Here is a 72,089-nt window from a genome sequence, read left to right as displayed (position 1 = left end):
TTATCTTGTTTTATGCCAGAATCACCTGTGTTTCGGTTCCTTTCATGTTTCAGGTGATAATCGATGGACATTATCAGTATTCGAGGGAGATACGTGCGAATACAGGCCAGAATCCATCAAAATTGAGCAAAGGCTAGCATTTTAAGGTGGAGCACGGCTTGGACTCTGGCCGTGCTGGACCATCGACATTTGACCTTCAAAGTTGGCCTTTCAGCAATGTTTCCGAGGCCACCACAGCCTCCATCACATCCTATGGTGGTTCAACACCGATAAGGGCACAGTGAGGGAGAATAGGCTGATTTTCGGGACTCGAAGGTCCAACACAGGCTTGAGCACGGCCATGCTGACCAGCACAGGCTTGAGCACAGCCATGCTGGGACATTTATATAGGCAAAATCGAGTTCTTTTGTAGGGGTTCAATTTTCTGACTTGAGATCTCACATACACGCGCGAGCCACCCCTTTCTAGACTTTGATATTCAACTTTGGGAGACCATTTCGCATATTGAAGGACAAATTTTAGTGGTTCAAGCATCACATTAAAGATCAAGAGTGGGTTTTGAGGCAAATCAAGAGGCAATTCAGGAGATCAACAACAGTGTAGATTCAGATTTTGAGTTATTCATCCAATTCGAGGGAAAAGGGTGTATCTGTTTCATTTTCTTTATTCTTTCATTATAATTGAATTCCTAGTTGTTTTAGACATGAACATGTGTAGCTAGATCGATTAAACCTATTGAGATTTCCTTACTATGTTGGCTTAGTACTAAATTGTTGGATTGTTTGAATTCCTTTTTGTATTCTTCTTGCTTTCAGTATTAATAATATATCATATTATTCATGAGACGTTGTGAATTGTGTTCCTTATATTGCTTACTGTAATTGAGAAATTCATTAAGTAATTGGAATTTTGAATAGCAAGAACTCGTTAATAATCACTTAGAGATAAGGGTAATTAACTAGCCGGATTAAGAATTAACAAAGCTTAATAGAGACGGATTAAAGCTTAAGGCTAACTTAATAATCGATCGTTAGACTTTAGGTTCTTAGGTTTAGGAATTCGGTTATCTCGAAAGGGAGATTGAATTTAGTTAAGAATTTGTCCACGGGTAGCATAATTGGATTCATCAATCTGTTATCTTTTGTTTGTTTGCCAACTAGTTTAGGTTCCCTTTGGGTTTGAATTTTTTGTCTTGACTGTTTCATTCATTTATTCATTCTTGCATCTTATTTAGAACTCAGTTTTTAGTTATTAATAAATTTAGAGTTCATCCATCATATATTTTAGGTTAGATAACAAAGAACGAAGTAGTAACTCTGGGTTTTTACTTTCCTGAAAATACAACATTGATACTCGCCATTAGTGCTAGTCTTCATCGATAGGTTCACTGCCTTAGATTGTAGCTATATAAATAGCTTATCAAGTTTTTGGCACCGTTGCCGGGGATTGTTTGAAAACTAGAGTGAAATTTGTTATTTGTAATTTTAGCCATATTTTTTTATTTCTTTTCTATTTTTGTCATTATTTTATTTATTTATTTATTTATTTTCTTGGGTTGTTACTACCTTGTTCATTACAGGTAGTGTATGACCAGGAGGTCTAATTATGATAAAGTAGACCTTTTAGAAGTTGTTTCGCCAATGGAAGATGGGCATGAGCTGCCAAATGAGGAGGTATTGGAGCAGCTTGAATTTTGGTTAGCACACGAGCCAAGCGGGAGTTTCGTGAGATTGACAAGGTAGGTGTGCATCAATTGAGACCATCATTTGAGGAACCACTAGTCTTCGACCTGAAAGATCTTCCACAGCATCTCAATTATGCATATCAGGATGAAGATATCAGGTTGCCTGTCAGTCTAGCAGTGGACTTGACACCTGAGGAGAGGGAGATACCTTTACCCTTTCTAAGGGAGTACCTATAGGGGTTCGCTTGGAAAAATGCTGACATTCTAAGGATTAGCCTCACTTATTGCTCAACCTACATTCTTATAGACGACATCAATAACTTGGCGATTGGACTGCGGAGCAAGCTAAACTCGCACATGAAAGGAGGGGTTACCGAGTCCAGCTAAACGACTCGAGACAAAAAAGAAGAGCTTTTGAGAGGCACCCCAAATTTTATTTTATGTTTTTAACATTTTATTTTATTTAGTTTTGAAACATTTTATTAGTTTTAGTTTTCATATTTTATTTAATTTTTATTTTCAGTTTCTATTATTTTTTTATTTTTCATTTTTAGCTCCTGCCGAGGACCCATTGAATTTCCGCTCCAACAGCCTCGGCGGATGATCAGGGCAGTCCATCTAGATCTTCTTTTTATTTTTTTGCATTGATTTATTTTATTTTTCATGCATGTCATGTACCTAGATATCATTGATTTTGCTTTCTTTATTTGTACATCCCATATATACGGGGTACGCACTTCGTTTTACACTGAGGATAGTGTGTTCTTCAAGTGTGGGGTGGGTGTGGGTAAACCGTATGTTATCTTCTCTTCCCGATGACTTTTGGATGTGTCTGAAATTGCTATCACTAGTGCTATCTATTTTTAGGATGTTAAGACCTATGTTCTTCATGTCGCTTAAGCTTAGTTTGTTCTTTTGTAATTAATGAATTAATTCACATATGTGTAATTGATTGTTCCTCCCAATTTTTATTCTTGGAAAGCAATTTCACTGTGTTCAATATGTCACTTTGGCCGGGTTAAACCGGTGTTGCTTGATTTCCTTGCAAATTTACAGTCTTTATCTTTGAACTTTGATTATGCCAATCTCTTATACAACTTATGTGATGATTCAATTGATAAGTCTGGGAACCAACTGCAAATTTTAGCCACTTCAGACGTGAGTTTTTAAACTAAAATTTGAGCATCCATTGCAAATTGTGCTCATGATTTTTCTTGTTTGAGTGTGAGTTGTACTTAATGTTGCTTCTAGAACTTGCTTTGTAATACTTGTTAAGGTTACATGAATATTTGAATACTATTAAGTGATTTGGGCAACTTAGGATTCACCACATCTGGCCAAAAGCCTACCCCTTTGTTTCCATTAGTCAGCCATTTTTTAGCCTTAACCTTTTCTTCACGATTTACACCTATACACTACATCTATAACATTCTCTACATTTGTCTTTTCTTTCACCCTGTATACTGAATAATTATGTGTTATGCTTCTTCTTTTATGGAATCATAGTGTCTAATTTTGTTATAAATTCACTTAGTTCTTTAATCATTCTTTCATGCTGCCTTCAATCCAAATTATATAACTATTCTCATTGTTTATGTCACTTACCATGGAACCCCTTTGTAAGCTGCTGTGGTATATATATAAAAAATAAGAAGAAAAGAAAAAAAAAATTCAGACTTATTTCTTAGCTCTTTTCTCTTTTGGATTTAATTCTTTTGAGCATCCTCTACTTCAAATAAGGCTCAATGAGTACTTTTGTCGATTTGGCATTCAGCTCCTGAAGCATTCATTCTAAATAATTACATGATTTTTCAGTATACTTTACACTTCTATCCAAATATTCTTACCTTTACCTTAGCCACATTTCAACCCTTATAAAGACCCTTTGATTTTGGTATTCATTTATTCGCAGTAGCGAAGATGGGGTTTATGAGCAAGCTTATGGTAAACAGGTTTTATGCAGTTGCATTAAAGGAATTTTCTTGTTTACCTGTAAAGACTGTGAGTGATTTAAGAGATTCCTTTGAGGCAATGGTTCCTGGTCTTTAATGCTGAGTTGTTATATAAGTTGTACTTTGATATGGTATTACTATAGTTCTTCTTTGAAGGTGTATAATTTGTTTAGCTACTTGAGTTTCATTCTTTATATGTTGAATAAGGTTAAGTTGTGAACTTTAGCATGGATTTTCAAGGGTGATTGTTGCTTGTATATGTATTGAGTAATTGATTGCTTGAGGACAAGCAAAAGCTTAAGTGTGGGGTGATTTAATATGCATTGTGTTACACATGTTTATATGCCCAATTACTTCCATTTTTTTACATAGTTATCTTGTTTTCTGCCAGAATCACCTGCGTTTCGGTTCCTTTCATGTTTCAGGTGATCATCAATGGACATTATCAGTATTCGAGGGAGATACATGCGAATACGGGCAAGAATCCATCAAAATTGAGCAAAGGCTAGCATTTTAGGGCTGAGCATGGCCTGGACTCTGGCCGTGCTGAACCATAGACATTTGACCTTGAAAGGTGGCCTTTCGACATGGTTTCCAAGGCCACCACAGCCTCCATCACAGTCCGTGGTGGCTCAGCACTGGCAGGACACGGTCAGGGAGAAGAGCCTAATTTTTGGGACTCAAAGGTCTAGCACGGGCTTGAGCACGGCCATGCTGACCAGTACAGGCTTGAGCACAGCCGTGTTGGGACATTTATATAGGCAAAATCGAGTTCTTTTATAGGGGTTCGACTTTCTCACTTGAGATCTCACATACACGCGTGAGCCACCCTTTTTTAGACTTTGATATTCGACTTTGGGAGACCATTTCGCATATTGAAGGACAGATTTTAGTGGTTCAAGCATCACATTAATGATCAATAGTGAGTTTTGAGGCAAATCAAGAGGCAATTCAGGAGATCAACTGCAGTGTAGATTTGGATTTTGAGTTGTTTATCCAATTCGAGGGAAAAGGGTTTATCTATTTCATTTTCTTTATTCTTTCATTATAATTGAATTCCTAGTTGTTTTAGACATGAACATGTGTAGCTAGATCAATTAAACCTATTGGGATTTCTTACTATGTTGGCTTAGTACTAAATTGTTGGATTGTTTGAGTTCCTTTTTGTATTCTTCTTGCTTTTAGTATTAATAAGATATCACATTATTTATGAGACGTTGTGAATTTTGTTCCTTAGATTGCTTTCTGTAATTGAAAAATTCATTAAGTAATTGGAATTTTGAATAGCAAAAACTAATTAATAATCACTTAGAGATAAGGGTAATTAACTAGCTTGATTAAGAACTAATAAAGCTTAATAGAGGCGGATTAAAGCTTAAGGCTAACTTAATAATCGATCGTCAGGAATAGATTCCAACTTTAGGTTCTTAGGTTTAGAAATTTGGTTATCTCGAGAGGGGGACCGAATTCAGTTAAGAATTTGTCCACGGGTAGCATAATTGGATTCATCAATTTATTATCTTTTGTTTAATTGCCAACTAGTTTAGGTTCCCTTTGGGTTTGCATTTCTTGTCTTGAGTGTTTCATTCATTTATTCATTCTTGCATCTCATTTAGAACTCAGTTTCCAGTTATTAGTAAATTTAGAATTCATCCATCATATATTTTAGGTTAGATAACAAAGAACGAAGTAGTAACTCTAGGTTTTCACTTTCTCGAGAATATGACCCTGATACTCGCCATTAGTGCTAGTTTGCATCAATAGGTTCACTGCCTTAGATTGTAGCTACATAAATAGCTTATTAGTTTTCAAATGATGAAAGTGAGATTTCTTGCGGATTAACATGCTTATAAACTGTTGGGAATTGAATCTGATAATATAAGCATGTTGGGAATTGAATCTTATAATAAGAACATGTTAGGGTTTTAGATTTGATAATATGTCAGCTTTTGGTTTTTAGATCCAATTAGTCAAACAATTAAGATTGTATGATAGATTAGTAATTCCTTCATGTTTTAGTAATTAAATTCGGTTTTAGGGTTCCAGGATCTAAATCTGAGATTTTCCGCTTCCATCTACTGTTTGTCTATTTTTCTAGGGTTTTCCATGACTTAGGGTTTTCACTTAATTTTATATCTTTTAGTCTTATGCATTCCTAATTGATTTTTCATTTCCTATGCATGTGGAGTTGGTTCAATGGCGATCAAATCGAGAAAAGACAGCCAAAAAAGTCAACTAAAGCCCTAGAGCCGATCTGTTGTATACCTTCTAGCCATGATTCTCTGATTTTTTGATGTATTTTTTAGATGATTATCTATTGTACTTAGTTTTAGGTGTTTTGTTTCCAATTTTCTTAGTTTTAGATGGGTTATAATAGCTAGATTTACTTTCTGCACTTTATTTTTTACCTCATTTTGAATGAATGCTAAATACATGTTGTATGATTGTCTAATTAAAACTGAACATATAGACAGTAGGCTTTTAAAGTTGGAACTAACATGAAAATTATAGTCCATAAGGTAAATTAATAGTAGTTGGGCTAAAACTCTAAAATTAATAGAGACCTAGTGGGCTTCGTCATGTTTTAGTTAGGTTAATTGTGCCATATTAGATTTATGATCATCCAATTGGGCCTTATCATAATATGTAGTCCATTTAAGTTTAAAGGGCTGGAATTCAAAGCATAATTTATAATCGGGCTAAACTAAGTGGGCCTTGTACATAACTAATTAGTATATTAGATTAATAATTTTAAACGTGTTCCTAATTAGGTTGAAAAGCCTTACAGTGTCGTAGTCATTAAAGACACTTCGATGCACACCCAAGACCGCCACAAGCCTTCTCATCTTCTGCTTGATAGTCTTAATATGCGAGTAAGTCGGAATGTGGTGCTCTGCTATTCTCCTATCTAGCCCTAATATATCATCATCTCACCAAGCAAATAGTGATTTTCTTTTTTTCTAATACTTTTTTAAATTTTATCATCTCTTAAAGAGTTATATCATGAGTAATACAGTTGTACTTGGGAATGTCATTTTTGCCTAAATTAAATGAATCAAGTCGTATAGAATTAATGTCAAATATGCACATGTAATGATCATTAAAAATACACACTACCATTAGAAAGAACATCATACAAGTAAGCAAAATCAGAGTTTACATCATTGATCTGAGAAGCAAAAATTTTATCATTCTCATAAAGTTCGAATATTACTATATCAGTTTCCTCATAAAAAATATCAATAATTTTCCTTAACTAGGGCAGCTGAACTCTATGGGTTCCAGTTTTTGGGTAGGCTGATGAGATCTTCCAGCTTCAGCTCTTCAACCTTGGCAGTGACATTTTCTCTAACATCCTTAATTCTCAGTTCAACCATCCGGTCAATGATTAGACTCTTGAAGATTTCAAAACAAGTACCTCAGTCCCCGCTATAGTGACCGGCTCAGGCTTATTAAAGTAAGGCTTATATTCATTAACAAAGACTTCCTTTAGAGTCTTGCCCCTTGGTTTGTCCTCATCTTCACCTTCCTTGTACCCCAAACCATGTCGAGTCTTCTTCCCTTTGAAGTTTAGTAACTCAACAACTCCTTGCTGATTCTTTCCTAGCCCCATTCCAAGCATGAAGTCTATCTTCTTAAGCATGCTTGCCACATTAGGATCTATCTAATTCTCATAAAGCATGGCTACTTGAAACCAAGTTAGGAAATTAAGTTCTTTGGCAGCTTCTTGGATGGCCAAAACGACCTTACCACCCTCAACATTGATCGTGACTATCTCTCCTTTATGAGGGAATTTAACCTTCAGATGCACAGTAGAGGGCACTCCTCCTAGAGCATGGAACCATGGCCTACCCAATAGCAGTGCAAAAGTTATTGGGATTTTTTAAACTATGTATTCCACTTAGGATTCTATAGGACTTATTTTTACTACAATTGAGAACATTCCTTCCACATCTCTGCAGTCTTCTTGTCCTCCTTCAGCTATTTTAGGAACTCATTATCTTTCAAACCATCTTCTTTTGAACTCTTCTCTACTTGTTTTAAATCCTATGAACCCTTATCACTGTTCTTGGCTTCTTACCGAGTCTCTTTGTCAAAGTCATTGTCCTCCAAATATCCTTAATAGTACTGTCTTGGAGCTAACACTCGGCCTCGAAACTATACCATATGTCAATAGCCATGATCGACTTCTTTTTTCCTTGCTTCCATACTTCCATGATGCAAGAGTCACCAATTAGCTGCTCATCACTATTTAAACCCTATCCGCTCGGTATAATTTCCTCGACTCGGATGTCAGCCAAAGGAGGATTAAAATAGTGAACCTTGTAATTGAACTTCTTGGATGGCTGTCCTAGTAAGTCCTTACATTTATTAGCTACAAAAGAGCCCACAATAGTATTCTAAAAGAGCTAACCCACTCGCCATTCTCCATAGTCTATTAAGTCCTGAATCTCATGCCTCAAGCAATTATATTGATTAATTGCATGTCTAAGAATTTGATGAAACTCGTAATACTGATAATTAAAAGGTGTTGGACCATATCTCGATGTCAAAGGCATTAACTTCCTACTGCTTACTAGGTGTCGAAACACCACAAATGATGGTGCCCCCAGCTTGGTGAAGGTTCTTTATAGGTATATACGAGGTAAGTGCTCTGCTTCAGGTTTTAAGTTCAAATTCAAGTGCTTGCTCTCATTTAGGTTCATATTCTAGTTCAGGTTCTGGCACATTCTGGAAGGAATTCATAATCTCCTCCTCACTAAAATCAGGGTTGATCATAGAGACTTAGTTCGGGATGGCGCATTATTGTAGTTTGGTAGGGGGTTTCTTTTGGTACTAGCTTAGTTAGGGTTGGTTAGCTTTTAAATTTCATGTTTTAGGCGGATATAGGTAGTGGTATGGTGGCCCAGGACTTAGTGGTATTTACATAAGGCATTTGGCTTATATCCGGGTGCATTGGGGTTTGGCAAGTTCCTAGCTAATTGGTTGTAGCAAGCTATTTTGTATTAGTATCTCAAAGAACTTCGAGAGAGATTGAAGTTGGAGAACCTTCTCGGTTGCTAGAAAATATCCACATCAACAGTTCTTCTCCCTCCAGCCTGGTAATTCCCTCTACCACTAGTCTAAACATCCTTTCTCTTGTTATTCTTGATTTTCTCAACTTATAGCCTGTCATCATATAAGTCCATGAATGTCCTAGGTTCATCATTTGAAGCCTCTCAACCTAGGGGAAAGCACATTACGGACCACCATATGGACTTAGCCCTTTTCATAAGGCTTATTCTTCATTAGCCTAGCCTTATTCCTCCATCTAGTTTAGTGGATTCCAGATCTCTAATGGAGACCTCGAGATGTGTATTATAATCATATTGTTTTACAAAATCATTACAAAAATCTCGCCAATCAGCCTTAGCAGATTTTCTAAACCTTTGTACTAATTTACAGCAAGTCCTTCTAAGGACAGTACATCGACTTGACAATTCGTGACTTACTCAATTGAGTAGTTCCATGATGGCAACATATTATTTCAGATGGAATTTTAGATCCCTAGTTCCACTAAACATGTTCATCTTGGGCAGCCTGAACCTCGAAGGCAACTTGTCTTCCCTACTCAAGACTAGCTCATCAAAATCATAGGTTAGGTCCAAAACCTTGATTCATAGCATTCCTTGCATTTTGTCCAGTCTTGCGCTCAGGCCACTTACAACTTTATTAGTAGCAAAGGTAGTCTCCTTCTTAGCCTTATTCAGTATGAATTCATTGAAGTTCTGAAAGTCTTGGGACACCCCTCTTCTAAGAGCATCACCAGTAACAGGGGCAACAACACTAGTAGCAGCAACAATTGCAATAACAGTTTCAATAGCAACATGAATAATGGGATCTACAACAATAGGAGGATTAGGTGTTGCAGGGTGCAACTAGTGCAACTAGAAGAGCTTGGTTTACAATCATCCAAGTCATGAGTTACTAGAGCTTTTCTGAAATCACAACCCTCAGGTTTCTTGAGGATCTCGACATCTTGTTCATTAGCCATCTCAATCTCAATTGTAGTTTCGGTTGTAGTCTCGATTACCGATAGCTGACTCCTTGGTCTTTTTAAGTATTCCAACACTGATCTAATCTTCAATGACAAAGGAATTCATCTCAATCTCTATATGGCTTTAAAATAGAGAGTTAGAGCGATGCATGAGATGCATAGTATGCGTGATGCATGTGAGATACACAGGTTATCCAACAAAGCAAAGATAAAGCATATACAAGGTACTGTACAATCATTCCTCCCAACCTTATTTCTTCCATATACTGTTCGAGGTGAGTTTCTTTCCTAGGAAGTTTGGTTTGGCCTTACTATCAATAGGGAATAGTAAGTAACGACATGCATGCCAACAACTCTCAAAGCAGTAAACAAACAATATGGTATTTTTCAATATAAGGGCAAAACCTGCTTGTTAAGGGTGTGAGACCTTCTAAGATGTGGGCTTCAAATTCTTATAAGGCAAAATACCTTAAATAGCAAGCAATTAGGTACGTAGTGGAGATTACTACTGTCATTACCATGGGTTGAATCTTAGGTAAGGATAAAGGCTCCCATAATCAAATACTCTTCCTTTGCTCGTCTCTCTACTAAAGGGTTCATGTAATAAAGAAAATTTACTTATTTTGTGAGTGGTGGTTAGCCAGTATCGTAATTTCAAGGTTCAAGTGGAGCCTAAGAACTACTAACCGACGTCATCGTGGCTATAGGGACTAATGTGCACAATGTGTGAAAATGGTTGATATCCTTGATTTTACACATGTTTGCATGCTTGGTTTTGAGTTATTTTTAGAGAAATTTATGTGTTTTTTTATTAGAATCACCCTGTTTTACTTTTCTTTATGTCTTAGGTGTTTTTCTAGGCACATCATCTAAGTTAGAGAGAAATCGAACTAGAATTGGGAAGAAACGAATGAATCGAGTGCATTAGACTGTTCAACACACTCTGTCCACACGCCCGTGTTGAGGAGCACGGTCAGGGTCAGAAGGCATGTTGAAATGCCTTACCTTTGGCAAAAAGAAGCGATTTGCAACACAGTTTCTAAGAGTGACAGGGCCTAGGAGCATGTCTGTGCTGAGGAGCATGGCCCAAATCCAAGTCGTGCTGAAAAAGGCTGAAAGTATACTTTTAGATCAACACGACATGGATCCAGCACGGCCCAAATCCAGGCCGTGTTGAATCCTGAAACCTAAGTTAAAAGAAAAGAAAAAAGAAAGAAAGAGGAGAGCCGCGCAGAGAGAAAGAAGAGAACTTCAGAGTATTCAAGACAGACCCTTAGAGCTAACTTTGAGACGATCAAGCAGAGAAAAATGGAGACAAATTCCACTTTAATATCCTCAAGATAGCTGCTCTTGAGGATTGGATCGAAGATTCAAAGGAAAGAAGAAAGAGATATGAGCTATAGAGTTTTGATACAGAGTTATTTAAGAGAGGATAGTGTCTCACCATTTAAGAAAAGGGTATTCATGTTCTTTTCGATTCTTGTCTACTTTGTATTTAATTCCTGTTTTAGTTTAGTCATGTACATGTGTAACTAATTCTAGCAAACCCATTTAGGGGCGATCTTTAGCCATGCTAGGCTTGCTTTGTCCTTAAATGATTGGATTATTTATTTAAGATTGTAGTTTTCATTCAAGTATAATAAAATTTATTGTTTCTTCTTCATTATGGAATCAATTTGAGAACTCCTTTATAATTGAGAAATTCAATTGAGTTTGGACAATTACTTGTGTGATTAGGTGATTTGCATTATAGAGATAGGTGTAATAGCTTATTGGAATAAGAACTAGACACTCTTATTAATGGTAATTTATAGATTAATGCTATTCTAAAATTGATTGTTAGGAAGAGATTCCAGCTTTAGATCTTCAGGGTTAGAGATTGGTTAACTCGAGAGAGAAACCAACTCATTCAAGAAATTATCTACATATCGCAATTCTTAATCAATCAATTTATAATTTGTTATTTGTAAGCCAGCTAGCTAAAGTGATCACCAATTAGGTTAACTCATCTTATTGCCTTTCTTCAACTCTTATTCTCTTTGCTAAAAATTTAACTTTCAATTGTATTCTCGATCATCTTTAGTTAATAAGTTTCACAACCTTTTGATCGGCTAGATAATAGGAATAGCATAGTAGCAGTAGTTTCTCGGTTCCCATAGGATACGATATTGATACTTGTCATAGCTAGATTACATTCGATAGGTGCACTTGCCCATAGATTGCTAGTCGTGTTTAGCACGCATCAAGTTTTTGGCGCCGTTGCCGGGGACTTTGTTTTAAGAAATATTATGAACTGTGTGTTCTTGTTAATTCATCCATTTATTCTTTTTTCTTTATTTATTTTTTGTTCAATTTTATTCTTTTATTAATTTGTGTTATAGGTTATTTGTTATTTTAGGTAGTGTATGACCAAGAGGTCCAATCTTGATTGAGTAGACCCCCTACCAGAACCAGAGCGATCCCTCAAGCAATTGAGGAAGCGATTGAATGTAGAGGAGGAAGAGATTCAGGTTGAAAAAGTCGTACACGAAAGTGAATAAGGAAACATTACAATAGAAATGCGAGACACCAACGACAACAATGACAATAACTGGACAATGTATGATTTTGCAAAACCATCATTGGAGGGGACATGAACATGCATTATCCGCAGCATTGCATAACAATTTTGAAATAAAGCCTAATGTGATTCGATGGGTGGTTCGAGTTCGGTTCGAGAGGCTTACCAGATGAGGATCCTAACGCATAGATAGCAAGTTTCTTGAAGATTTGTGATACTTTCAAGATTAATGGGTGTCTCCGCTTGTTCCTATTTTCTTTGAGGGAAAGAGCAAAATGGTGGCTACAGTCACTACCTCCTAACACTATCAATACCTGGGATTCTTTGGCAGAGAAATTCTTGTTTAAGTACTTTCTTTTATGCAGTTTGATGATGAGTCAATGTATAACACTTGGGAGAGGTACAAGGACCTATTGTGATGCTGCCCACAACATGGGCTACCAATCTGGTTACAGGTACAAACTTGTTATAATGGTTTGAATTTGGCTACTAAGCAGATGGTAGATGCGACTCGGTGGTTGTTTAACAAGCCCAAAGCTTGATTGAGGAGATGGCCACAATTACCAGTGGCACACTACTAGGAGCAGGACGGGACGTCAGGGGGATGTACACCAGTTGGATGCCATTGCAGCTTAACTCAAGTGGAGTTATTATCCAAGAAAATTGATCAACTCCATATGCTTGTCCAAGTAGCTCAAGCAAGCTGTGAGTTTTGTGGTGGCCCGCACTACAGTAGTAATTGTATATCAGGAGGTATGTATGCTTTCTCTTCTTCATCTAACCATGAACAGGTGGACTATATGGGAAGTCAGCCTAGGTAGCAGAACAACCCGTACAACAACATCTATAATCCAGGATGGAGAAATCATCCAAACTTCATATGGAGGAACAACAACAACTAGGGGCCACTAAGGTTTCAGCGACTACATCAGCAGCCGTAACAATCTGTTCTCCCGTCTCAGTCTCCTCAGACTTAAGATAAAAAACTTAATTTAGAGGAGATGTTGATGAAGTTTATGTCCACGTCGGAGACTAGATTCCAGCAAACAGACACAACTCTTAGAAATCAACAGGCCTCCGTTTAGAACTTGGAGAATCAAATAAGTCATATTTCTAAGATGTTGGCTGAAAGGCAGCCAGAGACTCTGCCTAATAATACAGAGCCCAACCCGAGAGAGCATGTGAATGCAATCACGTTGCGGTCAAGCAACTATATTCTTAATTCTTCTCTTGTTTCTAATAATGATGTTAATGCATAAGTAGATTCAAGCAGAAGAGTTAAAGCTACAAAGGCGAAGGAACCAGAGAATGAAGATGCAAAGAAGATTCCACTGAGGGAATAGCAGCCCAAAATTTCATACCCTGCTAGGTTGAAGCAGGCGTAAGTAGAGCAACAGTTTGGTAAATTTCTTGATGTATTTAAACAACTACACATAAACTTACCTTTTGTTGAAGCTATTTTGCAGATGCCTAGGTATGCGAAGTTCTTAAAGGAGATTCAAGCAGAAGAGTTAAAGCTACAAAGGCGAAGGAACCAGAGAATGAAGATGCAAAGAAGATCCACCAGCGAGAGGAATAGCATTGAAATTTCATACCACGCTAGGTTGGGCGGTAAGTGAAGCAACAGTTTGGTAAATTTCTTGATGTATTTAAACAACTGCACATAAACTTACCTTTTGTTGAAGCTATTTTGCAGATGCCTAGGTATGCAAAGTTCTTAAAGGAGATCCTTAGCAATAAAAGGAAGTCTGAGGACTTGGCATTCGTGACGCTATACAAGGAATGTTCGGTGATTTTTCAAAATATGTTACTGGAAAGGGAGTTTTACTATCCCTTGTGTTATAGGTGACTTAACTATTAGTGATGCTTTAGCTGATTTAGGAGCTAGCATTAATGTAATGCCATACAACCTATTTACAAAGTTGGGGCTGGGAGAGACAAAACCTACTAGGATGAGTATACAACTAGTTGATAGGTCAATTAAGTATCCTAGGGGTATTATAGAGAATGTGTTGTTAAGGTGGATAACTTTATATTTCCTGTTGACTTTATGATCTTAGATATGGATGGTGAATAGTGCACCTTCGATTCTAGGTAGACTTGCCCTTGTAACATCTAGGGCAATTATAGATGTTTGCAATGGGAAGCTTAAACTTAGGGTAGAGGATGAGACTGTCAGCTTTGACTTGAATAGTTCTATGAGACAGTCCTTAGATCATGATGATACTATATTTTCTATTAATGTACTTGATGATGTTACTGAGACACAGTTGTAGGAAATGTTGGTTGAAGACCCTTTACAAGTTACTTTGCTAATGGTAGATGAGCATGAGCTGTCAAATGAAGAAGTGTTGGAGCAGCTTGAATTTTTGTTAGTAAATGAGCCAAGCAAAGAGGATAATAATTTTGTTATAATTGACAGTGTAAGTGTGCAGAAATTGAGGCCATCAATTAAGGAACCACCAGTTCTTGAGTCGAAAGAGATTCCAAAACATACCGACTATGCATATCTAGACAAAGACGACAGTTTACCTGTCATTCTAGCAGTGGACTTGACACCCGAGGAAAGGGAGATGACTTTGACCTCTCTAAGGAACTACTAAAAGGTGTTTTCTTGGAAGAATGCTGACATTCTAAGGATTAGCCACACTTATTGCTCACCCAAGAGTTTTAGGGGCAATATCCGTAACTTGACAGTTTGACTACAGCACAAGTTAGACCCATACATAAAGGGAGTGGTCAACGAGTCCAGCTAAATGACTCAGGGAGAAAAAGAAGCGCTTATGGGAGGCACCCCAACTTTTTAATTTTATGTTTTTGGACATTTTGATAATTAGTTTTGGAACATTATTTTTCTAGTTTAGTCTTTATTTTCATTTAATTTTTTAGTTTTATATGCCATTTGAGTATTTAGAGATATGTGGAAGGTAGCTTGAATGTTTGACTGTTGAAAATTACAGAAAATTGCGCGTGAAAAAGTGCCTGAAATGAACTTTGACTTTCAGCATGGTCTTGGCGGCTCAACACGCCCCGTGAGCACACCTGTGGCGTTCAACATGGACGTGTTGTGGGCAACCAAACCGTGTTGAAAGAAACATATAATTTTAGCATGTCTTCCGAGAGTAACACGGTTTATGGACACGACTGTGCCATACAACATGCTTGTGTTATGGGCAACCAAACCGTGTCGAGATGAAATGTGAATTCAACACGCCTTCCGAGAGTAACACAGGTTGTGAACATGGGCCGTGTTAGGCAACACGTCCGTGTTCTTGGCACCCAAACCATGTTGACAGAAAAATGGACTTCAACATATTTTCTGCGACTGACACGTGCTGGGAGATTGGTCGTGCTGACCAACACAGCTTAGAACACGAGCGTGCTAGCCTCAACGTCTATATAAGCTATGCCATTTCAGAGGTAGCAAAATTTTCACTCTCCTCTCTCTTCACACATATAAGCTGACATCCTCTCCCTCTTTTCCTTTAATTTTCAACTATTTTTTCAGTAAATCAAGTAAGTTTCTTTCTTAACTTTGTTCAATACTCCATTGTGGTATGTTATTTTACTCTTTTCTCTAATTTAGTTCATTATTTTTAAAATTATTGATTTTGTTTCTTATTTTTAATGTCTTTGTTAATTCTGTTATTTTACTCAATTTCTTGTTCTTCCTTTAATGTTGATTTGCTTTTATTATTTATTTTGCTTTATTAGTTACTATTTCATATATTCTGGATTTCTTTTATTGTGGTATGTTATTTTACTATTTTCTCTAGTTTATTCCATTATTTCTGAAATTATTGATTTTGTTCTTATTTTTAATGACTTTGTTAATTCTGTTATTTTGCTCAATTGCTTGTTCTTCCTTTAATATTGATTTGCCGTTATTATTATTTTTTTACTTCATTAGTTACTATCGTTTATAATCTGGATTTCTTTTATTCTACATCTAAATTGCTCGATTACCGCTGTTGAGTATAGTCGAACTTGCTGAATTGTGAATTAGCCATTATACTGCTGAATTGGGAATAGCTAATGCAAGTGTGTTAAAAAAATGTTAAATTAATGTTGTATTGCTATTAAACTGTTGCTATTATTGGAATAATTGTCTCTTTAGTGCAAGAATTATAGTTTTGGCAAGAGTTTTATCAATGTTCATGTAGGTAGTATGGCTGAGGAGCGTGAGAGACCCAAGAAGGTAGGTGTTTGCAAGAGAAGGCATTCAAACCCAATCAGCCATCTCCACCTGCACCACTTGCATCTTGAGCACCTGCACCTAGAGCTCCAGCTCCACCTCTAGCTCCCACACGACATAGACTTTTACAATTTCAAAGCCCCACTCACAAGGCTCATTACCAGCAGCTGCGACACAAGCAGTTAGACTATGGGAGATGCATCGACTTACAAGCATTGGAGACAGTCGGCCTAGCCACTAAGGCTCGAGAGATACTTCAGACTCCACCCTTTGAGGCCTTCTTCGGCATTATGGAGCCTACTTACAGAGAGCTCACGCTTGAGTTTGCCTCTACTTTCTTCATTCAGACCTAGATCAGGAACTGGTCGCAGCGATAAGCCATCTCATTTTGGTTGGGAGGGTATACTTGCATGATGAGTATTCCCCAGTTTGGTATTACAATTGTCCTCTATGACTAGGAGACCTAGATTCAGATGACTTTAGAGGCTCCTTATTCAATCTGGGAGTTTCTTTTGATAGAGCTTGGGAGACCATCTCAGAGGGGGACGAGCCTTATTACCTGAGCAAGTCTAAGGCGTCCAGCCTCTCTGATAGCCTGCGGTATCTTCATTGCCTACTCGCATATACATTGACAGGGCGAGGGGACAGTTTTGGAGTGGTCACCCAGCCTGACGTATTCTGTTTATGGGCAATGCATCAAAGAATGAGGGTGGATATGGGATATACGTTAGCCAAGAAGTGCAAGACTGTTACTGGGGACCCGAAGAAGACTTGGATTTGTTTCAGATATTATGTGACTAGGATTGCTAGGAGGATGGAGCTATTAGATAGAGATCTGTTGCATGAGTTGACACTTATAGGCGAGATGACCCCTGTTGGCCTATCTACTATGCAGCATATGAGGATGATCACCCGGAGGACAGGGCCCCTAGGGCCAAAGCAGAACTTATTCTCCGATAGCCAGCTCTGGAGGAGCGCAGGAGGCGTCCCGAACCTACGATATTCCCCGGCTCCTCTACGTGTCCCCGTGGCAGTGTCGGATTGATGATGAGGGACTGATCATAGATTTGATCGGATCACCAACATGCAGCTACAACACACAGATAGGCTCAACAAGTCTGAACAGGAGGTTAGAGCGCAGTTCTAGCATTTTGATGCTATGAAGAGTCAGATTCTATATCTCGCTATATTATTGATTGGCCACAGGAGGGATAAGGGGGTAAGAATAGGATGGACGATTTTGACTTTGGTGATTTTGATGAATTCTTCCCACCTCCAACTAGTGGTGATGCACCTCCTCCGGTAACTTTTACCACCTCATACCCATGACAAAGCAAGATGAGTAGGATGTATCTTTTTCTTTTTAAGTACTTAATATGTTGCTTCCCAACTCTTTTATATACTGTGGATAGTGTGTCCTTCAAGTATGAGGTGGGTAAGTCATTTTTTGGCTTTTCTTTTTCTTATGTTTTTCGATTATTATTTATTATATTATTGATGATGTATATATTTAGGATACTTAAGATGTTTATTAGCTTTTTGTTTATCTTCGAAAGATTGATAGTTATGATTATGAGCATGAGATTTTTCCTTGTTGTTTGTTGCTTTTGGATTATTATTGAGCAGTTTTTAGTTTATCATAGTAGCTAGGTTAAACCAGTGTTACTTGACTATTCTTTAAGTTAGTAATTTGAATTTGACTAGTTGTTGCATTTTGTGTATGAATTGATTAAATGATGAATTGATTGATGGTATTTGGACACCTTATACAAATAAACACACTTAAATTATGAATTTTTGAACCTAATTGAGCATACATCATAAATGCTCCTTTCTTCTTATTTGAGTGTGCATTGCATTCTTCTTATTTCTAAAACTTGCTCAGTAATGCTTGTTGAGGTCACACGAACAATCAAATGTTATGAAATGATAAGGGCACTTAGGATTCACCATTATAGCTAAAAGTCAACCTGTAGATCTTTTCCATTAGTTAGCCAAGTTTGAGCCTATCCACTTTCTTCATTTTTACCATTTTACGTTATCATCACACCTTGTTAAGCCTTTCATTTGTTGATCTCTACCCTATTTTTGGAATTTTTGCAATGTGTTCATTGAATTGTTGGATAAAATGCCGATTTTATTGAATTTACTAAGTCCCTAAAAAATTTAGTTTAGATGATCCTTCAATCCAAAATAAAAAGAAATAAAAAAATATAAACAGTACTTTATTGATTCATTCTTCACCTTTTGAGCATCTTATTTTAGAGACTTTGGAACTACAGTAAATTTAATTACCTTTGTTTGGAATTTGGTCCTTTTTGAGCTAAATTATGGGGGAAGCATTGCAAAAGGTCCAGAAATTATTTACATCTCACTCCAAAATTTTCATACCTAAACCTAAGCCCTATTACAACCTTTGTAAAGACCCTTTGATTGTGATATTTGATTGTTTACAGTAGCGAAGATGGGATTTATGAGCAAGCCTATGTTAAGTAAGTTGAATATAATTGCTTTGAGGGATTGATGACTACCTTTTAAACACCGAGTGCATAGAGTGATCCCTTGTGAGGCATATGGTTTCTTGAATATTTAATGTTGAATTTACTATTTAACTTCTTCATCCACTAACATGATAATTACTTTTGTTTAGATTGCTGGTTTAGTTTTTGATTGAGTTTCAATTTGGGATAGATTGAATGTTACTTAATTGTAATCTAATTCATGAATTTTAAGGAGGGTTGGCTGCAAACCTATGATCTAAGTTGTTGATTGCTTGAGGACAAGCAAAAGCTTAAGTATGGGGTGATTAGATATTCTTGATTTTGCACATGTTTGCATGCTTGATTTTGAGTTATTTTTATAGCATTTTATGTGTTTTTATATTAGAATCACCCTGTTTTAGTTTCCTTTGTGTCTCAAGTATTTTTCTAGGCACATTATCTAAGTTAGAGAGAAACCGGCTAGAATCGGAAGAAATAAACGAATCGCACATTAGACTGTTCAACACGCCCGTGCTGAGGAGCACAGTCAGGGTCAAAAGGCGTGCTGAAATACCTTACCTTTGGCAAAAAGAAGCGATTTGCAACATGGTTTTCGAGAGTGACATGGCTTAGGAGCATGTCTGTGCTAAGGGGCATGGCCCAAATCCAAGTCGTGTTGAAGAAGGCCGAAAGTATACTTTTAGATCAACACAGCAAGTCAGCACAGCCCAAATCTAGACCGTGTTAAATCCTAAAACCTAAGTTAAAAGAAAAGAAAAAGAAAGAAAGAGGAGAGCCGCGCAGAGAGAAAGAAGAGAACTTCAGAGTATTCAAGACAGACCTTTAGAGTTAACGTCCAAACAATCAAGAAGAGGAAAAGGAAAACAAATTCCACTTTAATATCATCAAGATAGTTGCTCTTGAGGATTAGATTGAAGATTCAAACGAAAGAAGAAAGAGATCTGAGCTGTAATGTTTTGATACGGATTTATTCAAGAGAGGATAGCGTCTTACCATTTGAGAAAATGGTGTTCATGTTCTTTTCGATTCTTGTCTACTTTGTAATTAATTCCTATTTTAGTTTAATCATGAACATGTGTAACTAATTCTAACAAACCCATTTGGGGGTGATCTTTAGCAATGCTAAGCTTGCTTTGTGCTTAAATGATTGGATTATTGAATTAAGATTGTAGTTTTCATTCAAGTATAATAAAATTTATTGTTTCTTCTTCATTATTGAACCAATTTGAGAACTCCTTTGTAATTGAGAAATTCAATTGAATTTGGACAACTGTTTATATGATTAGGTGATTTGCATCCTAGAGAGAGGTATTTATTATTGGTAATTTAGATTAATGTTATTCTAAAATCGATTGTTAGGAAGAGATTCCCAGCTTTAGATCTTTAGGGTTAGGAATTGGTTAACTCGAGAGAGAAGCCAACTCATTCAAGAAATTATCCATAGATTGCAACTCTTAATTTCGAGCATGCACTTACGTATTTTTAGCGACTATGGCATTGCAAGGTTTTTCAACATAATTAGGAACATGCTAACTAGTAACAAAAGGTGAAAGGGAGTTGCCACCTTAGTAACCATCATGACACTTCTTCTAAATTTGTGACATAATTAGATTCCACAAGGAAGCATCAGACATTTAAAGATGTATCCGTAAACTAACTTTCTTAATCGCATATTCCAACCTTTAATTTTTTTAGTTAATAGCATATTCTCTATAAATACAACAAAATGTTTCTACACACAACCAATACAACATGGCATCAATTTTCCAAGTTCTAGTCTAATTTTATTAAGCCTAGCCCAATCCTTACCAATTATTTACCCTAATTAGTTATTTCATATTTCATGCAAAAAGCCCACTTAGTCTAGCCCGATTTGATTTGTTAAGTCCAAACTTACCAGCACTGAATCCTAAATGGGCTACTTTTTACATACCAAAAGCCTATTTTAATTTAGTTAGCCCCAAGAAGCTAATAATCTAAATTTTAATGATAACAAAAATACTGCATATACATATGACTAAAAGTGTAAGGTGGAATGGATCAAATTGCTGGTAAACTAGAAAAGCCACATTAGATAGTTGTTTGAGTTAAAAGAGTTTCACAAATCACTCCAAAAAGAAGTCAAATGGTTGAAATAATCTTCATTAAGGAATGTATGTGTTTTAGATATCTCGTTAAGTGGATCAAGTTATTTTTCAAACTAAACAGAGTTTTGCACACTGTAAAATCTCATATCTTCTTCTAATTTTAAATCATAAAAAGATATATCTTTATTTTCTTAAAGGGATTAGGATTGCATAAAACTTAATTTTAAAATCACTACTTTAAGATATCTACTATGAATCAGATATCTGTTTGATATTTTTAAGGTATCTACATGGTTTTTGAACTGACACGTTGGCTTTAACACACTTACATTCTTCCCACATGTGTCCAAATAGCTAGTTCATATTGTATGAAGTAAAAAGCAATCAAAAAGTGTCAACTAGTTGTTCTCATATATAAGTAGAGGGCAAACTTTTATGACAACTTTTTTTGTTCACTACCGTGACAACAATACGAAAGGCTAGCCAAGTCTGTGAATCAATAGTTATAAAGAGATTTTAAGGAAAATTTAAGATGATTTATTTAAATTTATTTAACCCTTGTCTCTAATAAATAGTTTCTCGATTGCTCTATAAATATAAGTCTCACCTACCAAAATTAATAAAGAAAGAATTGCATTTGAACTCCAAAAATCCTCAAGAGTCGAAAATTGCATTTATCACTCATCATCTACTTCTTCTTTCATTCATGAGCATTTTCATTTATTGCTTTCCAAAATCAGTTTTCCTTGCATTTATCCTGCACTTGATCCATATAGAAATTCTGCGTATTTTTATATTACGTTTTAAAGAAAAATTCTCTTATTAAGGTTTTCAAGCACTTAGTGGTAAAGCTTATATTTTGTAGGGTGACACAGGCTCCCTGGTCAAAGTGCGTGAGAGGTCCATTGGCACCTATTGAAGCAAGGTAGAGGTCTACAAAAGTTTAATAATTTCTATGGGATAGTTAGAGAGGGGATCTCTCGAGCTATATCAGGTGTCATAGTATTAGATGATAAGTCCTACTAGCACTTACTTTTGAAGCTTGTTTTGCCTTGATTTCACCTTAAATTGAGTTTAATTGATTGTCAGACTTTGTTTTCAGTTTCTTTTTAGGTATTTGGAAGCTTGCTTAAGGGAAGGAAGTTTTAGTTCAAAGTGTAACAAAAATCAGTCGAGGAGCACTTATCATTAAGAATAAGAGTGTCACACGGGCATGACACGGGAAGAAGCTGCCTGTGTGCCCTTCCTGTGTGAAGGGTAAAAATGGCAGAATGATGAGTTGCACCACATGGGAGGCACATGCCCATGTGATCTTCCCGTGTAGTTTAGTAAAAATGGCATATTACTTAAGGCATGACACAAGAAGAGGACACGCCCGTGTGATCTTCTCGTGTGGATAGATAATATCTTCAAGGATGGTTTTTAATTAAGGACACCACATGGCCGTGTGGTACCCGTGTGGCACCCGTGTGGTTCCTAAAAAACACACTATTTAAGTGGAAATTTAGGGTTATTTTGGGAGGGTTCCGTCATATTTTTATTTTTTAGAGAGAGAAACACTTAGAAATTTCTTTTTCCTTTTTCCTTTCATTTTTAGGGTTATGATAGGTATTCCCCAAGGAAGAACATCATTTCCTTCATTACTTTTGAAGATTGAGGATCCAAGATCAAAGATTTTCATTTCTACTCTTCCATGACTAGTTTGAGATCTTCTTTCCCTAATCTTTACTTCTTTATTGTAATGTCTCGGAACTAATTTTCTTGCTATTTGGGTTTTAATGAATCCTAATTTGTTTTGTATGGATTGATTCAAAGTTAATGCAATTAATCTTTTCTATGAGTTGTTTTGTCCTTTTGGTTGCTTAATTATCTATTTCAATTAATAAGTAGAGGTATTGATTAGGATTTGTTTTTATAAACCGATTAGAGATACTTTTTATGAATTGATCACATCTTAGGGATTGAGGATTGATTGGGATACTAGAGATAGATCTACAAGACCCTTTGGTTCAATAATTCCTTAATCTTAATGCATGACCTAAGTGAGTGGGTTTGAGAAGAGATTCCTCCTCCTTCCTTTTAGAAATTAAGGGTTTAATCACTTGAGAAAGGTTTAAAACTAATTTTGTAGAATGTCAACTCAACTCTTGACTTGAATTAGTTGTTGTTTGTTTCATGAAATACTTAACTTATTAGGGGGATTCACTACCTAAATAGGCTTTATCCTTGATAATTTTACCAATTGTTTTAATCTTTGTTTTCTATATTGTTTTACTTTTAAATATAATTACACCCAAATAATATTTTGATTGTTAAATATTAGTGTATGATTGAAGGTAGTACTCACGATTAGATCCCTAGTGGAATGATACTCTTAATCATCATTATATTACTTGATAGTGTGCAGATAGCACGCATCATTAGACATTGTAAGGCTTGATCTCTAGCCATTAATAGAGTCAAAATAGTAGAGATAATCTTGAGGTGTGACTCTCAAGGACTGGATGTAGGTCTTTGTACCTAACTAGGATAAATACTTGTGTTAAATTATATTTGATTAGTTGTCTGATTACTATTAAACTCAATAATTGTTGACTCAGACAAACTACTACAGTTGCATCTCATCTCTCTCACTTATTCAAAGATACAAGAGATACAAACTATTACAGTTGAAGCTCAAATTGAAGTAGTTGGCTTACTGCTGTAGGTATCTGACGAACAACTTATCAAGCGTAGTTAGATATCTGTGCAGTGAGCTTCAAGCTCACAATCATACTCTTGCTAAATATCACCTTACATGTAACAGAATATTTGGTTTTAACTTTCAACCATAAAATTTTTTTAATTGAAAAGTCCAATCCACCCCTCTCTTGGACATCTAATCCGCACTTATATTTGGTATCAAAGTAGGTCTCTACTGTATAAGGCTTAATATCCTTGAGTAAATATCCAAGATGATTGGCAAATCTTAAACCAATGCTACATTGTTGCCCGAAGGGCAATCTGTTACCAGACCTCCCCTATTCAATGGCACTCATTACATATACTAGAAAAACATAATGATCAATTTTATTCAGGCCACTGAAATAATCGATTGGACTAATATAAGAATTGGACCAAAAATTCCAGCTAAACGAGTTGATACATAATGGGTTGCCAAAGAGGAATCAGAATACACAGAGCTTGACTGGCAACAAATAGCTTGCAATGCAAAAGCTATAAATATCTTACATTATGCTCTAACACCCATTGAATATAATCGGGTATCTAGCTGTAAGACAGCTAAACAAATCTAGGATAAGTTAGAGGTAACTTATGAAGGTAATAAATCAAGTGAAGAGATTATTAAATGTTACAAATGACTGCAAATGTAAGTATTGCATATATGAATACAAGGTTCACAAATATTGTAGACCAACTAATATATCTCGAGAAAGAGATCTCTGAACCAGAACAAGTGGAAAAGCTCTTAAGATCCTTGCCCAAATATTAGGATTCCGAAGTGATTGTATTAATGAATTTTAAGAATTTAGACATCTATACCTACAATGAATTAATTGGATCCCTGATGACTCATGAAATGCTTTTGAATAAGCAAGATTGTGAGACATCTAGAAAAGAGAAAAAGAAGAAAGGAATAACCTTGGCAGCAACCTCTGATAGCAATGAAACAGACTCTTTAAATGAAGAAATGATAACATTTACCAGAAAGATGAAAAGATTCTTCAAAAGAGGAAGTCCAAGGAACAAAAGAATCTTTTAGAAATCTAATGCGGGGAAACTAGACCCTGGGAAGAAGGAGACTTTTGATCTTATTTGTTACGAATGCAACAAGCCTGGTCAAATAAAGCCAAAGTATCCTAAATTCAAAAAGAAGACAAAGAGGGACAAGCAAAAGAAAGTTTTGGCAACATCGAGCGACAATGATGATCCATCAAGTGATAATAAGTCATCTGATAAAGAAGAGAAAGCCAATTTATGCCTCATGGCAGATGCAAATGGCCAATCTTCATCATACAGTCAGGTATCTAATTCTGACCCTAATGATTCTAAAAATGTATTCAATGAATTATTTAGAGAGTTTAAAATCCTTAAAAGGAAATATAACTCTCTATTGCCCAAGTTCATAGAACTACATGTTCAAAACACCATTTCTATTGAACTTAATAATTCATCACATATAGATGTTATGAAAAATGAATTTCTACAACTGAAACTTGAAAAACTAAGTAGTGATCTATCTTGTGCTTTAACTCAAAACAACTTTATAATTCATATGAATGAGAGAACAACCAATGAGAATGAAAAGCTACAGGAGATGTTGAGCTTAGATACCACACTCACGACTAAATTGAAAGGAGAAAGAGATAGCTTTATAGAGGTCATGGAAAAATAAAAATCTGACATTGATCGCTTAATAAAAAGAAAGGAGGTATTACACTCTACTTCAAGCTCCACGAATTGTGAGAAGACAAAATGGCATGACAAGGGTTACAGATTTAATCTGGATAAGAGATCTTTGCATAAGTCAATGGCCTCTTCATCTAAGTCTGCTAAGTCAAACTCTGTCAAAAGAATAGGCATCCAAAAATATTATACTCATTGTCATTGTAAGGCACATCTGTTCAAAACATGTTTTTAGAAAAATTTTGTTTGGGTATCAAAAGGTACAATTCTAAAACATGATGACATATCAAGACCCAACATAGATTGGGGACCTAAGACTGAATAATCATATACAAGTTTGTCTGAGCAGCATGAAGAAAACATATGACTAATACATTGACAACGACTGCTCAAGACATATGATAGGGGACTCATATAGGTTCTCAAAGCTAGGTAAAGCCAATAGTGCATATGTAAAATATGGTGACAAAAGCAAAAGGAGAATTGTAGGAAAAGGAATCATTAACTCAAATCCCATATTGAAGATGTGTCACTTGTTAAAGGATTGAAATACAACTTGCTGAGTGTCAATCAACTATGTGACAAGAACATACAAGTTGTGTTGGAGGCGTCTCATTATGAGGTGCAATCAACTAACGACAATCGGACTATATTCATCAGTCCTCGCATGGGTAATGTATATATTTTTAATCTAAATTATTGTAACATTAAGGACAGATGTCTTATCACTATTGAAGATAGTAGTTGGTTATGGCTTAGACGTTTGGGTCACATAAACATGCATTTAATCTCAAAACTGAGTCAAATGATCTTGTCAGAGGTCTGCCCAAGCTAAAATTGGAAAAAGATCATCTATGTGATTCATGTCAAAAAGGAAAACAAGCAAAACATACCTTCAAATCAAAGTTTGTAGTGTCCTGATCTAAACCCTTAGAACTGTTGTATTGTGACTTATTTGGTTTAATAACTCCACAAAGCATAAATAGAAATAAATATGCATTTCTGATAGTAGATGAATACTCATGATTCACATGGGTCTTATTCATTACATTTAAGACAAACGCCTACTTTGCATTCATACAATGAGTTCAAAATGAGAAAATGTATGCTATCACCTCTCTTAGAAGTGATCATGGGAGAGAGTTTGAAAATGAGCCGTTTGACTCATATTGCTAACATCATGGAATATTTCATAACTTCTCAGCCCCAAGAACCCCACAACAGAATAGAGTAGTTGAGCGTAAGAATAGAATTCTAGCTAAAATGGCTAGAACTATGTTGCATGAGAAAAACCTTCCTATGTGTTTTTGGGCAGAGGCCACAAATATTGCTTGTTATATCTAAAATAGAGTCCTTGTCAAACCCACATTAAATAAGACACCTTATAAGCCGTGAAAGGGGAGGAAATCCAATATGTTTTACTTTCATGCGTTTGGTTACAAGTGTTTCATATTATAACAAAAAGGATTACCTTAAGAAATTTGATTCAAAGTCAGATGACGGAATATTCCTTCGATACTCAATATCAAGTAAAGCATATAGAGCATTCAATAAGCGGATCCTGAAGCTAGTCATGGATTTTGCATCTATCATTTATTGAACAACCTAAACGCAAAGTTCAAAAAAATTCCAAGAAGGATTAAAGAGCCATTTCCTGCAGCAGCAAAAGCATATATTGAAGAACAATTTAACTATCACATGAATGAGTTAAACAATGTAGATCAAAGGCTTAAACCTTATTTGAACAACATCAACTATAATAGATGGTCTAGAGTATTCTCTATCAATAATAGATACTCAATTATGACATCAAACATAGTTGAATCACTCAACGCAGTCAACAAAGCAGCTAGAGAGCTACCTATTACGACAGTACTAGAGTACTTACGTGCTTTAGTAGAAGACTAGAGTTGCTCAAATAGAAATGGTGCAAAATCAATATTCACCAAGCTTTCAAAAAACAGCTGAAGATATGCTAAGAGACAACTACATTCAATCATTGAAGCTAAAGGTAATTATGGTTGATTTTTAATCTATATATTAATTTTTTATCAATTTGATTAAATTCCATAATGTTTTTTTTTTTAGTTCCTTTTTAGTTCTTTTTTCATTGATTGCTACATAAACAAAAAAAAAACTATAATACTCAAAATAGAAGGATAACATGAAATAAAAAGATAAAAACACATCAACATATGCTATTATTGATATATTTATATAATTTCAAAATATAAAAGTTGGTTTACCTTTTCTTTGAGTAATTGCTCGTTTACTATTTTATGTAGGTTAAACCAACAAATGATGAATTATTCAATGTCAATGATAATTAAAAGATATTCATAGTAAACATGAGAGAAAGAACTTGCACATGCAACAGGTTTCAAATAGATGAGCTACCATGTTCTCACGTTGCAATATTGAAGAAAAGAATCAAGACCCTTATGAATATTGTTCATGTTTTTATATAATAAAAAAAAGAAGATAAACTGATAGACATATATGAAGCAACAATATCCAATAGGGAACCAAAGCACATGAAATATACCAATTGAGGTGAAATAAGTACTTGTTCTACCACCAGAAGGAAGAATTAAAGTTGGAAGACCGAAGAAAAGAAGAACTAAAGCTGCATAGGAGATCAAAATTCAAAACAAATGTGAAAAATGCAGGCAACTTGCACACAATCGAAAGACATGCAGAAATCAATAAGAAAAACTAATCAAACACTATTTTTAGACAATGAGAATACTCATATTGCTCTACTAATTAATATTATTCTTGTTCATTTTAAAACTTTTAGAATAATTTTAGAGAAATTATGAAAAAATAAGTTTGATCACTTTGATTAAAAGTTTCAGTATGTTGATTTCTAGTTGATTTTCAATTTATTTTTTATTGATCTATAGGAAAACAGAAAAAAGAACTATAATATTTCAATGATAAAGACAACATAAAATCATAATACTAAAAAAGTAAATGTAATGTTGTATATATTTATAGATTTTTAAAATGTATAAATTAATTTATTTTTTGTATTTTTTATGACTTGTTAGTTTATTTTATATTAATTTTTTAATTATCTAAATCCAAAAAGAAGCATTTATATCGTTCAAAAACTACCAATGCATATATAAACTTAGATCAAGTGGATTTTGATAACAAAGAATTATACAATTTTGAAACTCATTTAATCATATTTTTAAAATAATTTTAAAACATCAAATATGAAAATATAAAGAACCAAGAAACTCAAAAGGAAAATTTTTTAAGTTATCAAAAGTAAAGAAAGAAAAACTAAAAAAACAACTATTCAACGAGAAATCAATTAGAAATCAACCAAAATACAACAGTATCAAGGAAGAATATTATTATACTAAACCTGATTCAATCCAATCATGAACTTAAAAAAGGAAAAAATATAAATATTGCATTAAAATATTAATGTGTGTAAAATACACACATGTAAATGGGGTTTTTAAGATTGATTTTATGGACATTTGGATGTGAATTGGTCCCAACACTCACCCTATGTGTCTGTTTGTGTGCATTAGGTCCAAAAGAAGTCAAAGGATGATAAAGGGAAGAATTTGAGCATAATTGGACGTCGAAGCTGCCGAAACAAGCTAAGTACAAGCATAAGGAAGCTGAACATGGCCGTGTTGGTTTCAACACTGGCCGTGTTCCCAACACGGGCACCAACACGGCCGTGTTGGATGTCATCAAACATAAAAGAAAAATAAGTTCTTAGGGAGCACGGCCACAGAGAGTAACACAGCCAAGAACACCAAACCGTGTTCCCAACACGGCCAGGAACACGGCCGTGTTGGCGGCGACAGGGGGAATTAATTAAAAGAATGAAGAGAGGAAAGAAAGAGAGGAGGCTAGGGCTAGAACGTCCCAAACCCTAATTTTTCTTTCTCTAAGGGTTTTCTGAGTTGAAACTAAGAGAAAAGGAGACTTGGATCAAGGTTTCAATCAGATTCCCTTGAAGGATCGAAGATTGGGCGAGGTTCGTTGATTGATTTTCAAATCGAGCAAGAGGAACAAGAATCGATTCAATTGGAGCAAAAGGATTTTGGGCTGTTTACTCTCATCCAAGGGTGTAATCGGGTTTTCTCTACCTTTGCTTATTGTTGTAATTGAATTCTTGTATACTTTGAGAATGAACATGATTAGCTAGATTGATTAAATCCATTGGGATTTCTTTACTATGTTGGCTTGATATTATATTGTTGGATTATTTGGGTTAATTTTGTATTCTTCTTGTTTTCAGTATTAATAAGATAATGCATTATTCATGAGACGTTGTGAATTGTGTGTTTAGATTGCTTTGTGTGATTGAGAAGTCCATTTGGCAATTGGAATTTTGAATAGCAAGAACTGGTTAATAATCGCTTAGAGATAAGGATAATTAACTAGCCGGATTAAGAATTAACAAAGCTTAATAGAGGCGGATTAAAGCTTAATGCTAATTTAAGAATCAATCATTAGGAAGAGATTCCAACTTTAGGTTATTAGGTTTAGGAATTCGGTTATTTTGAGAGAGAAACCGAATTCGGTTAAGAATTCGTCCACGTGTAGCATAATTAGACTCACCGATCCTTTATCTTTTGTTTGATTGCCAACTAGTTTAGATTCCCTTTGGGTTTGTCTTCTTGTTTTGATTATTTCATTTATCAATCACTTTTGCATCTCCCTTGGGACTTCGCTTGTACCTATTAGTTAGTTTAGAAATTATTTATCGCTAATTTTAGGTTAATATAACAAAGAACAAAGGAGTAACTCTAGGCTTTCACTTTCCCGAGGAATACGACCTTGATACTCGCCATTAGTGCTAGACTGCATCGATAGGCACACTGCCTTAGATTGTAGCTAACACGAGTAGCACACATCAAATATCTATAATATTTATAAAGATATTAAAAACTACTAAAATATAAAACAATTAACTACTAAACCAAAAAATAAAAATATAATATATCAACAAACTAATAAAATGTATTTAAGTCTATAAATCTCAATTACAAAATATAAACAAACTATAATAGCAACGAAAATATGCTACTGCACATTCTTCTTTGCTTTTCCTTTTCTCTTCTTCAAATCATCCTTACTCTTCAATTTTCCAAGCGCTTCAGACTCACTTTCAATATCAGAATCTTTCTTTCACTTGGTGTAGGTGTACAACACAGCAAGCCTACTTCGATGAACTTCAATATTAAAATCAGCAACATGTATCTCTTTGCCAATAACTCATATGTTATTATATACTTTATAAATTTAATGATTAATTAGACTTTAAATAAATTCATATAAAACAATAAAATATAAGAAGTCTTAAAAAATTTCTTTGTTTTAATTTAATGACTAAGCCTTATATGTTTATTTTGTCAAATTATATATTTCATTAAAATTATTATTTATCTAAAATAATTTATTTTAGTTGAATAATTGTTTTAATTTTTTTTCTCAAAATTATCTATTTATATTATTTTAATCATTTTTAATAAAAAATATTAAAATAAAATCTCCATTTTAATAAAAAAAAAGAGATATAAAAGAAAAGTTGAATGTTTTAGTTTTAATAATTTTTTATTTTTTAATTTTGTTATATAATATTTTAATAGTATTATTATTATAATTAAATAAGAAAAACATAATTTTATTTTTCAAAAAGAAAATAGTAAGGAGAAAAATATAAGAAAAAATGAATCTTAAATTTTCATGATAATGTTGTTTTGATATGTTCCATTAGATTCAAATATAATAAAGTAAGAATGGGTTCTTTGAATTCAAAATCTTTATTTACATCATATATAATTTAAATTTACAATAAGATGTAACAGTAAAACTTAATTTCATATACATACACATACTTCGATCGATATTTAATTTAGTATGTTTGCCCTTATAAACCAAGTGGATTGAATTGGTGAAGGGAAAATGGATGATAAATTAAAATTTTACGAATTAGAAAGGGTAAAGAAGAAAGGGCATAAAATTTACAATGGTTCGAGTGTTAACAAACCCTACATCCACTTTCCAATATCCAATTGGGTGTTTCACTATCACAACACACAATATAATGGAGCTTTACTCAAGCTCACTTCCAACTTAGTATTTAGGACTCACACCAAACCTTACAGTTGTGTTTAAGGCTCACATACACAACCTTACAAGAATTTTTCTTAAAGGCCAACTCTCAAACTCAATCCAAGTGTTTAGGCTAACACTCAAACCTTTACAAGAGTATTAAGATATCTATAATAACCTTTACAAGGTTAGATACACATAAAAATATCAAAGGTGTGAAAATATTAAGCAATTAATTTGGCACAATAGGAGGTTGTTAATCAATTGGAGGAGGTATTTATAATTCCAAACCACCAAAGAGACGTTATTTATATCCATAGGCCAAAACTTTGCTTAAAGCTTTAGATAATGCAATAAATGTACTATCAGCGCATAGTCATGGTCACTAAACCTGAATCGCGCTCGCAACTAGAATTTCACAGTCAAGACGCTTGAGTCATGGCCATGATTGTGACAGCCTAGCTTAGAGAAGCGGTCCGATGAGGGCGGGAAGTGGACACCGGGGCAAGGATAGGATGCCTAGACAAGATGCGGCATCTAGCAGGCTTCTAGGACAACAACACTCTAAGGTACAAGAGTACATGAATGAATTGAATTGCAAATTAAAAATACGGTGGGGAATGGTTGACAGCATATGTGTAAGAAGTTAGTTCTAACGTGCTTGGTTCAGAAAAATTTCAAGATGGGTGACCTTTTAGAAAGTTCTTGAATCTGTTAAGAGGAAAAACTGTAAGGCCAATGGGGGCCAAAGCGGACAATATCTCATGTGATCTGGTTCTAGGTCATTACAAATGGTATCAAAGCAGGACCCCTTTAGTAGATCTATGGTTTGAGGACGAATTAGGCACAAACTGGTGGGCATGTGACAGCCTGGCTTAGAGAAGCGGTCTGATGAGGTAGGAAGTGGACGTCGGGGTAAGGATAGGATGCCTAAACAAGGAGCGGCTTCTAGTAGGCTTCTAAGATAGCAACACTCTGAGGTACGAGGGTACATGAATGAATCAAATTGCATATCAAAATGGGGCGGGGAATAGTTGATAGCATATATATAAAGAGTTGGAACTAATCATATGAGGCACTTTTTGGCTGTTTGGCTGTGGAGTTGTAGAAACTCCAAAGTTAAATGTGCTTGGTTGGGAAAAGTTTAAGATGGTTGACTCTTGGAAAGTTCTGGGAAGTTCTCGAATCCGCTAAGGGACAAAATCTTGAGGTCAGCAGGGCCAAAGTTAAATGTGCTTGGTTCAAGGAAATTTCAAGATGGGTGACTCTTGGAAAGTTGTCGAATCCACTAAGGGGATAAAATCGTGAAATCAGTGGGGACTAAAGCAGACAATATCTCATGTAATATGGTTCCAAATCGTTACAGTGATACTTAAAGTTACAATAGCTATAATCCACATGGTCCTTTGTGATTCATCGTATTAGAGATAACTGTTGGTGGTCTTTTAACAGGTACAAACATTATGGTTGCGATAGCTTTGTTATCATTATGATCTACCCAAAGTAAGAAATCTGAGATAGCAAGCTTATTCGCGATCGTGATGGTGGCCATTATCTTTAATGCCTTCATTTTCCCATTTCTCGCAATCGCAGTACCTTGGCTCACGGTCGCAATCTAGTCTCTACTGCAACTAATACATAAATATGAATGTCATAGTGGCGACATAATGGTGGCAGTTGGGATTTAGGAGGCAGAGGTGGAAATGTGATCTTTTTAAAGTAGAATAAATTCTTTCAAAAGAGATACTTAAAAGCCAACATTAGAACCATTTAATCTAATTGTCAAGATTAAAATAAAGGATGCCTATAGTCATGAAATGACTTAGGCTAACAATCTCCTTTTTGATTTTGAGAATTAAGTTGAATTGAGAAAGAATAATAAAACAATTGAAGATAACTTTACTCCCCCTTAATTCATGATCTCCCTTTAGTTATAAGCTCGGAAGTTAACTAATACATGTGAGAGATGGAGCTCACTATGTCTATCATATGAAAGTATCAATCTACATGAGACCTAAACACTTTCACAAATTGGTCCCTTTTGAGGCTATAAGGCTTGCTAAAGAGATTGTATATGATTCCATAATGGCCTAAAGGATCACTATGTTTCTTTTTGACACCTAGAGTGCAAAGAAATTCCTTAGTTAACTCTGTATATCCATCCTCATTTGGAAATATAAAATTTTCCCAAATCAAAGCACTAATCTTGTCTATTACTTCCTTTTCCATTCTTAATTACCTTAGAGAATGCCTAGAAGGGATTTTATTAGCAACTACATCTTTGGAGGCTATGATATTAAATCTATTTCTTTCTTCCTCACTAATTCCTTTCTTTTCTAAATAACTTATAAGGCTCCATCTTGAGGAGAACCTTGAGCAATTCCCTTCCCCTTATCACCCCTTGTTGGTTTGGACTTAGGTGCCATTAGAGTTAAGATGAAAAGAAAATGAAATAAAAAGGAGATTTAAGAGAGAGAAAATAGAAAGCAAACAAAGTATGGGAAATTGAAGATTTATGCTTAGAGAATAAATAAAAGTAATTTTAATAACCTTTTATAGGTATTTATAGACTTAAAAATGAAGAAAAAATGGATATATTCCCATCGAAACTTGAAATTTGAAAAATCTATAATGTTTTTCAAAAAGCAGTTTTAATGTCATTCGCGACCACGATACCATGATTACATTCGTGATTTTTGAAAATTGTGTCTAATGGTCATAAAAAGTTTGGAATCGCATTTGCGAATTTGCACCTCACAGCTATGAATGACTTAGAGACTGAGCAACGGTCAGAAATCCAATTCTCGCATCTACAAGAAGCAAGGCACGCTCATGATTTGATTTAAAAAACAAGATTCGAACTCTAGTGACTATCGCGCTCGCGAAGCAAGGATCACACTTGCTATTTATATGTCAAAAATAAAATTTTATAAATTTTGTTAAGAGAAAAATATATAGATACTTTGATGGATAATGAGTTGAGTATGTTTATCCTTATGAACCAAAAATAGAGTTGAATTTGTGAATGTAAGATTGATAAAAAATTAAAATTCTAAGAATTAGAAAGGGTAGAGAAGAAAGAACACAAGATTTATAGTAGTTTGTGTATTAACAAACCCTACATTCACTCTCCAATAACTAATTAGGTGTCTAACTATCACAACACACCAAACAATGGAGGTATACTCAAGTTCACTTCCAACTTAGTGTTTAGGGCTCACACATAGCCTTATAATAGCTTTTCCTAAATGCTAACTCTTAAATCTAATCCAAGTTTTTAGGCTAACACTCAAACTTTTATAAAAGTATTAAAAGCTCTACAATAACCTTTATAAGGTTAGATACACACAAAAATATCAAAGGTGTGAAAATGTTAAGCAATTAATTTAGCACAATAAGAGGTTGTTGATCAGCCATAAATATTGTGTAGAGGGAGTATTTATAACCTTAGAACACCAAAGAGATGTTACTCTATATCTATAGGCCAAGACTTTGCTTAAAACTTTAGATAGTGAATTAAATGCACTGTTAGAGTACAGTTGTGGTCATTATACTTAATCGCGCTCGCAGCTGGAATTTCACGGTCGAAACACTAGAGTCGCGGTCGCGATACTCAAAGTTACAATGACTATAATCCATATGGCACTTCGTTATTCGGCATGTTAGAGACAACCGTTAGCGGTCTTCCTAATAGGTATGAATATTGCGGTCACGATAACTTTCTTGTGGTCATGATCAGTCCAAAATAAGAAACTTAAGATAGTGAGCTTGATCCCGGTTGCGATGGTGGCCACTATCTTTATTGCCTTCAATTTTTCATTTCTCATGGTCATGATATCTTAATTTGCGGTTGCAATCTAGGCTATACTACAATGGCTACAAAAGTATGAATGTCGTGGTTCATGCTGATGGCAGTCGTGATTTAGGAGGCAGAAATTGAAATGTGAGCTTTCTAAGATAGAATGAATTCCTTCAAAAGATACAGTTATAAAAGTTAGCATTAATCATTCAATATAACTGTCAAGGTTAAAATAAAAGGTGCCTATAGTCATTAAATGAGTTAGGCTAATATAATATATTAAAATATTAACCACATGAAGTAATTCATTTACAAGAATCTCCTCCTAATAAAGTATTATAAGAATAATGAAGACATGAATTAATAATATTAATAAATTAAATTAAAATATTGTCCTTTTTTCTCTAACTTCTTATATATATATATATATATAACTCAATTCCAATTATATTATAATTTTGGCCTATATAGTGTGTGATATTGTCCTTTTTCTCTAACTTCTTATATATATATATATATATATATATATATATATATATATATATATGTATATATGTATATAACTCAATTCCAATTATATTATAATTTTGGCCTATATAGTATGTGATATAGTAATTTATCAATTTCTTATAAGATATGGAATGTATATGAAATTATAATATGATTGGAATTGAGTTAGATGAATTATTAATTAATTCTATTAAAATTAGAAATGTATTAAATTAAACTAATTACTATTTCTAAGGATATTTTAGTCAGTTCATGAATTTTTTTTCTTTTTCGTGCTTTTATATATACTAGTTTTTTCTCAAGTCTGTTATACATAAATGTTAATAATTGAACTTGCTATTTATTTATTTATAATAAAAAAATATTAAATTTAAAATAATAAATAGTACTAATGATAAAAAAAATTGCATAGTCCTTATAACATCATTAGTTGATCTAAGTTTTATTTGTGAAAACTAATTAATCCATTTATGATTTCTTCTAGTTGTATCAGATGTAGTTCATTATATTCATAAATGCATTAGTTAAGTTATATTTTTTAATTGATGTATTAATTCATGTGTTTATTATTATTATTATAATGTCTCATAGGTAGAGTTATTACAAAATGAATTATTTTAAGTGGATAATATTTTTTATATACTAAACTAATTAGACATGAACATGTTCAAGTATTCATATAAATTTAAAATTAAATTTTATTATAAATTTAAGTTGTATATAATGTAAACTCATTTTTACTTTATTGTCAATGAATATATAAAATAATATAAAAAATTAAAAAATAGCTTAACTAATTTTTACTTTTTTAATATTTATTTATCATTTGATATTTATGTTAATCTTTTGCTCTTTTTATCATGAAACTTTAAAATTTATCTATTCTTATATTCCTCTTTTTCTTAACATTTTATTTTTGTTTAATTATAGTAATATTACTATTAAAAGTATTATATTATAAAACTAATTTTGCGAAAAAATATTAAAACTAAAATATTAAATTTTTTACATATTTTTTATCAAGATAGAGATTTTATTTCAATTTTTTATTAAATAATTATTAAAATAATATAATCAGATTATCTTAAAAGTAAATAAAAATAAATTATTTTTCAAAAATAATAATTTTAAAATATATATATATATAATTTGACAATGTGATTTAACCTTTTAACACAAAGGATCATGTGATTTTTTAATAATACTTTAATACCCTGAAAGTTAAACCATTAACAATTTGTATCCAAATTCATTACCATCATTAATTCAATAGTTATAACTCATTCATTTGGTGTTAATTGCTTATGATTCTATTATCTTACCAGCTCAGCTTTCACTTAAGATTGGTCATGTCAATTTTTGTAAAGTTTAGAAAAAAAATTAAAAAGAGAGAAAATAGTCTCACAGTCTGATTTTTTTTAATTCTAGTCAACTTCAACGAATTTTGGATTATCTGACAATACTAGAAAATTCTACACTTTGCTGTCTATCCGACAAGACAGATTTTGCAGCGATCGGACTTTATTTGAAATTCAATTGCCAAAATTATTAACAATATTAATGAATTTGGATATAAATTGCTAACAATATAATTCTCAAGATACTAAAGTGTCACAAAAAAAAAAATCACAAGACCTCTTGCGTCAAAAGATTAAACCACATGGTCAAATTTTGTACTTTCTCCTAATTTTGGTATCCGGGTAAAAGAGGAGCGGGACGTGGCCTCGATGTGTCGCAAAGGTCACTTGGTCCCACCAGACAGAGTACTGGAAGAGGCTCAAGGTAGACAAGAGTACGACAACCGCATAGCAGATCTCAAGCGGACGATGCAGCACATGGTTCGTATGTTTGGTACTGACTTCGTTCCACCACTGACTTTGTTGCACCACCTACGCCTACTCCTCCAGCCGGTGCGTCTATGATTGCTACCCCGGATCCTCCAGCTTAGGACCATAGCAACTCCTCCTCGTCCATTAGCTCCGATTAGAAACTTTTTTGTTTATACTTTACTTTATTATTTCTTATAGTATTTTGACTTTGTAATTTTTTGTATATAATTATTTATATTTTCCAATTTCATAATTTTTATTTCTATTTCTATTTATGAAATATGCTAATTAATTTAAAAATCTTAAAATACTAATTAGTTTTTTTGAAAAAATTAATACTTGCATTTAGCGATGACTATTAAATAAACATCTTTTAAAATAAAAAAAATATAACGATGGATTAGCAATGACTTTTTATTAAAACAAAAATAAATATAACAACGATTATCGCAGATTAGCGATAGGATTAAATAAGAAATTTTTAATATTTTATAATTTAGTGACGGTTTACCTACGACTCCTTTTTTCAACAATTCAATGATGACACCATATGTCAGTAAATGAAGATATGACGCATCGTAGGCTACGCCTTTAGTGAAGGCTGACTTAGGCTATGATGACGACACATGTCGTCATCACATATACCGACGGATACTATAGGCATCATTATACATGTAATGACGCCATTTATATCGACGAGTGAAGGTCGTGGCTAAAAAGCTTTACAGATGCAATTTCCACTTTAGTGACAGAACGTTTGTCGCTAAATACCATTTTTTTGTAATGGATAATTAAGATTGAGTTGAGAGATAATAACAAAATAATTAAAGATAAATTTACTCCCCCTTAATTCATGATCTCCCTCTTAGTTATAAGCTAGGAAGTTAACTAATATATGTGAGAGAATGAGCTCACCCTGTCCATCATATGAAAATATCAATCTATATGAGACCTAGACACTTCTACAAATTGGTCTCTTGTAAGGCCATAAGGCTTGCCAAAGAGAGTGAATGTAATTCCATAATGGCCTAGAGTGTAAAGAAACTCCTTAGTTATATACCCATCCTCATTTGGAAATACAAACTTTTTCCAACTCAAGCGCTAATCCCATCTATTACTTCCTTTTCTATTCCTAATTACTTTAGAGAATTCCTAGAAGGGATTTTATTAGCAACTACTTCTTTGGAGATATTTAAATCTTTTTCTTTCTTCCTCACTAATTCCTTTCATTCTCTAAATAACTTATAAGGCTTCATCTTGAGGAGAACCTTGAGCAATTCCCTTCCCCTAATCACCCTTTGTTGGTTTGATTACAGTTTGATTTTTCTTTAATTCTAGTCAACTTCGACGAATTTTGGATTATCTAACAAGACTAAAGAACTCTACACTTCACCTTCTATTTAACAAGATCGATTTTGCAGCGATCGGACTTTATTTGAAATCCAATAACAAAATTATTAACGGTGTAAATAAATTTAGATACAAATTGCTAACAATATAATTCTTAAGATACTAAAGTACCACAAGAAAATCATAGGACCTCTTATGTCAAAAGGTTAAATCACATGATCTAATTTTCTACTTTTTTCTAATTTTAATTAAAAATATATTTGGAGAAAATGAACATCTAGAGTTTAGTATTGATAATGAGTTATTAAATCAAAAGAAATAAAAAGATTCAAATATTTTATAATTTTATATAAATTTATTTGATAATTATCCTTTGAATTTGTAAAAATATAATAACACATAAAGCTCTTTTATATGATAAAAAATACTCATAAAATAGTCAAATATATTTAATAAATATTATATTATAATTATCAAATAATTTTATATTATAATTTTTGTAGTAATAATTTACAAACGCAACATAATAATGAGTAAGATTAGTAAATCATTTTTGAAATTAAAAAAAATTAATAAAATAAAATAAAAAGTGCCTCAAAATATCGCAGACTACAATATCATATAAAGATAATTTCAGTAAGAAAAAACAATAATGTATTATCAGCTAAACTCAGTTCCAAAATAATTCACATAAAGAAAAAGATAATAAAATTGCCAGGGTGTGCTGCTTCTTTTAATGTCAAACCCCAAGTTTTGGGGGTATAATTTTATCTTTTTAATTTAATCTTTTGTTCTATAATTTCTGTTTACGAGTTTATTATGAATGGTTTGACTATTAATAGAGAACATGTTATAATTGAGAAATGATTAGAGTAGCAAGCCATCATTTGGTGTCATAAATAGTGATTCTAATAATTGGATTCAGCTTTTAAATGGCTCATCATTCTTTCTTTTTCTTTTTTTCTTCTTTTTCCTTTTGAAAGGATGGCTCATCATTCGGAGTCTACGAACGACACTGGTGTCAGCAATTCTAACCATTGGATTCAGTCTTTTAAACATTAGCCGTTCAATTTTATTCATTTGAACCGACCAGTAATCTGTTAATTAAAGTTATTTAAATATATCTTTCAGACTAAATTGGATCAACATGATCAATCTTCTCTTGTTTTTATCCTTTTAAACTACAATATTAGTAGAAAGAGATTACTTTATACAAATACACATGTGTATATATAATAATATAGCAACTATATATATAATTCATTAAATATAAAAAAAAAAAAGTATTGTTATCCATCAACTTTTAGTTACTGTATTAAATTGAATAAGATTGGAATTAATAATTTAAATTATATATTATTTAACACAGGAGTCACACTGACACTAAACAATAGCTCCAATTCCTTATATAAATGGTGTTATGATAAGTAATTAATATCTATAAAAGGTACTCCAGTCTATAATATATTATAATTATAGTACAGTAGGTATAGTTCCTAAGAATCCTTTTGAATATTAACACATAGCAGCTCAGCTAGTCGCCCAGTTCAGTCCTTTCCCTGTCTACCAACTAAAAACAAATGGGAGCACTACAATAATCCATATAACTTATCACATATATAAGATATCTATGAATATCCGCATATTTTCTCACCAAACTAACTGCCAATCTATCAACTATACTTTAATTATTTATATTGACCATATCATATATACAGGGTAAATGTATAATAATAATAATAATAATAATAATAATAATAATAATAATAATAATAATAATAATATAAAAATCCTAAAACGAGTTTATTGAAAACCTGGTTTTTCTTAGACTTTTTCTAAAATAGAAATTATTAAAGAAAACGTTTTTTTCTAATATGAATTTAACAAGAATAATTTATAAAAGATAGTAAAATTGATCTATAAATTTTAAAAAATAGATATATTTATTTCTAACCCAGTAACAATTTTAAATTGATCCTTTCAGAGTATAATCAGAAGACTTGACAAGCACATATTATATTGTAATATAAAGAAAAGCTAGCTATCATGTACTCAAGTAACTTATAGAGACTAGATGTGGTAGCAAGTCTCTCTATCTCCATACTCATAATGAGATGTATCAGTAAGTTACTAAATTAAAATGTAAAATGAAGGTCACAAGTTCAAGACCCAAATTGTTTATAGTAACCAAAACTGTTGATACATCATTTATCCCTTCTTATCTCTTGGTGCTTTGCTCATTGAATTTAGATCTAAAATGATATATGTCATCCATCATCAATAAATAAATGTGAAACAGTAGATATTAAACTGCAGCAATCTCACAATATAACACCTGATGATTTATTAACAACCAGAAGTAGAGAGTCTATCCCAAGCTAAGCCTATTTCACACATATAAATGTCATATGAAGTATATATGCTTCCAAATTTTGGAGCAAGAGCAACAATGATACATGAATATTTACTACTAACAAAAGGGTACAAGTCAGTTACATACCGAGTTTAGCAAAGAAATCCTAACAAAAGAAAAGACCTACCAATCAATGTTCCTTTTCTCAAAGGCCCAATCTCAAATCTAGAGTGAGGCCTGATGAATAAGAAGAGGAAGATTCATCTTCAACTGGAGCAGGCAAATTGAGGTCCAACCCACAATTCTCCTTTGCTGCATAAACAATACTATTAAGCCCTGATCGATAATTCATAGAAGAAGAAGCCTCCTCCCCTTTCTCCCAGTGGCACCTTTTATGCCCGCCAAGTGCCTGCCCAGTGGAAAATACCCTTAAACAAATGCTACATTTATGCCCTAAAACCATCAACATCTTGTTATTATTATTATTATCATTAGTATTAGTATGATTATCCTCCATATTCTCCTTCACATCAACACCCACAATTCCACTATTCTCCTCACCCATATCACAACCATCACTACTCCTAGTTATAGCAAAACAGCCTTTCACATTCTTGTGACTAGCCCTATGACCACCTAATGCTTGATGTGATCCAAACACCTTCTTGCAACTTGAGCACTCAAAACGACAATTGATCGCATCTTCTTGAACATGAAAACTACTACACGTAGCACCGCCGCCAATGCCACTCCCCTCACCACCACCACCGCACTCGGTCTCTAACACTGTTGAACTAACATGATCACTATTAGCCAATAACAACAAACAAGCAGCCACCTCATGATCTTCTGCAGTCATCATCACAACAACTTGATCCTCTACGTTACCGATTTCTTGAATTGGAGGAACGGGTGGCCTGCGATGATTAGGTGGTGGATTAATGCCACGCCATTGTCGTTCTGGGTGGCACCTCATGTGGCCAAAGAGCGCTTTCCACGACCAGAACTTTTTACCACATTCACTACAAGGTCTTGTGATCTTTGGTGCAGATGGGTCAGGTTTTCTAGCGTAGTATTTTGGCTTGGAGACAATGTTGCTAAACGTTTCACTTGCAGTAGCAGAAGAAACCAGATTGGAAGAAGAAGGTTCAATCTTTATCATTTTGGTTCGTTTTTTACGCATCTTTTGATGGTGGTAGGGGAAATGAGGCGAAGAAGATGATGGAAAACAGAAATCAGGGTCTGAATCGGTGTTGTTGTTAGTCATCTTGATAAAACCAAAATCAAAATCAAAGAAATGAAAAGGCAGCAAAAAGAGTGAAAATATGGAGAAGAAGTTGCTTATGTAGTTGCAGTTTGGAGACGGTTACTAAAAGACAGGGAATGTGAGACAGTGGTGAGAGAAAGAAATACTTTTGAGATCGAAGCGGTTTTTCTTTTCTTTTTTATTTTTTAAGTAATGGGAAAAGGAATGTCGAGTCGAGTGGGTCCCAATCTTTTCAAATACAAAGAGTTATCCTGTAAAAAAGGAAAATAGACATGTGCTTCTAATTTCCATAAGTTCGTTTTTGGCCCTTGAACTTGTGTCTCGGGTTCAAATAAGGCCAAGATTTAACTTCAATTTTTCACTTAAGCTTTTTACAGTTTGGACAGCTAATTATTTAAGAGTAATAATTCAAGAATCATAACTAATTAATTTATTAGTTAATTAGCTTACGTGTTAGTTAATTATTAATTGGAGCCCAGGCAAGGTTTGATATATTATCCTAAAAAATCAAATTGTTTAATTATGGGACAATTAGTACTCCTTCCATTTCAATTTAAAGAGATTGAAGTTAACATATAATATTTGGAAATTAATAGCTTCTTTTCCTTAATTATAATGCCCATCAATTCTTTTAACTAGTTTAAGAGAAGCAAATAATTTTTTTAAAAAAATTAAAAGTAATAAATTGCGATGCAAAAAGAACCACTCCAGTAACAAAATTTTTTTTAAAAAAATCACACTAGTAATAGCGATCCAGAATACAAAAAGATGACGCAAAACAAAATATATAAAAAATTGCTAGAGAAAAGGCCATAGCAACAAAGGAGTAATATTGCCTCAACAACATAAAAAGTGTGCAGAAAATCTCATTTAATCATTGAATAGTAATCTCATCCCAACAGCTCCCAACCAAAAGACAAAATACAGGAAAAAGAAAAGATGGAAAACAAGAAAAGAGAGACCATAAGTGATAATAAAGATAAGTTATTTCTAAAATTCGTATCATAATAAAACAAAGAATCAAGATTCAAGAAAAATAGAAATAAAAATGTGTTATATTTTTTATTAATTAAATATTTAGTCTGCTTTCTTTTCAGCATTTATATATCATATGTTGATAATTTGTGTAGTCTCGTATCTAATTATGTCATATCAAAATAAATGTATAATATCAAAAGAGTTAGTCTGAATATAATCCATTTAACTAATCATGTCAAACATCAAATTTAAATACGAATATATTTATCAACTACGAATATATTTATCAACTAAGTTAAATGGGTTAACCTGTATAACTCGTTTAATAAATTTAACTTTTTAAAATATATTTTTAAAAAGAAACTAACTATTAGAATTACAAAAGATATATTTATTTAATTATAAAATGACTTAAAATTTAAATTTTTATTTTAAATAATTATATCCTTATAAATGATAAAATTATTTATATAAATATGTAGAGAGAGAATACATGTATTTAAACGTGTTTATACATATTGTATATACATATTAACCTATAAACCCGTTTAAACCTATCTTATTTCTATGTCATAAATAGGTTATTTATTCTAAACTCAAACCCATTTAACTATGTGCGGTCTCGTATCATTTAATCGGATCGTGTAAAAAATTTCTAACCTTAATATACCGCTTGATTTGGGTGTAATTGGTACAGAAGTGCCAAGTTGTGGAATTAGTTTGTTGAAAAAGTTTAATTTCATCTTATTCAAAACCAAGCCGCAAGTTGAAGGGCCAGAATGACTATTTGTCCAATATTTGTGCGACTAACTGCCTGCTTTTTTGGACTTTGTGTTTCGCTTTTTCTGTTTTATAAACACGTGGTTACATCCTACGCCTCCTACCCTACTCTCTCTCTCTCTCTCTCTCTCTACCCAAATTTTGTTTTAATTTTTTTTCAAATATATATTATTTTCTTATATCAATTTATGATTTGATATATGCTTATATGACTATATTCTTTCTATAGAATCAACCTTATCTCATTTTCCACTGAATTTGTTTCATTTGATGGAATTTTTTCATTTCAGCTGATTGAAGAGTAGATAAAAGAAGAGAGAGAAAAATGGATTAAAATTAAAGAGATAATAAGAAATAGAAAGAAAAAGAAGAGAGAAAAAAATAATCTTATCTATTAATTTATTTAATTTTAGTATTTTTAATTTACATTAGAGAAACAAGGAAAAGAAAAAAGAATAATATCATCATATAATTAGTTTACATTTTCTCTCAGAAAACTAGTAATGAATAAATTAACCGTGCTAGTTCTTAAGGTACAATTGATATGTCAATAATGGACTTGTAATTCGAAATTTGAACCAAAAAAGATACAGAGCTTATGATAAAACAACAATATTCCTTTTACCAAAATAAAAAGAAAATGAAATTTCAGTAAACAGGGAGAGAGGGGGAGGAGGGGTAGAATACAGTACAACAGCAACGTGATAAGAAAACCGCTTGTGAGTTTTCAAACCTCTTTCGGATCCCTGCGGAAGACATATTGGTCTCGAACATAATTACAACCAGTCAAGCAACGATTGAAACCAGTTAGATACACCTAAATACCTAATCATGAAGAAAGGTGGCAGTTTTTTTTTTTTTTTTTTACAGAGCTACATCGTGAACAGAGTTTGATGCTACAAAATGAAGCCGGTATGGCAGTTAGGGTTAAAAGGAAAAAGAGTAAACAGTAGGGTTAAGCTGATACAAGTGCCTGCATGCAGCTGCATTTCCATCTTCACCCAAAAGAGTAAACACTAGAGATCAATCTTGTTATTTCTCTAGCTCGCCCTTAGAGGTCATGGGTGACTTCATGTTCTTCATGGCCTTCCCCAGTACATTTAGAACCCCAACCCGTTGCACCTCTTTTGCTGTAAGAATGGACACGGATATGTAATTAAATAACTTTAAAGTAAGAAGAAAGAGGATAGAGTATGACAGAACCAGTAGCTTTGGGTTTGAACTGTGTTTCAGCTCTTGTTCACGCCTCAGCTTCTAAAGAAAGAAATAAAAGTATCTAATAAGTCGAGTCTTGTGCCGGTCATATAGAATACCAACACATAGAAAAAGGGTATCACCCAAAAACAATGGACGTTCTCATAAGGAATCCATCGAAGGCTTTCCACAAATTTAGATTTGGTCGTAGAAGGATCGAATTATGTCAGAAGAACAGGGGAATACAAAAAAGTAATGTGACACACAGACCAATCATTCGTATCGGTCGTATTCTTGAATTTGGAACAAAAAGAGGAGAACTGGTTCCTAGCATGGGACAGAGAATAAGACCACTTAGATCAGAATAGCATTCACCATTGCAACATCCTATTAGCCTGAAGTCATTTAAGATATTCAAAGCAACTATAATTTACAAGCAAATATGCACAATACACCTGGTAGCAAGTACAAAGACAAATACTGACTGCAGAAGCCAATATTAAGCAACATGTCAAAAAGCAGCAGAAGCCAACATTGAGCAACATGTCAAAAAGCAGCAGAAGCCAACATTGAGCAACATGTCAAAAAACATTTCAAACCCAGTCCTAGAGGCAGAGCAGAGGAAAAGGCAATGTACCATGGGTTTATATGCTGCCGTTTCAATATTATCTATGACACAGGAATGTCCATATGAGCTTCTATATTGATTTAGACATATTTTCTGCCCAAAAATCAGTAGCACTAGGCGACATGGTATCATCAGTGTATACTGGCAGAACAGGCTCCAAACACATGCAGAACAACTTCTCCCCCTCTTCTCCCTGCCCTCAACCCTTGCTCTCCCAGAAAAGTGAAAAGGGATAAAATGGAAGAATAAGAGAAGTGCCTATGGACTGTTGTCTAGAAAGTAAGGCCAGGAATAAAATGCCTCCAAGACATTTACATGAACATGTTCATAGGCATACATAATTAGTTTGTCACTGTGTCCTAATTAATAGAACTGCCAACAATTCATCTGTATAGTCTTCTTTTATTTGCCAGATCTTTTCACACTAAGCACCTCTTAACAAATATATTGCAGCAAGATATTTAATCTTTAATGCTCTCAAACACCGTATATAGGCTAAGCTACTTTCAGGTAAACAAAGGTTCTTAATAACCTTAGAAAAATGAAAACAGATAAAAGACATTAAGCATGGTGTACAAAGATGTGCACACATTGTCACTTCAGAAAGGTGAACTATGAAGAGATCATGAAAGGTATAACTAGGCCCATGGTGGCCACCGTAAACATCCAAATAATCGCATACCACCAAGATAGCTTCATCAACTAACAACCAACAGCAGCATAGCAAATATTGGTATTTCTCATCATTGAAACAGAAGTAAAACAATTGTAAGAGATATATTGGCCTTTATCGAAAGCATATTATATAATGCGGAAAGTTGAGTCAAATATATAGTTGCTAATAGCCTAACAAAAAAGAAAAGACTCCAGATATTACTGCCATTCCTTTCATTATACCACCTTCTACTCAACAGAGGTTGCATTTGACACCACTTTGCATGCATTTAACAATTTCCAAGGGAAAAAGAAAACAAATAAAGCTAATAAAATTACCTTCTTCTAATGAAAGTTGAATTGTTCTCTTCTCCAACTCAACTGCATGTCTACTAAGATCCACCGAGGAAAGTGAACGAAGCACTGATACAATTAAAAAGTAACATATAAGTCAGTGCATTTAAATAATTGCAGTTGCAAGTTAGATTATCTGAAGGCAGGATCTTTGAGAATCAAGCACATACTCTGTACATAATCCTCTTGGTCTGACTCATCCAATTTCTTCAATAGAATTTGCAACTGATGATATCGCTCTTCCCAGTGCAGGTTCTTCATTCCCTTTAGATTATTCAACAAAGAGATAGCAGACGCAACAGGATGATAATTAGGTTCTGTTGAAAGAAACCTCGTACTAGAGTTGCCAATGGGAAGAGGAACTGAAGAGTTTCCAGATGCATTTGTCAAGGAAGCCACAGGCATAGGTGCATATGCTGGAAAAAAAGAAACTTTAGCCTCCTTGATCTGTGGTTTTGGTTGCATGATCTCTGCCTGGTCAAGTTGCCTTGAATTCACGCAGTCAACATTAATGCTTCTGCCATCACAAATACTACTCTTGCCAGTTTCCCCTTCAGATTTCCTTCGAACATAAACAAGCTGAGCATTTGCCGCATTACTACTTGGAGATTGGTGATGTGGTGGGGGAGAACTCACTGGATCCATAGGTGAAGGTGAGGGTCTTTTTGTGCCGGAAACTTTAACAGCATCATTAGCTTGTCCCCTATCCTTTGAGAAAGATGAATTCGCAACAGAATTAGAAATTCTGTTCTCATTCTGCACATCTCTCAAAGCTGTCTTCTTTACTGCAACAGGAAATTGCTTATCACAAGCGGACACATTAGATTCCGTGTTGCTGAGCCCATACTCACTACACTTTAAATCTACAGCTTGCTGAACCATCTGAACCAAGATCAATAAGTGGTAAGGAATTCAGAAAATGGAAATCAAAGAGGAAGCAGATCTTATGTGAAATAGCAATTAAATGAAGCGTTTAAATATGTTGCTGGGATTGCCTTGTTATGGATTTCTCAAAAAGAAAAAAAGAAAATATAAATAAAAATACTACAAAGAACAGCATTTGAAGGATATGCGGTGCAAAACTATTATAGATGTGCATCAAATACTAAGATAATGCTCAATCTGTGGCTACTACAAAGAACACTACTATTACTAGTTTTAACTCTTCCACATGAAAAAAAAAAAAAAAAGAGAGAGAGAGAGAGAATGCAAAACACCATTAAGACCAAGTGAATATGAAAAAGAAAATGCCATAAAACAACCAGCAAGAAGAGTGCCACAGACAATTACAATTAACCAATAACACATTTTTCTTAAAAGGAATCACGGAAACATGCAAAATTGCTTGCTGAAGGGCCAATAGAATAGACTACTCGAACGAAGCTAAATACATTGAATTGAAATGAAATATAGCAAGTAATCGTATATGGGTCATAACCGTACTAAATAGCAATTACAGTTGTGAATTTTCCCAAATGCAAACAAAGTGAAAAGTATGCGAAGTTACAGCATAAATACAATTAATAAAGAGGAAAAAGTCCGACCTCTTTGGCCCAGTACAGAAAATAAACAAATGAAGAAACGATGGGCAGAAGAGACAGTGTTACGGCACCAGATCCATGCGGGTCTTCCTTCTGGTAACTTGTTTGGTTTTCTGATTCAGAACTAATTAGGTTTATTTCAGTTTGTCATGTCATTCATTCTCCTGGCCAATCAAAACGTAACATGTATTTATCACCTTTCTTTAAAAAAAAATTTCACGGGGCACCTCTTTTTTCTGGAAAAATTTGTTTTTACGGTGAAAAATATTCTTTTTACAGTTTTTTTTACTATTTTATCAAAAAAATACCCACAGTATATTTAAAAGATATTAAAAAATTATTTTAATTTATATTATGTTAAGTCAATTTTTAATTATTTTTTTAGTTTATTTTTTAAGATTTTAATAGAAAATAAATACTAAAAATAGATTTAAAAAATATCCAAAAATTATTTATTGTATCATTGTAAATTTTCTTTCTAAAATTTCGTCAAAAAGAATATACTAAAAATCTATCTAAATGATAGTGAAAGGACATTATTTTTAATTATATTATTGTAAATTTAATTTTTTATTTTATAATTTTTTATTTTTTGAGAATTTTATTAGAAAAAGTATATTGAAGTATACTTAAAAGATATTTAAAATTTATGATTTTAATCTGTATTTTTATAAAAAAAATTTCAGATTTCGTATGAAGAAAGATATTAAAAAAAATTTATAAAATATTTAAAATATATTATTTTAATTTATATTTCTATAAAATCAGTCAAATAAGATATATTTGTTATTTTTATTTTACATTTGATATTTATGAATTAAATAATTTTATATATTTTTATCAATTTATTAATGCACTATTTCTTGTATTACGAGAGTTTAGTTATTGCCTGTGATTATGAAACTGTGAATTGAAATATGTTATTGAACTAGTAAAATACTTGTGCATGCAACGAGTTAGAGCATAACACATAAATATAGGAAAATTTTTAAAACATCTAAAGTAACATAGCATAATATTTAGGTCTAACTATATATTAAAGGGTTAATTACAAAAGAATTCTCGACCTTTGGCGGTTCTCTCAATTTAATCATGTGTTTTTAATTGTAACAATGTCATGCGTGACATTATCAATTTTCTCAAATCGATACATAAATGAAATTTCCGGTGAAGTTTATTCTACGTGGAGCCGGCGCTCTGGTAACCTAAACACGTAGATATGGTGCGTTTACGTAGATACGGTGCGTTTTAAAGCAAAAGCAGAAATGTTGCGTTTTGCCCTATAGAAATGATGCATTTTTCACATATTAAATTGAAGATCCTTGTTCCCAAATGCATCGTGCTTCATATGCCCCAAATCCCTAATTCCCAAATTCATTTGCAATCTGTAACCCTAGTTTTTCTTATTCTCCTGGTTGACATTTGTCTGCTAGTTTGTAGGTCGCGCATGGAAGAGGTAATAATGTTGTATTAGGTTGATTGAAAGATTGATTTGGAACTTCTGATCCTGTAATGCTTAAATTGCAAGCTGGATCAGTAGTTCGATGGCTTCACTCTGACATATGAATGTCTTCCTTATACGAAAGAGGTGATGAAGCATTTGAAGGCTAAAAGGACGCATTGGAAGAGATAATGAAAGTGAAGATGGTAATGGAGTCAACTATTGCAGAAAACTTGATGACTGCAGAAAGCTTAATGACTGCAGAAAACTTGATGAATGCAGAAAACTTGATTACTACAGAAAGCTTAATTCTGAGAAGAAAATGCTATAAAGAGAGTATCCTGATGTGGTTTGAGAAAGTTTTGTATTGTACTACTCATTGGTATTGGTATTGTAATGCCTATGAGTTTAGCTTAACTATTGGATAAATATTTGTTTTGTAATTTGAATAGAAATATTGAATAAATGACAATGTTAATTTATGATTATTGAGCATTTTGACATAGGCCATATAACTTGAAGTTGGATGCATTTTGCATATATGGTACTAGTATTAATCATAAATGGAGAATACAAGTGTTTAAGAAGAGTATGAATTGATGAAAATAAAGGCATTATCTACCTTCAAAACATTCGGTTAATAAAGGCAGTATTTACCTTCAAAACATTCTATTAATAAACTCTATATATCCGCCTTCAAAACATTCTGATAATAAAGGCAATATTCGCCTACAAAAAATTAGTGCAAAGGCTGCTATAAAGAAAGGCACAAGTCTGCAAACAAGATAACAGACACAATATTTGCTTAAAAGAAATGTCATACTCTACATTTAATCACAATTGCATTGTAGTAGTCAATTTGCTTGACTCTCTTGGGTTCCAACAGGTGCAACACATCTCCCACCATTTTTAGCTCCTCTGCCACGACCTCTGCCAGGTCTATTGTTTGTTGAACTTGCAATTGTTGGTCTGGCATAAGAGGAAACTGATTTGCCCTTACTTGCTGCTGCCTTTGCTGATGCTGCCTTTGCTGCTGACTTTGTACCAGAAATGAATTTCACTCTCCTTGATTCAGGCATCTAGAAACCAAACACAATTGCTCCATTAGCCTAGGCATAAAATAATAACAAATAAAATGTTGTACTGAAAATTACCCTCAAATACATGTTGCCAAAATCTTCAAAGATTCTAACTCCATAACCTTAGTTAACCTGTTTGTACAACCATAATGAATACAAATTGCTTCCCACTGTTCAAATGTAAACCAAATACAAGTGTTCAAATAACTTACTAATGCAGTTTCTTTTCTCCTCCTTTGAGGTCCACTTGAAGGTGTGCCACCAAATTGAGTTAGTCCAGATTGAGGTCCACTTGAAGGTGTGCCAGTAAATTGACTTGGTCCACTTGAACTAGGGACATCAGACTGAGTTGTTGGGGAAGATGCGAGATCAGTCACGAGTTGCTTTTGCGTGGCTCGCCACGCTGACTGCAGCAATTTAGGAGGCCTCTTGAAAGATGGATCATTTTTTATCTTACAACTCCTCTTGTTGTGCCCAACTCCTCCACAAACTGCACAACCCTCTTAATCCTCTTTCTTGAAGCCTCTTCAATGCCATCCTCATCAGTACTGTCTGAATTCACATCCCCATCAGAGTCCTCGTATTGACTTATAAAGCTAGATGCTTCATGTCCAACATTTTCTGCCCCAGTAGTGCCATCAGTAGATGATCTTTTGAACTGCAAACCAGTGTTGCCATGTAATCTGTCAGCAAGCTCATCAACAGGCACATAATTCTTATACTTTGTTGTCCTTTTCCTTGCTTCCACATACTCATCATCATATGACAGTTCATTATCATTTAGTCCATCATTTGTGTCACTCTCATCAACTAGTAAGTACTCAGGATCCTCTTCTGATTCTACTTGCTACTGCAATTGCTCACTGTGTTCAACACTGACATCAAACACAGTTTCATTTAAAGGTGCTAAATTGTCACTCTCATCCTCAGTTTCATCTAAATCATCAGTCTCACTCTCACTCTCATCAACTGGTAAGTAGTCAGGATCCTCTTCTGATTCTACTTCTGGATTTTCACTAATACAGCTAACACCACCAGACAATGGTACTTGTCCTTTCTCTCCTTCGACATAGACTTGTAATACTCCATTGCCTTCATCTATATACTTAATCATTTCCATTAACCCTCTATCATCCACCATTTCCCTTAACCCATCATTCAAACTCATTCTTGGAATCTTATAAGAAATCTTTGGCCCATAATACCCTAGTTTTTCTGCTTCATCAAGTATATCTAAATATCATATCCTATCTGGGTCTAATCCATGTTTAGGCAAAATATCTCCACCTACATAAACCATATTCCCACCAACAAATACAAAACGCCCACCATAGTTTATATATAGAGAAAAGCTGTCAGACATTCTGTTGAAAGAGTGCATGAGTTAATATTTCAACAAGACAAACACAAGACATACATGAATAAGACCCTGCAGACCAAGACCATGACAAACTCAAAATAAATAAATACGAAAGTGCCTAGACATATAGTAAACTCAAATACATTTTGAGCTCAAAAGTGCAGTAATAAAAAATTGATTAATGCCCTACCCCACACATATCGCACTCATCTCGTTAATGTAAAAGTTTCTTAGAAAAGCGATTAACAATGTAATAACTTGTCTTTTTCCAGTGGTCGGTACTTCAAGGGACCACAATGTTCGATGGCTGCTGTTGTCTTTGCTGGTTGAAGGGACCACAATGTCCTTGATTCTTCAAAGCGACTTCACTTTCACTCTATTCTTCAAATGGTTTCAGTAATCACAAACGGTAAGAAGTAACGGCTATTTCAATTTTAGGAATTTAGGGTTTTCTTACACCATATACGCCATCATTTCGATCTTTTTTTTTTAATTTTATTTAATATGTCAAAAACGCACTGTTTCTATAGGGACAAAACGCAGCATTTCTGCTTTTGCTTTAAAACGCACCATATCTACGTGTTTAAGTGGAATAATTTTCACCGGAAATTTCATTTATGTATCGATTTGACAAAATTGATAATGTCACACATGACATTGTTACAATTAAAAATACATGATTAAATTGAGAAAACCGCCAAAGGTCGATAATTATTTTGTAATTAACCCTATATTAAAAGGTTAAAGTATAGTTTGAAAAGTAGTAAAGATTAGAAGTGTTTTTTACAAGTAGATGAACCCATTGATGTTTAATTTCAAACATTTACTGCTTCCTAGCTGCCAAAAGAAAAAGAAGCTAATCAAAGTTATTAGAATAATCAATTGCAATTAAATATTACCATAGATTCTAATATATTCTCGATACTTTTTAATGTTACCCAGAACCATCTAACCTGCAAGGACGAAAATAGAATGGAAAGGGTAAATTAAGCAATCATATAAGTTGGTTTTTGACAAATTCTGATCGGTTGTTCATCTTTCGCTCGACTGTTTTTGTAGTTTTTGACAAATTCCACCTCTTTCATCCGTTTTTAGCTAGTTTTTAATTATTTTAACTTAGAGGAATATAATTTTATTATTTTTTACTTTTTAATTTGTATTTTTGCAATCTGTAAAGTAAAGGATAAATATCTTACTGATGGGTGATTGCTAATTAAGAACAACTTATATAGACTAAGGTCTAAAAATTGGATCTGACGTGAAATCTATAATCCATTAGATTAATATGATGGTAATTTAGGGTCTAATAATAAAATCTAACTAGACTTAGATGGATTTTGTCATGTCTAACTAATAAATTGACCCATTTAGACTTAGGTTGGCATACAAAAAGTAGCCCATTTGAAAATAAAAACTAGTAATTTTGGACTTAATAAATCAAATTAGGCTAGACTAAGTAGGCTTATTATATGAAAGATAAGTAGTCAATTAGAGTAATAATATGTAAAATTAGGCTAGAATTAATAAAATTGGGCTAGAATTAGCCAGACCCATGCCATGATGTATTGTTCATGCGTAGAACTATTTTATTGCATTTATGAGAAATAGATTATTAACTAATAAAATTAAAGGTAAAAATATACAATTAAAAAAGTTGGTTTCCTGATCCATATGTAAATGTGGCAATACTTTTTTAAGGAATCTAGTTATTTTTACAAATTTAGAAGAAGTGTCTTGGTGATTACCCAGGTGGCGACTCTCTTCTCCATGCTAGTTTATATGTGTAACGCCTGCATTTTCTCATCATCCATGTTATGTGCATTTACATTTAATCATTGGGCATATGATGGTATATCAATGATATTTTTATTTTATGAGAACATATATATATTAATTATAAGTAGAGAATAAGAAGCATGATATTAGATTATTAATTTAAATAAGTTGATTAAGTACTTGGGTTATGTGTATTAAGCCTTAAGACTTAATTGAACCAATAGTTGAAGGTTGGGTAAATAGATTGGACTTAAAAGATACAATTAAAAGTTAGTACCTATATATGGTTAGTAAGAATTAATTTAGGGTGATAAAAATAGTTTAGTAGGTGGTGGCATTAAGAGAGGAATATTGGAAATTGGAACCATGAGTAAGCTCATTTTACCTCTTCATTTCTCTAAAATTCGTACATGGCCAAAAACACAAAATTTGGAATAAGAGAGAGGAGTGGAATACCTAGAAAAACTTAAGATTAAGATAGGATTTTGCCAACTATTGAAGGAGCCAAGCTAAAGCTAAAGGATTTAAGCATATTAGCAACCCAAAAGCTGAAATTGGTAAGTTGTTACTTGAGTGTTATTAATTTGTCATTAGGGTTCTTGATTACAAATTGGAAAAACTTCATTTGATGCTCTCATTGATTAATTAAAGGTCTGATTATCATGAATTAGTAGAGTATTGAATAATTGCATAAAGATTAGGCTTGATTTAAGTTTAAGTATATTAAGATAGAAAACTGTCAAAATTTCAGCAACCTTGATGTTCTGTATTTTAGGCATAACATGGGTTATATAAGTCCCAATTAAGCTTAATTGGTGTCTATGGAAAGTTTAAAGAGTCCTCTATAACTTTGTAGTTTTATGATTTTACTATTTTTGCCGTTTTGGTTGCTTAAATTGAGCAAACAGATTGCTGCTCGGGTACAACTAGCTGTATGACCCTTGCTCAGTAATTTGAAAATAATTAAATCTATAGAAGTCGGAATTGAGTAATTCTTCTTGGAGATGAAACTAGACGCATAAATGGATATGTCTATTTAATATGAGATTTTTTTATTAAGCCAATTTTGCCCAGCAATAAATATACCTTGGTACTAAATTCTGTCTAGAAAACATAAAATGTTGGAGATTAGTTTTATGCAATTTATTGATGTTAATTTGAGTTAAATTGGTATTTAACTAGATGGAAAATGTTTATAGGATATTAAAACAGTAATTGAGAGTCTTAGAGGAAGAGTTAGACCTATGAATTAGAGAGGGGATGATCTTGTAATGCATTAGAACTCGCATTTACATGAATATTTGTAATATGCATGAACTGTGAATTGATGAATGTGTTGACAGGTACTCAAAGGCCTGGAAAGGAAGTTGTGGAGAAAGGAGGTTCTTATATGCTAAAGGAATAAGTATATTTTGAGTAAGTAAATAGTTAATATTTGCTATGTTCATATATTTAATCAAATGTTCGCAAATGGTTGCGTTTGCTTAATATTGTTTATGTTTGAATGACTGAGATGGAAATGATTGGTGTTGAGTGGAACAATTGTTATTGCTGAAATATGATATAAGTGAAATGATTGAATTGTGATGTTAAGTGCATATGTGCATGTGAATGGTGGATTCCCCTATGAAAAAAAAAGATATATATATAAAGCCTTGGGAGGCTAAAGCCTAGAGAGGCTATAAAAGTGTATAATGTGAGATAAGGGCGAGCTTACGTGTGTGATATGTGAGGATGAGGCGGAGCAGCACATTAAAGGGGATCCACAAGCCGTGAGAACTAACCATAATTGTTGAATTGTATTTCTTCTATGATGGTTGTAATGAATTGAGTAGAATGGTATGACTTTATACCTAAACTATGAATATCATGGAAAGTTATGTGATTGGGTGGAAATTGTATTAAGTGTATGTGATATAGATTATGTTGATTATTTATTTATCGAGCTGGAGGCTCACCCTCTCCAAAATTTTTCTTTTCAGGTTTGTAAATAGTAGTGCATCCGTTGGTTGTATGCGAAGTCTAGCTTTTAGCAGTTCTGTCAAGTTGGGCCAGTTTTGTGAAGTCTCCTCCTGATGCATTTTTGTATGCAGTTATGTGATATATATGGAAGTATGCCTTATAAGGCATAAGAAGATGTTTGTAATACTTGTTAAATGATGTTTAAGTATAATCATATGTTTATATGTTAATAACCTTGTGTCTGGATTCTTAACAACCTACATATTGACCTATCTACCTGTAGTATATATTCTACGACGCTTGTATGCTTCCTGGCTAATGTTTATTGGTTAACATGTGATGGGGGTGTTACAATATGACTCGTTAGCGTGTTCCCAATTAGGTTGACAAGCCTTATAGTATCATAGTCGATAAAGACACTTAGGTGCGCACCCGAAACCGCCGCTACACTATATTAATATTTTGCATCTATGAAATTTCATATAGGTCCCCCCTATTACATTGTTGCCATAGTAACCCAAATTAATTTATATTCTTATTTATTATTAAAGGGGTAAAATTATATTTTCATATTTTAAATGTCTAATAAAAAAATAAATATTTATATTTCAATACTTGAATGTTTAAAATATATCTTATAATTTTAAAATCACTCTAACATAATATATATTTATCAATTAAATTAAATTAACTCAATACAAAAAATTAAACTAGAGAAAAAAATAAAATGTAATACATTAAAAATAATTTAAGGAATATAATAACTCAAATATAATTAATAAAAAATAATTTAGCACGTCTAAACATATTTCAAAAATTTTTAGTATTTCAAAATATTAAATTATTAAAGTATCTCTAAAAAAGTATTTAAATAAAATAAAAATTCATATTATTACATAAACAATAAGAATCTAACCATATTCAATATATGTATCTCCATGAAAGCAACTTTGTATAATCTTTTTCTTTTATTTTTTAATACATATACATAACAAAATTGAAAAAAAAAAGTATATAATAAGTTACATTAACAAATTGATTGGTTTTTCCATTTTGTTTTATGGAGAAAAATAGTGAAATTGATCCAAAAAACACATTATAGAAACATGAGGATAAAATAAAATTTAGTGTTCTTTATCTTGTAGAACTAATTAATTTAAATGATTTTATTGATATTTGGTTGATATTTAGTTGATTTTTGATTTATATTTGCTGATTTTTAGATCTATAAGGAATTATATTTAATTTTTTTAACTATTACTTTTTTCTTTTGGGTCTCGACTTTTTTTTTATTTTCTTTCTTTCTTTAATCTCTTTTATTTCAGTTCTCTTTATTATATTAAAGAAAGAAATATTATCATTTTTATTTTCTTAAAATTTATTGAATTTTATTATTTGTAGCAAGTTTAGCTTTTTAATATATATATTTAATTAGTAATTGAAATTTCTAGATGTAAGTTTCATCGTAAAATAAAAATTAAACTCGAAAAATATTTTATTTATTAATGTATTCTAATATACATATATTTTATTAACTAAGTTAAATCAAGACTAAATTAAAATTGAATTAAAGAAAAAGAAAATATAATAAAACAAAGTAAAATAAAATAATTTGAAAAATTATAGCGATTGAAATCAAATTAATAAAAATAAATTAACACGCTCAAACAATTATCAAAAAATTTTAATAACTTAAAAAATATTGATAAATTACTAAAATACCATTGAAAATATAACATTTAAATAACATAAAGAGTTTCAGAATATTACAATTTTATTGATGTTAAGATATGCACGATTTATGTTTAATTGATTTTCTAATGAATGGATAATTGTTTCAATTTTTTATTTTTTATTTATCTAATATTTTTTATAACTTGATAATTTTGTTGATTTTTTGGTTAATGTTTTAATTATTCATGTGATGATTAATTTTTAGAATTTTGGTATGGTTTGATGATTGATATTTAATTGAACATATTTTTGTAAATTTAATTTAAAAAAAAATGCATTTTTGCAAAAGAAAATTTTTTAGATGTAGAAATGTAAATATTATTGTAGAAAATCGTATTTTTGTAAAGGACCCTTCTGCTTTAGCCCTACACAACAACTAATCAACACTTTTACCAAAATGGGTTGGGCGTACTTAGCTAGAGAATTGAAAATTGGGCCAAGTCAAGAGACTACTTGGTGGCTTAGCAGCAAGGTCCACAGCAGGAGACAATTGAAACCCATTTTGCTGCAAAGCCTAATCAAATGTTCATATCACAGGATTAGCTTTAAGAATCAAGATCCTACAGCATTGGATTCTCTTTAATTATCAATAGCATTTCCTTAGTTGAGCAGAAACAAAACTGACACCAATCTAATTTTTAAAGCTGAGCCTCAGCACTTTGAAGATAATTATTGGTATATCATGGTCTACATCAAAGGATACAAATCCATTTTCATTTTTATATAATCAAAATTCAATTGTCTATATGAATATCCATCCTTTCATTCTGATTATATTCAAAGCAACGCATGTACACTACTAAAACAAAATGTAATTTCTGGGTCACTCGGACAGTCGAAATTAGAACACCGAGAAAAATCCTACAGAACCAAAGATTTGAAAACACACTCCATATTACAACAAGGGTTTTGCCATTGATGGATCATTATTAAATAAATTCATGGAAGAAGATAATTTTTTGGAGATGTCAGCATCCTATTTATGTGCTGCCATTTTTGTTAGTTTATACCTGCACTCTGTAATAACAATGAAACAGGACCACTTTCTTTGCATGGAATCTGGAGACTTAGCTACAAACGTTCCCGAATAGCCGCTCTGCCCCAAGTACAACTTGAAAATTATTAGACATGAATGTTTTCAGTTTAACAACTTAATTCACATGGCAACAACTCCACGTATATACTTTATTATACAAATTATAATGATGGCATAAAGTATATTTTTTTTTTCTGTACGTACGTATGACATCATGGAATAATATATACATGTCAGTGTGTAAAGTTAGATTCTTGATGCAAGTTTAATTGTTAAGATTCTTTTTGTGTTACTTCCAGGAAAGTTCTGAACTTAAGAACAAGAAGAAAACAATCAGAAATGGGTACCTAATAGGGCATTGCTTGGTACATGAATTTTGTTTTTAATTATGTTTCTTTTTAGATAAATGTTGATCAATCAGAACCAGTTATATAATGAGTAGTACACTTCTTTTGGTTACATAGTAAAAACTACAAGATTAGCTTTGAAGTATTTAAAAAAAATAAAATAAAGAAAAACATTACCTGAAAGTTACATTATGTGATTTTAAAAAATCATGGGTATTTTTGTTAGAATAAATTTATAAAAAAATTTTCAAATCTCATAGACTCACTCGTAATTGGCTAGGTCGAAATGAGTGATTTCTATTCTTAAATTTAATTCTTGTAGTGTAATAAATTACAGTTCAGTAACCGATAAGCGATTGAGTGAAAATTAGATGACTAGATAAAAAAACTGTTAAAGTGAACTTTTTTTATTTAATTTTAAAATTAAAGAAAATCTGAATATTTTTATTTATAAATAAAAAAACCTTCCATGTCAAAAAGTATACCTCTTTTGCCATTATAATCATTTTTTATATATAGTATTATGATAATATGAAAAATTTTAATAAATGAGCTCAGACGAGTTTTTATTAAATTAAACTTTAAATAATTCACATGTAGCTTAGTTGATTTTGTAGAACTATTTATTATAGGTACTAACATTAAGCATAGAACAATAGAAGTAACTCCTCTAATTTGCTAAAATTCATTTTGTTTGTTTTTTCAGAGACTAAAGTGTTTCATAGTATAGATCCGCTATATAAAAATAAAAAAAGGTAAGAATCAAATTAAAAGTTATTATATATTATTTTATACTATTAACCAATATATCATTGATAATTTGAATAAATGAGAAAGGTGCTATTTTTAAAGAAAGATTTTGTTTCAGTATAACTTCGATGAAAGTTGAAGTTATAAATTTGGAAGCTAAATCTTTTCATTATTTCTTTTCTTATTATTGGTTTAAAATGTTTTCATTTGAATTAAACTAATAAGATTATGAACTTTTCTACATACTAGTTACTAAAGACTTGCTTCTCAATCCCTCGTAATAAGTTTAAGCGAACTCTTATTAAACTTAACTCAATTTTTATGTAGTCAATTATACGTATTAATATTAGGCATACAACAAACAATTAGGCCGTACAAGGAAACTGATAAATTGACAAAATCGATCCGATCTAATTCAACCAACTCAAACTGAAATTCATAGTTTAAGGATTTGTTTGGTTGGTTTGGACTTTTAATATTAGAGAATCAGTTTTTTTTCTTTTAAAAAAAATTTAAGAAAGCTCTGAAACTCATTAAAGAATAACAATTTTGAAAAATTCCATGCCAATATTTCTTCAATCTAAGGAAGGACCACAAGAATTGGTGACCAGATGTATGATATTCTTCATATGTTTATGGGCTAGTTAAGATCAATCTCCTACTCCAATTCAAATATATATTTCTCTGATATCACCTCGTATATAGTTCAACGGCTCATATCTATCCACACAACCACACTTATATATTTGACCATTCATGGAGGATTATTATTAGAATAATAAACTGAAAGAATCTCAATTATGAATTTAAAACTTATTAATCAGTTGATACGTGTATATATATGAATCCTTCTGGTATCTTCATCTGATTCTACTGGTATGGCTCGTGCATCCCACAGCCATCTTTGTCTTTTTCTTTTTCTGCCTCAAAATAGTTGATATATATATATTATACATGTGGCGTGTAAATATGAATCAGAACGCCATTGACTATGGTGTTCGTATTAAACATGCAACTTGGTCATAAATTGCTGTTGATCATTAAAAAATTAAAAAATAAAAATTGAACAATCTTCCGGGGAGTGGGTGGTGTTGCATCTTTTATGAATTCGTTCATCCATCCTTGTGTGATCAGTTTCACTTAAGATACCTAATTTAATCTTGGAGATTCTCTAGTAATTAGCTTAGCAACCGCTTATATTTCATCTTCATACGCATTCTTACTTCTATTTTAAAATATTATTTTTATATTTTATATTTAATGAGATTTGAATTCTAATATAAAAAGAAACGAGATAAATAATTTAAAATTAAATGAATAATATAAACTAAGGTAAATATATATAGAGGATGATAATTTTGTAAATCTAATGATAATTTATTCTGTATCAAAAAAAAAAATTATAGTTCGTCTCATTAATTTTAATTTATTATTTGATTAAGATATTTATTAGAATATTTCAAAAATTAATTTAATATATTGGGATATTTTATTATCCATTATCAATATTTCTTTTTAGTTTTTTTTATGGTGAACTAGCCATGTTCATATGTGTAGGTTGGGATCTAAATGGATTTGACAAAACAAACTGTACATACCTTACATTACAAAGTATCTTCTATTCAGAAATATTATACATATAGTTCAACAAATCATGTTTCAAAACCAAAAGTGGACATTTCTTGAAACATACGAATCTTTAAGAAATATGAGGTAGAAACAGAAGAAGAAAAGCAAAATAATAAATAAATAAACCCTAGCAGAAGGTAGCCGCTGTCAGCTTGGGTTCTGACAACATGCTGATGTCAATATAATTAGGAGGATGCAAGTGGGAATGGGGCCAACAAAGAATAGACAAGTACCCAGTCTTTATGTTTGTGTGTGTGGAAAGCACGTAATTAATTAAGAGAAAAGATATATTATTTATTAAAGTTGATTATGGAAACACTTATTGCAATGCTTTCTTTAAGTTTATTTTAATTATTACATTCCGTGCGTTGTACCACATCAACTGACATAAGCATTTTGGCATATCAATAATCACAGTTAGGCTTTTTATTATTATTGCTTCCCCTTTCAGTGACTAAGCAAACTCATTAAAATATACATAACATTTTTCAGTGTTAAGATCCAGAATTATTACTATTATTATTTATGGTTAAATGCATCACATTATGTAAGCACTGTGGGATCTTTCAGTTAACTTATTTTAATTAGAAATTAAATGAATTTTCTTTTGGTAGATAACGTAATTCTTATGTTGAAAGTATACGAGGTAACTAACGGGTCTTTCTTTTCTTTTTCTTAAAATCGGTATTAGATAATGTTTTGGGCAAATATCTATTTATAGTTTCAAACTTATATTAATTGGTCGGTTTAATTGAATAAATATTTTAATATTTATTTAATTTAATATGCGTAAATTTTTTATATAAATAAATATATTGTGTGAAATTATATAATAAAAATTACAAAATAATTTTAATTTTTAAAAATATTTAGTAAAATTTTAATTTTAATGCTAATATGCGATAAAATATTCTTTTTATTTATTAAAATTTATATAAGAAAAGACATAGAAATACAGTTTTTGGGCTGCCTCATATTTTAAAAAATCATTTAAATTCAAGATGTGATGGCATGTGATCGTAGTGTTGACTTGGTGCAAAAGCATAGGAGGGAAATACAGACATTTGATAATTTCGATTAATCCAATGTATTATTTTTTGTCTTTTAACTTTGGCTTCTTTCAGTATATAATATGATATTGTTTCCTCAAAAGCAACACATGTAGGTCCTGCTGGCCTCGCCCAAGCAAATGAGAATTCAAGAAGCACTTCACTCTTTTTCTTTTTAAAAGAAAAAAAAAATCTTTTATTTAGGAGTATGACTCTTGTAGATTCCAAATCTCTGAATTATAATAATAATAATAATAATAATAATAATAATTTAAATCACCTTAAAATTAAATTAACCACATGGACAAAGGCTATACGCGGCGAATTGAGAAGGAATCACAAGAGGGTCATGGCCCCCTGGAATCTTGAGAGTCACTTGATTAAATATAGGTACATGTAAATGATGCCTAATTGTTAAGCGACTCCCCAAGAAAATGGCTTCTTAATCATCTTAATGACTAAATTAATTTAGGGGTTCATTTAACTTTGTTTCTATACTCTGGAGTCTCTGAGTTATTAAGTCTATTCTTTTGAGAGCATTTGAAATGTATGCATAGCATTCATTTCTGCAACACTCTTGAACAGGTAATTTAAATATATGCACCATTGAGCATAGGGCATCGGATACAGTACTATATTTTCCAAAACATAAAATATATAAATTAATTGAAATTCAATAAATTAACTTTATTTTTTATAAAAAATGAAAGAATAAGTTATATACTGATTAGAAAGAGAGTTGATACAATAAAAAATAAAAAAATTAATTTTTTATACTAAATTAAATTATTTAAATTAAAAAATTATATATTAATATTTAAACAAAATATAATAAAAAAAATAATATTTCTACTTTTTAATATTCTTATTATTTTTTTTAATAATGACGGTGAAAAAGATAATTATAATGGTAGTGGTGCCGAAAGCGATTTCAACGAAAATAATAGTAGTAATAACTACTTATTGCTTAATTATATTAATTGTACTAAGATTAAAAAATAATTTTTAAATATTGTCACAATTTTTTTTATTTTTTATTTTCAAGAGAAAGTGACTTACTCTTTTATTTTTTTAAATAAGGTTAATTTAAGCCCAATATGTAAATATTTGGACTAAAAAGTTCATAAATTTAGAAAATGACTAAATTGAGCCTATGTAACAAAGTCAATGACCAAATTGAACTTTATTCCTTAATTTAATATGGGGCTATTTTTATTTTACCCGATGGGTTTAAATTAGCTCTCCTAGTCATATTTTGGCAAAGATGAAAGAAAAGACAGGCAATCTATCTTTTTAGAATTATCGTCCCATAAAAAAATATTCTTGTGATATGCCCAGTCAAAAATATAATAAAATTACTTTTCCTATTATTTCTCCAGACCTTGTCATAAAGAAAGATATGCACTTTTTAAAATATCCCATAGGCGAAAACAGAGAAAGGGATCAAATTTATCCCGACAGGAGCAAGAGTAACAATACGGTTTATAATGCTGAAACAACACAGGTATAATACAAACAACAATAAAAAAGGAGAAAGAGAAGTATGAAATAACAATAATGGATGGGTCAGAGAAACGTCAAGTTGGAATGACGATCAAGTTGGCCCTTGTGAACAACTTGATGCACTATTTCCATTTAACCCTATCAAGATGAAGCAAAAGGAAAGAAAATCCATAGACTGATTCCATCATCTCCATCTTATAGTCCATTCATTTTGACTCAATTCTCTGTTAGCATTATGGTAATACATATAAATTAAATGATAGTGAAAACTAAATGGGGTTGATTTTTTGAGTCTACTTCAATTCAGGATGACTAATCAATCAGTTTTGGGTTGAGTTATATCCCTCTTCTTGCCCTATCAAGAGATAAAAATGATTAATTCTAAGGTAAAAGACCAATAAATTCAACACTACTATTTTCGATTCAATTTAGTTTTACAAGCATATTTCGTAGTTGAGAATGTATTAAGAATTTTAATGAAATAAGGTTTCTTTTTAATTTTATGTTTTGCATAATTATTTAAACTCAATTTTTAAATTTAAAAGAATAATTCTTATAAAAGTAAAACCATAGGAAATGATATAATTTTAGATTTATAAGAACTTTAATTCATTTTAATACGACTTATCATAAAAAAATTTGAGAGATCCATCCATATAAATAAGGCTTCCAGCTATATTATATGTTAGAGGCAATTGTTACATCTAAATTTAGTATTGGTCCAAGCCTAGTCAATTTGGCTAGACCTATAAAGAAGATTTATTTAATTTTTTTCTAAATTTTGAAGCTCACAAAGTTTGCCCTATATCCAGATTCCTTACTCATAAGTAAATCCTCAGCCCATTGACCAAGAGTTAGTTCAGTAATTCTTAAGGATTATTGACATGTGAAAAATGAAGAAATAGAAAAACAGAAAGACAGTTATAAAGACTTCTAGACGCTTGAATCACATTCTTATAAAGTGGGAAAGAACGAATATAGATGTAAGGCAAGGAGAAAGTGATGTGAAAATAAAATATATCTAAATAAGAAAAAATGGCGTTTATGTTATTAAGAAAGCAGTTGAGCAGAAGAAGAAAGTGAAGTGCAATGTGGACATGAAGTTGAGAAGAGTAAGAAAGTGGAGCAAGGAAGTTACATTCTTATCAACATGTACAAAAGGTAAAAAGCAACAATATGGTTCTCAAATTAAGGAGTTAATAGAGGACCAAGCTAAATATGAAGAATATACTAATAATATCTTTTAGGCTATGGATGTCTATAAATAGGTAATGACCCCTTAGTGAGCAAACTCCAACTAATCAAATACAACCCAACTAATCAAATACAAAGCAAAATTAGAGTCTATAAACTTTACCTTTACCTTTATCTTTATCCTTAGATTAGTCAAGCAATTCTTAAATTAGAACAACAATCCTTAGTTAGCAATTTATAATAGATCAAGATTTCAACCCTCAACGTTCAATTACTCTTATAATTTCAATGACTTACTTTTATATCCTCAACTTATTATTAGCTTATCTTTTAGTTCCTTAATTAGCTCTCTATTTAGAGATTTGATAAAAGTGCATAAACTTAGCTAAGAATCCAATGTAATTTAGTTCCTTTATTACCTCTACAATCATATAGATTAGAAGTCAAATGGTCGCATATTTTATATTGGGATAATTTCACATTTAGTGTCCCAACTTGTTAAAAATGACAATTGAGTATTTCAACTTTTATTTATAACAATTAAGTGTCACAACCTGTTAAAAATGACAAATTTATGCTTTATCAGGTCTCTCCCAGGTCTCCCTAAAATTGGTGCACACGTGGATGAAAGACTTAGAATTGTTAACATATCAGAAAGAGATATGGATTTTTTAATGACATGGAATTATCCCAAATTTGGGTTAAATTAGACTAAGAATTACCTATATGTAAATTTAAATTCTCTTCTTTTCCTTCATCTTTCTTTCTTTCATCTTTGTTTCCCTCTTCTCTAATCCCGATTTCTCTTTTCTAATCTTAGTCTCTGTGATTCTGGAAAAAGGTAAAGGTTATTGAGGGTGATGGGACTCTTTGCTTGTGCTAGAGACGTTGCATGGTGAGAACCTCATGGACTAACAAAAATCTAGGAAGAAGATTTTTATGTTGTGAGATTGGTTCAAGAAATAGAGAATTTAGTTATTATAGATGGATTGATCCTAAGATATGTGAAAGAGGAAGACAAAATCATACCTGGTTTGCTGAGAAGAGTGATAAATGTTGAAACTAAAAGGGATAGGAGCTGGGGAAGGGAGAAGTGGTTATGGATATGGGCAATTTTCTCAATTTTGGTTCTCATTATCAAATGATAGTAATTGGGTCTTAGGATTGTGAAGCTCATCGGAGTTGGCTAGTGAGCTATAATTATTCCTTTGTCTTAGTTAGGTTGAATGTTACAAAGTTTGGGTGCTCTAATCTTCATGTACTTTTGAGTAATAGAAGCTGTAATTGATGTTTTATATTTCTAAACTAATGGATATGTAATTTTTATGCATTTGCGTGGTATATTATTAGCTAATGGTGTTAATTTATTAAAAACGATAATGAGTATTCCTTGTGTTTGATAAGAGGACTAAATGACAACTTTTACAAAAGTGTGCTTAAACATGTTCATAAGTGTACTTAAATATATGCAAAAGTGTGCTTAAACCTGTGCATATAACATATATGTCTCACAAACCTAAAGTACCAGCAAAGTTGAATAAACTAAAAAATATATTTTAATAAACCTTGTCTTTACAAATATAACCATTGCCCATAAAAGAAGTTGTATAAATACCCAATACATATTACTAGCATCATAGGAACAAAATGCAAAGCCCAAAACTAACTAAATCAGTTCACAAAAAACCTACTATTGGATTGGTCAATATCCATAAAAAGCCAAATGTTGCTAAAGATCAATTAATAATGAACAATTGGCTTGAATTTATTGAGGTCTAATAGAAATGGATTCTTGTGTCAAAATAGGAGGTGTTGGGTCAGCATAACCACATTCTCTTTGCTTTGCTTTCTTCTTGTTCTTGGCATTATTAGAAGTGAAGTGGTGCTCTTTCTCTTAGATTTAGCTGATCTTGGAGTGATATGCTTTCCCTTTCCTTTAAGAGATTGATTCTTAATCTTTCTCTATTTTTTAGGCTAAAATATGAAAAGGTTAGTTAGAAGCTAAAACATTGAAATGATGATGTAGATTTTGAAGGCTGTAGAAGAAGGGTGATACCTTCAACTGAATTGCAGTAATGAACTGTTTGCCCCATTTCTTAAATCCTGTCTTCCTCTCTATCATGAATGAGTGTTTAGGTTCATTCCCAGTTTTTTTCCCCTACTTGTAAATTACTCTCTGAGAACTTGTTTTAGGCTGTAAATAATATCAAATTGAGAAATTAACATCATTCAAATAACACATTGCATTTAACATTATATAGTAAATGCACATTACATTAGTGACAACATTTTCTAAGACTAGGCCTGTAAATACACCATAACCTCAGGTTGCATCCCTAATCCAGGTATATAATGGTTATTCTTTCTCCTTGAAGTAAAAAACAACACTAGAAAATTCTGTTTGAATTTTCATCACATATAGTCCTTCATTCCTTGATTCATTCTGAGATTCAAGGTTTTCTTGACTGTGAGCCCTTAAATTTTGGGAATTTTGAGTTCCTCCTTTTTGTGAAATAGATTCTCTCTTATTACATCTTTTTAGTTTAGAAATCTTATTTCCACCTTTAACCTAAATTAACTCAAAAATATATTAGTAAACCATAATGAACTAAATTAGTATAAATATCCAAAAAAAATAGTGAAGTGGTTCTTATTAAAAGCTTAGGAGGTCTGGATGAATTTCTCATTGGAGGCTACTAATTTGCCATTCGAGGGTGTTGTTGACCATCATTTTGTTGCTGCTCAACTCCACTTTGTTATTGTCTCATGTTCTTAAAAATGGAACATGAAATTTTATTGTGACCCTTTTGAAAACATACACTATAAGTTATAATCCTACCTCTCCTTGATAGTTTATAACCACTAGAAGCCTCTCGAGGTTCCTTTCTCCTATTCTTAGATGGCCTATCTGATATCTTTTTGAAAGCAAATGGCTAAGGAGGGTCATTACTAGTTTTTGCTTAAAACTTACAGCTATTCATTAGTTTTATCATATAGGAATATGCATCTAAGTATTTTTCTTTCGGTACCAATTATCAATATATTGCTCAGGATCCTTATCCAAATGAAGGATTGCACATATGGCATGGGGACATAGAATCCCTATTAATTCCCATTTCCTAAAAAGACAAGTTCTATTGGCCAAGTTAACTACAGATGTTTCCCCTTTGTATGCTACCCCAAATTCATGGTCCCTATTCTAAATAACCTAACATTCTCCACTTTCTAACAAACTATCATATAACTTCTTCCTAATTCTATACCCAAAATCACCTAACCACTTATTAGCCAAATATCCATTTGTATGTAGCCTTGTCATCACCAATTTCCTAATGTCTTCTAACATAGGAAATGACATTCTTAGTTGTAGCTTCAATTATTTTTCCATTAAAGGCTTCAATCGGATTATTATCTATAATGTCATATTTTACCTGTGTATTGAAATACGCTCTACACCAATGTCTAGGATGGGTGTGGAGTATAGCCTCAAAGCCTTTGGGTGATAGTTTCTTCAACTTAGGAATGGTTTATGGGGTTGTTAAAAACTTATTTGAATGTTGAATGGTTTATAGGGTTGATAGTTTCTTCAACTCATCCATATTATGCTCGGAATCTGGCATGTTTGTGGCTTTGGCACACATCCAGAATAGTTTTTGCAGATCTTGGCTTCTTCCATGGTTTTTCCTCCAATTGGCATATAAATATCTCACACAACACCTATGTTCAGCTTTTGGAAGAATATTTGCCACTGAATCAAAAAGACCCTGCATCAAGCACATATATAAATCAATAAACATAATTACATATAAGCACATATGTAAATTGAAATGCTTTAAAATTCCACTACCTTCTGCTGGTCAGTTATAATTGTCCATCCTCCACCATATTCAACATTCAAATAAGTTTTTAGCAACCCCATAAACCATTCTTAAGTGACCCTCCTTTCTGAAGCCACGAGGAACATTTGGTTATTCTTATCTTTTCCAACAGTTACCAATAACTCACCGTTGATTGCTCCTTTCAAAAACCATCATTCTAAACCAAGCACCTTTTTGCATCCACTAAGTAGCCCCATCTTTAAGCATTCAAAAGATATATAAAGTCTATAAAAAATTGCGAGCTCCTCTAGAATGGGCCTCAATACCTTTATTATAGTAGTGCTTCCTAGGTTACTTCTTTCTATTTCACCCAAATAATCCTTCAGTAGCCTAAATTATTTTATCAACTGCCCTTGTAGCATAGCTAAGGCACGCAATTTTGCCTTACTGACCTTGGTCAAACTCATCTTTAATTTTAAACCCTCATTCACAAGGTCTTCCAAGTCAACTAACCTCATACTTTCAATACATTTATTCTTGTAACAATAATTCTTAGCTATCCATTTTGTGGTAACTCTTTTGTTCTTATAAGTGATTTGATATGTATGTTCATTCTTATATGTCTGCACCAAAAATCTCTTGCTTACATTGTCATTAGATGCAAATATCACCCAATCACAGTTGGCTTTAACACATTTTGCCCTCACTTCATCTTTAGTGTTTCTCACAATATTGATTTCCCTCCTTTCTTGCAATGCAAATTTTGTCAAAGCTTCTTTAAATTGTTTGAGTCCCTTTAATCGCGTGCCCAAATAGAAAGAAACCTTCTCTACCTTTAGTTGCAATGCTGGATATTTAGACCTCCTTCTCAATGCATGATCTTCATCTGAACTCTCAATGCTAACAATATTGTAATCATCATCAGAGTCAAAATAGTCAATATCATTACCATCAACAACAAGGGTAGGCAATTCCTGACCTAGATTAGGTGTATAATTGCTGCCTTCATCTCCAACAGTTGTTGGAATCTCAGAGTTTCTATTTTTTCTCTGCTTAAACTGCCTCAACTTATTTTTGGTATCTTACAACTCTTCATCATCGTCTGTTAGCCACTCACAATCTACAATTTCTTCATCAGAATCTTTTCATCTTTAACTTTATTATTATCTAACTCCTCATCTACTCCAGCAGTAAACTCAGGATTTATACTTATGTTTCTTTGCCCTTCATCTTCAATTGGATTGTTAGCTAACTCCTCATATACTCTAGCAGCATACTTAGGATCTAACTCCTTATGTGAATTTCTTGGCACATAAGTTGTCTTCTCATCTTGAACAATTGTTTCCTCTGCTCAGGCATTATTTGACTTGCCCCTACACTAGTGTCTACTACGTCTTCTGTAAATAGTCAGTCCTCTTCATTTAACTCTCTCATATCTCGCAGATAACATAGACTTCAATATCTCTGCATCTTCCTCAACTAATGCACCTATTTTCTCATTACTCTTTCTACCCTCATCACTTACTTACTTTTTCACCACCATTTAAGGCTCTTAGTATTGTTAAGTCACATATACCCTCACTACTTTCTAAGATACCAAATAACTCATGCAAGTGGTTCATAATCACTTTATGCTCAGTATATACCTCAACTTCACAATAAAGTTTAACTATATTTAACATATCTTGCATAGACACCTCATACAATAACCTTAACTCATGTGCTAGACTTTTTTCAAGTGTCTTAAAGTGGAGTTTTTTAACATTTCTAAACCCTATTAACTCATTTATAAAGTTGACAAATAAATCTAATGAGAAATTGTCAACATCTATGTCTACTTCATAACATCCTGCACCATATAAATCTTTTGTTCCTCGCCTAAATCAGAAATAAACATCCCACCACAGGACAAAGGTACAAAGTGTCTGCCATTACAAGTTAAAATACTCAGAGAAAAAAAGAATACTATTGGTAATAGAGAAGAAAGCAAAAATGATAGTATTTGCTATCTTAAAGGTTGAGCAAATGGATGTCAAAACTGTCTTGCTACATGGTTATTTAGAAGAAGAAATATACATTGAACAATTAGAGGGTTCCAAAAAATAAGAAAAGAAAATGTATTTGGAGATTAAAGAAAAGCCTTTATAGCTTAGAATATGCACCATAATAATAATAATATATTTTGTACAGAAAATATCTACTGATGATTTTATCATTCTTTTGCTCTATACGAATGATAAAATAATTATTTGCCATAATTTTTCTAAATTTAGTAGCTTGAAAAACCAATTGAGTAATTCTTTTGTCATAAAGACTTTGCACCAGCAAAGCAAATTCTTGGCATAAAGATGATAAAAGACAAAGGCACCAAGAAATTGTGGTTGTCTCGAGAGAAGTACATTAATGTACTTCAAAGACTTAATATGGACAAGGCTAAAGCAACTAATTGTCCTCTTGCTAATCATTTTAAATTGAGTCCTAATAAGAGACCTTTTAGAGACAAAGGGAAGGTGGAGATGGAAAAATCCCCTATGCTTCAATAGTTAAAAGTTTTTGAATGTGGTATGCATACGATCAAACATTGCTTATGTAGTTGGAATAGTGAATAGATTCCTTTTGAATCCTTAAAGGGAACATTGTGCTGCAATAAAGTGAATT

At 32.5% G+C, this 72,089-nt stretch overlaps 2 protein-coding genes across 2 annotated transcripts; both read right to left on the bottom strand.

Annotated features, from left to right (window-relative positions):
• Positions 1-41,417: 41,417 nt before the first annotated feature.
• On the bottom strand, positions 41,418-43,168 carry LOC8281456 (zinc finger protein ZAT3). The gene has a single exon (XM_002527101.4). The coding sequence runs from the start codon at positions 42,622-42,624 to the stop codon at positions 41,563-41,565; it is 1,062 nt and encodes a 353-aa protein (XP_002527147.2). The 5' UTR covers positions 42,625-43,168; the 3' UTR covers positions 41,418-41,562.
• A 1,810-nt stretch (positions 43,169-44,978) lies between these two features.
• LOC8281455 lies at positions 44,979-48,942 on the bottom strand. Its single transcript, XM_002527102.3, has 4 exons — positions 48,757-48,942; positions 47,383-48,094; positions 47,198-47,281; positions 44,979-45,512 (listed from the first exon to the last, which is right to left on the bottom strand). Exons 2-4 carry the CDS (start codon positions 48,092-48,094, stop codon positions 45,415-45,417), a joined length of 894 nt encoding a protein of 297 aa, XP_002527148.2. The 5' UTR covers positions 48,757-48,942; the 3' UTR covers positions 44,979-45,414.
• Positions 48,943-72,089: the final 23,147 nt, after the last annotated feature.

Source organism: Ricinus communis, chromosome 8 (assembly GCF_019578655.1).
Source record: "Ricinus communis isolate WT05 ecotype wild-type chromosome 8, ASM1957865v1, whole genome shotgun sequence".
In the NCBI taxonomy this organism is placed as follows: Eukaryota; Viridiplantae; Streptophyta; class Magnoliopsida; order Malpighiales; family Euphorbiaceae; genus Ricinus; species Ricinus communis.
Note: the sequence above shows the minus strand (reverse complement) of the source record. Positions and strands in the feature narration are given on the sequence as shown.

What these genes read in the sequence shown, in the direction of transcription:
- LOC8281456 (XM_002527101.4), bottom strand. Translation starts at nt 42,624, where the DNA reads ATGACTAACAACAACACCGATTCAGACCCTGATTTCTGTTTTCCATCA.
- LOC8281455 (XM_002527102.3), bottom strand. Translation starts at nt 48,094, where the DNA reads ATGGTTCAGCAAGCTGTAGATTTAAAGTGTAGTGAGTATGGGCTCAGC. An exon ending in CCAAGAGGATTATGTACAGA is followed by an intron (nt 47,282 to 47,382) that starts GTATGTGCTTGA and finishes TAATTGTATCAG; the next exon opens with TGCTTCGTTCACTTTCCTCG. An exon ending in TCAACTTTCATTAGAAGAAG is followed by an intron (nt 45,513 to 47,197) that starts GTAATTTTATTA and finishes CCATTCTTACAG; the next exon opens with CAAAAGAGGTGCAACGGGTT.